This window comes from Clarias gariepinus, chromosome 19, assembly GCF_024256425.1.
Source record: "Clarias gariepinus isolate MV-2021 ecotype Netherlands chromosome 19, CGAR_prim_01v2, whole genome shotgun sequence".
NCBI classification, from domain to species: Eukaryota; Metazoa; Chordata; class Actinopteri; order Siluriformes; family Clariidae; genus Clarias; species Clarias gariepinus.
This window is the reverse complement of record NC_071118.1, coordinates 6,968,685-7,040,773: the sequence shown is the minus strand read 5'-3', so window position 1 is coordinate 7,040,773 and position 72,089 is coordinate 6,968,685. Positions and strand designations below refer to the sequence as shown.

General features: G+C 39.0%; 1 protein-coding gene across 1 annotated transcript; it reads left to right on the top strand.

Annotated features, from left to right (window-relative positions):
* Nucleotides 1-23,593: 23,593 nt before the first annotated feature.
* LOC128507456 (neurexin-2-like) lies at nt 23,594-52,434 on the top strand. The gene is made up of 4 exons (XM_053478394.1): nt 23,594-24,662; nt 39,527-39,547; nt 51,948-51,977; nt 52,257-52,434. The coding sequence occupies exons 1-4, from the start codon at nt 23,945-23,947 to the stop codon at nt 52,418-52,420; spliced, it is 933 nt and encodes a 310-aa protein (XP_053334369.1). The 5' UTR covers nt 23,594-23,944; the 3' UTR covers nt 52,421-52,434.
* Nucleotides 52,435-72,089: the final 19,655 nt, after the last annotated feature.

Genomic DNA, 72,089 nt, shown 5'->3' with positions numbered 1-72,089 from the left:
ACGAGTGAGCCTACTGTATGATGGAGATTGAATTGCGGTCCTAGAAGGCTGTCCATCTGTCCAGCTGAGCCAAATAATCTGTCATGACAAGATGTTAAGCAAAAAATCCTAGATTTCCATTACGAGTAAACCCAAGCGAGATACACTGAGATAAAAAGGGTGGCAGGATCCCAAGCTTTTATGTCTCCGAATCACAAGCAAGGCAAACAGGCTTGCTTTGGCTAACGATTTTCTCCCTGCAACTGCATCTCGGCCATCCAGGCTGACTCTGATAAACGGAATTAGCTGTCGAGTGTCTTCGCTTTTCACACTAGGTGGTTATGAGGAGCTGTATTGTTTGGCAGAATGAATTAAAGTTAGGCCTGATGGCTCCTCCTTTCTCTGTAGATGTTCCGGCTCAGCTCGAGCATCCGTCTGAAATTTAGCCTTTGTTCTGGCTAATGTCCTATTAATTTCATGCTCTTGCACCCACCGATAAAAAAAAAAAACAATAAAAAAAACACCTTGTGTCGATTTTTTTTCTCCTCCCCTTTCCTTCCCTTTCATTCTTCGAGTTGCTTATTAACGAGATTAGGTTTCATACAGACGCGCAGACTCTCCTCTTTTCTATTAGTGGAACAATTGGATATGGAATAGTACTTAGGCTTTGTTTGTTTGTTTATTTATTTATTTCCATCTTTTCGGTTTCAGTACATGTCCGTTTCTTAAATTGGTGCGTAACTTGTTCCGTTCGGTATCCTGAACAACAAATCAAATGCTCTATCTTACATCCTCTCCATGGTTGAGAGCGTTTTTAAATGACTCTCCTCTGACTCGTCTGATGTTTCGGATGTTTCTCATGATGTAGGTTTTTTTTTTCTTCTCCTCGTCACTGAAGAGCTGATAGCTGTTGTTGCAAGCATTAACCCCCAGACCCGGGGTTTACAGAACCGAGCATAAATCTCAGCGGGCGCGCCGTGCGCCTTGGCTGAACATTTCCTTACATATGCAGCGTTTTGATTAATCGCGTATGGCATTGCTCCCGAAAGCTCCGGCTCGTCACGATCTGAGGCCATTAGTCACTGTCGCCAAGTCTGAATTTACGCACTGATTGCTTGTGCTATCTGTTCACAGTGTATGTGTGTTACACAATACATCCCCACCTCTGTCTACGGCACTGGAACATGGCTTCGTGCGCTTGTTTACAGCATACGGGTTTCACGGGTCATGACTATCTTACCCCATTCTTTTTGTGCGAAAAATATATGTACAGTACATATATTAGTAGATATTCTCCCTTGAAGCATGCTGCATTGCATGCACACACAAACATGAGGTTTACTTAGTAGTATATTACAGTACATAGACAAGCAGCCAAAAGTAGTCATCTGTATGTGATTTCAGGCTGCTTGAAATCTGCTCGTAGCACATACATCATAAATACGTACATCAGCTGTTATAGGAGCCTTAGAGGAAAATAAATCATAGATAAATCTCACTTTCTATATGATATACTGAATCTCAGTGACGTTAAATTCTCATATCTGATTGGTGCTGATTTATTTCCTGTTACAGCAGAAAATGATTCCATAGTAACAACCCATTTACACAGGGACAAATATGAACATATAAAGAAAAAATAGGACAAAAACATACCCATCTAAGAACCTCTGTAGTCCAGCTAGGGACCGAGGAGAACAATAGTGATTATCACTGTATTTATTTCCCGTTGTACGACAGTGGAAGGACCTCGGGTCAGCATTCACATGCGCATTCACAATCTACGTGTAATTTGGGAAGGCCAGTCAGCCTAATCTGCATGTCTTTGGACTGTGGAGGAAATTAAACTGTGACCTTGGTGACCACCTTACACAGGTGATGACAGTGACCACTAAGCCCCCGTGCCGCCATATACTGTATAGAGAGGTGTGGATTTTTCCCAACATAAAGAGATACACAGCTGATTGGCCATGAGAAAGCCACTTGTTAGTGAGACTAATCAGAACAAAGGTTCAAGTTTGTTAGGGAGCATAAAGACTGGACTATTTTAGAATGATGGGCTCAACAATGCAAGAAGGGAAGCGATTTTTCTGAATTGACCAACATCATGCTGTATCACCCTGTTATGTTTTATTCTTTATTCGTTTATTCGTTCATGTTGTTCTTGAAAACAAATTGGGACTCCAACAAGAAGTCTTCCATAATAATTACCTCCACTTTGAATAATTACTGAAAAGAGAGCTTAAAAAAATAGATATCTATTTAGTAGTAAATTTGCTCTTCTTCTTTAGTCCTCACTATTGGATGACTTTAAGTTTTTATTATTTTGTGAGCTGAATGTTAAATTCATGCACTCTCAGTGCGCATTTCCAGCCGTGTCGTTTCTTTTGTAGCCCAGTTGTTTGCAAGATTTTATTAATAAACGAAAATAATATTGTTTCTACAGGATGTTTTGAAAGAAGTGGTCATAGCATGCAGAAGGAATTTATATCTTATTAGCTTTGAATGAGGTTTTAACCAGTCACAGTTTCCGCTTGTGCACAAATACCACTTTTATCCTATTTGTTCATTTAAGTGTTTTTTTTTTTTTTTCAAAAACATTTTCAATGAGTGGACATGTCTGCCCTGCGCAGTCCGCTTTATTCCCTAGGCCTCTCGGCTATGTGTGTGTGTGTGTGTCAGTGGATGGCTCTGGCCCATGAGATGGCCTGCGTCAGCACATTTGTATCTGGAGTGCCTGGAGAGATTGCTCTCCTGGGCGCTGTCCACTGCTCATTCATCTCCCTCAGCCTCAGGGATGATCCTGCGCTACCAGGCACCCGGTTTGTGACTCAGAGTTGGATGGCTTAGAGATCCATGCTCCAGTTTAAGTTATTGCTCCGTCAGTAAGTGCCTACTGTAGGTGCATAGGGCAGAAACTGAGAGCTCATGGAACCCAGAAATTACAAACCTGATTCCAAAAAAGTTGGGACATTGTACAAATTGTGAATAAAAACAGAATCAAGTTTAAACTGAAAAAAAAATAAAAATTTAAGGGAAAAATAAGTTCATTTTAAATTTCATGGCATCTCAAAAAAGTTGGGACAAGGCCATGTTTACCACTGTGTGGAATCCCCTCTTCTTTTTATAACAGTCTGCAAACGTCAGGGTATTGAGGAGACAAGTTGCTCAAGTTTAGGAATAGGAATGTTTTCCTATTCTTGTCTAATACAGGCTTCTAGTTGTTCAACTGTCTTAGGTCGTCTTTATCGCATCTTCCTCTTTATGATGCGCCAAATCTTTTTTATGGGTGAAAGATCTGGACTGCAGGCTGGGCATTTCAGTACCCGGGTCCTTCTCCTACGCAGCCATGATGTTGTAATTGATGCAGTATGTGGTCTGGCATTGTCATGTTGGAAAATGCAAGGTCTTCCCTGAAAGAGACGACATCTGGATGGGAGCATATGTTGTTCTAGAACTTGGATATACCTTTCAGCATTGATGGTGCCTTTCCAGATGTGTAAGCTGCCCATGCCACATGCAGGCTTCTGAACTGAGCGCTGATAACAACTTGGGTTGTCCTTGTCCTCTTTAGTCCACATGAAATGGCGTCCCAGTTTTCCCAGAAAGAACTTCAAATTTTGATTCGTCTGACCACAGAACAGTCCATTTTAAATGAGCCTTGGCCCAGAGAAAACGTTTGTGCTTCTGGATCACGTTTAGATATTGCTTTTTTTTTTTTACCTATAAAGTTTTAGCAGGCAACGGCGAATGGCACGGTAGATTGTGTTCACCAACAATGTTTTCCGCCAGTATTCCTGAGCCCATGTTGTGATTTCCGTTACAGTAGCATCCCCGTATGTGATGCGGTGCCGCCTAAGGGCTCGAAGATCACGGGCATCCAGTAAGGTCTTCCGGTCTTGACCCTTACGCACAGAGACTGTTCCAGATTCTCTGAATCTTCGGATGATATTATGCACTGTAGATGATGATAACTTCAAACTCTTGTAATTTGTCTCTGAGAAACTTCTTTCTGATATTGTGCCAATATTTTCCGCCGCAGCATTGGGGGAATTGGTGATTCTCTGCCCATCCTGACTTCTGAGAGACACTGCCACTCTGAGAGGTTATTTTTTTTACCCAATCATGTTGCCAATTGACCTAATAAGTTGCAAATTGGTCCTCCAGCTGATTCTTATATGTACATTTACTTTTTCCGGCCTCTTATTGCTGCCTGTCCCAATTTTTTTTGGAATGTGTAGCTCTCATGAAATCCAAAATGAGCCAATATTTGGCATGACATTTCAAAATGTCTCACTTTCAACATTTGATATGTTATCTACTGTACAGTATATTCTATTCAGAAAATAAAATATTAAAAATTTAAACTTCCACTTCATTGCATTCTGTTTCTATTCACAATTTGTACAATGTCCCAACCTTTTCGGAATCGTGTTTGTATAATACTTTCTTCGTATCAGTGAGGTCTATTACTACACGTGTGGCTTTTTATTTTTATTTTTGTACTACTTTCATAGTATTATTCAGTAACAATTCTCTCTCTCTTTTTAAAAGTCTCTCTTTTAACGCTACAGTATGTCTTCCTTTCTCTGTTTCTTTCAGCACTTGTCAGTCTTAGTGAGTGAGGTTTCTGTACCTGCTAGGTCCTGTGAAGGAATAGTTTTTCAGTGCCTGTCAGTCACAGTGAGGTGGAGAGCCTCTTCCATGTCTAGTTCTAGTAAAGGAATGTTTGCTTCGTGCCTGTCAGTCCCGGTGAAAAGGGCGTGGCTTCTGTACCCGCTAGTTCCAGTGAAGGAATAATTTCTTTGTGGCACAGACTAACAGTCAGTCTCACAGAAAGAGACGTGTCCTGTGCCTGTGAGCGTCATGCCACGGGACGTTCGGCTTTTCCGAGCTGCTCTGCCTGTCAGTCTAAGGAAAAGCCTTGACATGTCATTCCCAGTGAAACAGGCACGGCTTAAATGTCCGTTAGTCCTCATAAAGGAGCTGTAGCCGTCCCTCTCTCAAAGCTAACGCTCTTTATTAAACCACTGAGTCTTATTGTAGCTTATTGTATCCCAAAACGCACTGAGTCGGATATTGAGATACATTAAGATGCACATCATGCACAGGTTTAAAAGGTTTGTTTGTTGTGTGTGTGTGAGAGAGAGAAAGAGAGAGGTGTAAGCTTCAATGATCAGAGCTCATTATACTCTAAAATCAAACGTGCTTGATAAGGTCAAGGCAGTGTGAGGCTGACCCTTCTACATCACATACACTTTTTTTTTTTTGTTTTTGATTGTTGGGAATATACAGTGTGTGTGTGCGCGAGGTCTTTTCTTTCCATAAAGGCTGTGCCGTGTGATCATAAATAAACCTGCTCTCAGACACCTTAGGAGTTAATGCTAATGCTTTATTTCCTGCAGACGCATCAGGATTATGTATGGTTGTGTAAAACGTAGCGCCGAGAGCCCCGGTGCGGCGCGCAGCACACAAAGTGAAGAGGTGTGTTACTGTCACCGCTCATGTCATAAACGTCACAACCATTTAGTCTTGACTGGGGCTCGTATTGAGCAATTTAGCCATGCGTCGTGTGTTTTCAGGCCGACTCCAAGGCCCGAGTCAGAGCCGCGCGTCGGACAGAAGAGCTTATTTAAAGACCTTGCATTCACTCTTGAGAACTGTTGATCTTTCCGGGATTGATTTCCGTTGCGTTCAATTTGCTGAAGGCCTGACGCGCTACACATCTGCCATCCATTGTAAGGTGTTGAGAACACATATTGATCTGATTACCATGGAATGGCTTGTTCTTAGCTGTTTAAGGAAACACTGGCGGAGGAGTGTGAGAGGAATCGCTTATAGGAAACCACATAGCCGTATAGCTGGAGATGCCCAGATATACTCGCCTACAATTGATATTGGCTGCTATAAAAAGCTGCGCTTGGTCTGGCTGGTTGTTTAGAAACTGCTAAATGTCGTTGTTGGTTGTTTCAGCGCAATTACACGTGAAAAAGATGTGTGAAGCGATTTTCTTTTTAACACTTTACCTGAAAGCTCCCCAGTTATACTACTTTTTAAACAGGTTAATACGTTTTAAGTCTTAGACGTCTCCAAATTGTGTCAGTTAAAAGTCTGTGTTCTGGCCGGCGCAATTTGTTTTCTGTTTTTATTCTTTTCTAAAAACGCACCATTCCAGTGGAGGTGGTTTAAAATAAACCGGCCTGGAAAACCTTTTCGGTGACATGCATTTTCCCAGCCAATCACATCATAAAAAAGGGAAAGAAAATAAGGTTCTCATGGTGAAATAATACACATATTTACACACAATGGATCTGTTGCATCTGCTCTTTGCATGTGGTTGCTCATACAATATAATGTGCTGATTTATTTTTTGGCGTCATCTCATTTCTCATCCAAGACGGTCCAGCTACGGACCACTGAAGGCCAATAGCGATGATTGTATTTATTCCATTTATTTGTATTTTTATGACCACCAACAATCAAGGAACACTCATACAAACACACATTTACACACTACGGGCAATTTGGGAACGCCAGTTAGCCATATTTTTCTGTCGTCCGAGTGTGTTACGCCGCCCCCAACGGTGCGTGAGCGAACAGTTCCAAAAGATGCGGCCGGCTGGGGTCACATGGTTTGAAGGTGATAGACTTCGGCCCTCCCGACTGAGTGGTAGTAGTAGCATTAATGTGGGAGCCCCCTAGTGACTTGGAGGAATTGGATACGACTAAATTAGGGAGAAAATCTGGAAAAATCCCCAAAACAAAAAAAAAAAAAAGAAATGGTTTTGTAATTTCTGAACAATAAAGTAATAAAAGTAAAAAATATATAGCAAAAGTGTGTACTACAAAACACCGGTTGCCTTTTGCATAGTAAGGTATGCAAATGCACATAAACACACACACACACCATTTCACAGGATGTAAATAATTTTTTTATACCGTGGCTAAGTGTTGTAGTGATTCACCAATGTTGACTCATGTGATGAGTCACTGATATGATTCACCGGTATTTATTACCTATTTGCAAAAAAAAAGTAAACCCTTTATTATAGGTTTTAATAAAAAAAAAAAAAAGAATTTCGGGGGCATTGTGGCAATACATGGATTGGCACGTGAAAAAAATCGCAATCGAAATTAAATGTACATAATTAGAAAAATGCTTGTTTGCTAAACTGCCAACGAAGCGAGTATCATGTAAATCATTCAACCGGTTAACCAGTGCACAGCCACGAAAGACTGCAGGATTAGTCGTTAACACACTCGGCAGAAAATATAGTAGCTGCACTTTTGTTGCTGACTTGTGGCTTGTTAAGGTGTGATAAAGAAATTCCTCTGTCGAACAGGCATTTGAAACCGCTTTACCTTTTTGGGGGATTTATGCTCGAGAGCCTTTACAGCCATTTGTACACTGTAAACCCTAATAATGTGTGTTTAAACGTGCACGGGAGAAAACGTTTTGTTGTTGGTCTTTCGGCTGCTCCCGGCAAGGGGTCGCCACAGCGGAACACCCAGTCCGCACTACAACTTGGCACAGGTTTTACACAGGATGCCCTTCCTGACGCAACCCTCCCATTTTATCCGGGCTTGGGACCGGCACTGCATCCAGTGGCTGGGGTTTAAGCACTGGCTGGGAATTGAACCCAGGCCTTCCGCATGGCAGTCGAAACACCTACCACTGAGCCACCAGTGCCCTGTTCACCTGCACTGAAGAAAACGTAAGCTCCACTTTTTTTTTAGTTTTTGAAATTGTCAGGTTTACAACTCCGGTTTTCCGGATTTGAATATAAATCCTGAATTCCTTTTAGTTTTAGTATTAATATTCATAAATTTTGTACTTTCAAATTTAATTGAAGAAAAATAAAGAAAATTCCTTGTGGCTCAGTGGTAGGTGTTTTCCCTGCCACATGAAAGGCCCAGGTTCGATTCTCAGCCACTGGATGAAGTGCCAGTCCCAAGCCCAGATAAAATGGGAGGGCTGCTTCATGAAGGGCATCTGTGTAAAACCTGAGCCAAGCTTATGCGCAGACTGGTTGATCCACTGTGGTGACCCGTTGCCGGGAGCAGGCGAAAGACAAACAACAATTTCTTTGATTTGCAACAACTAAAAAAAATATATAAATACTATTAAATAGTATGAGTTAGGCTACCTAATAATGCAAATAAAGAATGAGTACAACAAACTCAAAAACTGATAGTTCTGTTCACTTAAAATTGAAAACATCATTACTCAGAAAATTTAATGTAACTGATTACTTCTATTTTTTTTTATTTTGCCAACTTATCGGGTTTACAGTGTAGAATCAGAATAGAGCGAAATCCTCCGTTATCTGACTTATTTTGGTGTTACACAATACAAAATCAACTTACACAAAAAATAGTTAAGTAACGAACAGTTATGCCTGGAAATGTCCTTGTAAAATGATTTTGTTTATTATTTAGCAGTATAAAAAGTACAACCCTTTATGCATGAAGAGATCAGAAAAAATGAAGAAGAAAAATCACCCGAACATGGAGAAAATTGCCGGTGCCGTGTAAATGACTGAGGCGGCACGGTGGTGTAGTGGTTAGCACTGTTGCCTTGCACCTCCGGGTTCGATTTCCAGCCACGCTTGATTCCCGTCCCTGTTTGCATGGTGTTTGCATGTTCTCCCCCTGCTTGGTGGGTTTTCTCTGGTTACTCCGGTTTCCTCCCACAGTCCAAAGACATGCAGGTTAGGTTAATTGGCGTTCCCATATTGTGTGAGTGGGTGTATGTCTGTGTGCCCTGCGATGGATTGGCACCCTGTCAGGGGTTCAACGCTGCCTCGTGCCCTAAGTCTCCTGGGATAGGCTCCAGGCTCCCTGTGATCCTGAATACAGGATTAAGCGGTAATGACGATGAGTGAGTGAGTATAAATGACTGGATAATTTTTAAAATAATAATTTACTGTTGTAAGAGTTTCTCTTTTTTGCCAGGACAAATATCCTGAGCAAATCTCATTTCTGCACATGACATACCACAAACACCTTTAATGCATGTATCATTTTGTTGTGATTAGCGCTGTAGCCTCGCACCATCAGGGCAGAGGGTTCGATTCCCACCGCTTAGTGGGTCCCCCCCCCCGGTTTCCTCTAGGTACTACGGTTTCCTCTCACTGTTTAAAGACATGCAGGGTGGGCTAATTGATATGTCCAAATTGCTCCTAGTGTGTGTGATTATGTGCCCTGTGATGGATTGATGCCCCTTTGTCCTGCGTGTACCTCCAGGCCTCCTTCCCCAATTTCCCTGGGATAGGCTCCAGGCCTCCCATGACTCTGTAAAGGATAAGCGGTAAAGAGAATGAGTGAGAGCTAAAGTTTTGCAGACTTTCCTTACTAGCTGAAATATTTTCCTACATGGGATGAACCTTTATTTTGATACATTTTCTTTCCATGCCATCCATAAGGTGCGTCGCCAGCTTTATTTATGCACTGATGGGTCTGTTGCCTTACCACCGGCTCTGTTTTTGGCCTCTGCCAGAGACAGGCGATAAATGAGAAAGCTCAGCAGGATTTGAGAAATCACGTGTACGGGTATCTGCTGCGTCTCGACCCTGCTGTCCTCTCAGCACTCTGCGTGGCACTATTTCAGACCCAGGGCTCCAGGGACCTTTTCATCCTCTCAAGCTGAACACACTCCTCCATCTCCCTTTCCTCGTGCGCTCCACCTCCCACCCATGCCCTGCACCTCCAGAGGATTATTCAGCACGAGATACATGATCAAGATTAAACTCTTTCCTGATGGATAACAGTATGACACAGCACATATTTTCAGCGTTTATTTGCTGCCAACTCTGCATTATGCTAAAAAAAAAAAACTCCCCCGACACACATGCATCCAGAGAAGGAATTGGGTAAAAAAAAATTAATAAATAAATAAATTGTGCTATCTCTCTACCAAGAGCATGGTTCATTTCTGTAACCTGCAGCAGGCCGAGAGAAGCAGCGCTGCACCATTTAATATTTTCCTCTACCTGCTTTCCATCTGTTTATTCTACAATTATGTTCTGCCTCTGCATCCAAGGAACTCTTAGCATATACAGTAATTGGATCTTATACACTTTACCCTATCATTACAAGCTTGACAGTTTGTCAGTGACTGGACAGCGCAGCTGCTGCTGGAAATAGAATACAAGTATATAATCGCAATACGTCAATCCGAAAAACCTCATACGTGTCTCTTTTCGATCCTCTCCGCCTTACTTTGTAAATCGCTATTATTTCTCTTAAAGAAACCATGTATATAGGAATGTATTGCTATACAATATATGATAATAATACGATAACATTATTACTACTATATTAATATAACATACAGCATGCTATTTTACTTTTCTTGATGTGTATATGCATTTTTTTTTAATTATATTTACACACAAACAGTACCAGTTTAAAGTTTGGACACACTTTCCAATTCCATGGTCCTTTCTGATTAAAAAAAAAAAAAAAAAAATATATATATATATATATATATATATATATTTTTTTTTTTGTTCTGTAAAATGCTGCAGGCGTCTAAAATATGAAAATATGCAATAATCTCCACTGAACAGGTAATGTTGAAATGTGACTGCTGCTTATGCTCCGTAAAGCCTCGCAGGAACTCCTTTAATGGCCCAAACATATGGAAATAAGGTCAGAACTTTTACAGGGGACATGACAATACTGTAACTCTCAGCCGAGTTCCTGTAATGTGCAAGTGGTGTTGGTGAATGATTGTGTGTACAGTTCCCACAGACAGATGGGTCGCTTCTGCACGTTGGCAACAAGTTATCCATCGACTTGTGTTCTGTAAAGCCTTCATAACGGCTCTAATCTGAGGTGCTGTTTGTTAATTGGTGATTTCCGAGGCTGGTGACTCAAAATGAACTTCTTCTCTGCAGCAGAGGTAGGTTTGGGTCTTGCTTTCATGGGATGGTCTTTATAAGAGCCAGTTTCATCATGGTGCTTGATGAGTTTTGTACTGTGAATAGACTTAACAATTCTGTTCTTGCAAGAACTGTTCCAGAACACATTTGTGTTAAAATATAAAGCATTATAAAGCAAATAAAGTATTAAGTACTTAAATATCAACATTATATAAATGTTGTTAAATAATTACCTAAAGTCATATGTCATTTCATAGTTTGTAAATATTCAGTGTGGTTCTAGAATATAGAAAATAAATCCTAACTTGTGCTCAAACATTTAAGTGGTATATATTTGACTTCATATTTGTTGAATAAATAATAGCATTGTGAGAAAAAGTTATGTTGAAGTTATGTTAAAGTTTGTCTGAGATTGTATTTGCAAAATACTAACACCCACTACTATTTTTTACACACAAAAAAAATGGAATTAAAAGAGGGGTTGCTAACTTTTGAACATGACCTACAGTACAGTATAACGACCTCTCTCTCTCTCTCTCTCTCATTATATATATGTAATGTATACTGAAATGTATACTGAAAAAAAATAATAAATAAAAAAATAAAATATATATATATATACACACTGTATATGCAAATAAGGCAAAACCCAGCAGCTTCCATTTATATAGCATATAATTTTTTTTTTGTCAATTTTAATTTTGTGCAAGAAAAATCTAAATAGTTTTTGTATTGACTGATAAAATCATTAAGAAAATCTTTAAAAGTTTGTACTAAAAAAACATCAAATGTCTAAGAATTTTGCACAATACCACACACACACACACACACACACAACATTGATTTAATCTGGCTACTATTATATAAGTCCCCCTTGTGTCACTGGAAGAGCTCTGACTCATTGGACTCTACAAGACCTCTGCTTTGTTGTTCGGCACTAAGGTTTTACAGCCGATACTGTAAGTTGCGATGGATTCAACTTTTTTCTGAACATCCCATGGCTGTTCGATCAGGTACAGACATGAGAAATCTGGAGGGCAAGTCAACACCTTGAACTCTTAGTCATGCTCATCAAACCAGCTAAAGATTTTTTGCAGCGTGGCAGGGGGTATTATCTTGCTAAAAAGCAAAAATGTTTAGGTAGTTGGTACTGTACACATCAAAGCAACAACCACATGATAGCCAGGATCCAAAGTTTCTGAGCATAACATTGTCAGCGTATCATACAGTACTGCCTCGGTTGCCTTGCAATCATCCGTCTACATGATTCAACAGAAGAGACCACTTTCTTCCACTGCTCCATCTTTCAGTTCTGATGCTCACATGTCTAGTGTAGGCGCTCTTGGCTGTAGACAGAGGTTTCGAGACCCTAACTTTTTGTGCTATAGTAGCTTGTTCTTAGGGATCGGACCTGACAGGCTAGCTCTCAATGGCTCCCCACATACACTACCACTCAGAAGTTTGGAATAACTTGCACATTTCTTAGTTTTCTTAGTTTGGTAATTTATTTTCTACATGCTACAACAATACTGGAGATTTCAAAATGATAAAATAACACATATGGAATTAGGTAATTACAGAACAACAACAAAAACAACAGTTATCACCAAGTACTGTAACAAACAGCACCTCAGATTAGAGCGGTTATGAAGGTTTCACCGAACTGTAGTCCAATGCCTTAACCACTGAGCTACCCCTGGCCGGATACATATCAACTGTACATATCAGACGCCTTCAGCATTGCTTTACAATGTAGAAAGAAATAAAACTCAGTAACGACCATGGAGTTCCCAAACTTTAGAGCGGTGGTGTAGATCAGTGGGTCTTGTGCACCCATGACCAACCCATTGCTGGTTCACTGGTTGTCTTGCCTTGGAGCAGTTTTGGTAGGCATATCAGGAACACTCCACAAGACCTGCTGCTTTGGAGATGCTCTGACCCAGTTGTCAACCCATGTGGCCCTTAATATGGCCCTTGTCAAAGACACTCGAATCCTTATCTTTGGCTATTTTTCTTGCTTCTAACACTTTGAGAACTGACTGTTGACTTTTAGCTCTGATTTTGAGCTGTGCATTTAGTTTAATATTATTTACTTTTTTAACTTTGAACTGTTATTTCTGCCTGCAGCTGCTTGTACCTTTTCCTGTCTCTAGCTGTCTCCATGTGTCATCTTATTCTCTTATCTTATTCTAGGTCATACTGAAAACCTGTTATTTTAGGCCAGCTCTCTGAAGGAATAGATTCCCTGCTATTGATCTACTGTAGACTTGGTTTTCACGCCTAACTTATAACCTTATTTTAGTAAAATTATTCTGTTACTGCATCAGCATACTGTACTGTATCAGCTGAGCACAAGTAAAGATTAGAAGACTTTAGGCATCTTCAGCTGTAATATGAAAATAATCGCCAAAAAAAAAAAAAAAAGAATCTGTCAGTACCTTTTGGTCAATCAGAACTTAGTATACAACAGTGCTGTGCTATAATACCCAAGGGAATTATTTTGTCTGCTTTAGCATCAAAGTTATCACTTTAATTATAGCACCATGGGCAGCTGGTTATAAGACATTATAGAGAAATTTGGAAAATTGCAGAAAAGCCGTCTGGCAGTAAGTTTGCATGGGGGACCCAGGCAGAAAGAATAGGTGCAACTGGGATACCACCGAAAAAAGAAATGAGAACAAGAACAGCCTTACTTGTAGACATTTATGTAGAGGAGATAGAATCTTGGTTTTCTGGATTACCTGATGTGTGTATATACATACATAAATGCTGCTTTACTGCAGCATGCCTGGTATTTGGATACAGACTACACACACACACACACGCCATTACATCGTGTCTCTAATGAGATATGGAAGCAAAAGCTGAAATAAGATGAAACACACACGGCCTGGCCAAATAGTCGTCATTTTTATAGGGGTCGAATTATTGGGATGAAGAAAGCAAAGAAAACAACTAAGGAGGTCTGAAATTACAGTCCAGTGGTTGGGGTTCGGGCATTGGGTGAGAATTGAATTATTAAATAGTTAGTTATCTTATTTATGTCCAACTAGTTGTCTAGTACAAGAGAAGTACTGGATTTAATTTATCTATTTGTATATATATATATATATATATATATATATATAATGCACACAGAGACAGGAATTGAACCCGGACCCTGGAGGTGCATGGTGACGGTTCTAACCACTAGCCACTGTGCCGTCCCTCACTGTCAACTTCTACTGTTAATTCTGGTATAGTAATATCTATTTAGTTTTAAGATTTTGTTTTAAAAAAAAAAACAGACGTTAAAATTTGTCAAGAATAAGTTTCTACAGCAAATTTTTTAAGCAAAAAAATCAACAAGTTACCAAGTTTATTTAATTTTAGTTTACCGTTCCTTAAAAACAAACAACTCTATGCTTTAAGTGGAGAAATTCACCTTTTAACCTTTTTATTATTATTATTCAAATGTGTCCTCAATGCATATGCATTCAAACAAACAACATGATCGTTAAAACATCTTACACTTCATCTTCTTCACTGTTGTTTAACTGCAGTGGAATTTCAGTAGGTTGCATTACCACCTTGGTCTCATTCCCCCTCATCTTCTCGGCTTGTCCAGTCCAGCCTTCTTTAAAAATCATCCTTTGTTTTTTGTGCTCATTCCATTTTTTTATTTTTTTATTTGCTGGGGTTTTAAGATTTTTCCCCTATTGTGACCTCACATAAGAAGATCCCCTTCCCCAGTTTGTTGCTCAGCTCTGTTGGGGTTGAGGTTGGAACGCCAGTAGCTCATTTACATAGACACTGAAGTGCCATGTTTGGAGGAAGCTGGGACCTTATCCGAGGGGCATTTCAGCTGAAGCATTAACATACACACATTAGGTGTTTTCTGGGACTTGTTAAGGAATTATTGAAATATGGGAACTTTAATATTAGTTTTAAGGCCTTTGTGGTTCAAAACACTACTGCTTTTTTCGTACCTGTAAAGGTTGGCTGAATAAAAGTTCTGTGGTTTCTTCGGCAGCACATTTAATAATTTACCTAGTGATGTTACTGTAGGAACAAAATATTCTAATGAATGAGGCAGGATGAAAGTGCGTATACTCATTTAGGAAAATCTAATACTAATTATAGTTAAAATCCATAGCAGGAGTAATCCGTAATCAGTCACAATAATACTCGAGTCAGAAATCTGAAATAAACTTGAAACAAAAAGTAAGACTGAAAATTGCACAATACTATTGACAAGACACAGCATGGTGTTAATAGACAAAATAATGAAAAACTTAACACAGAACACATGAGCACAGTAGGACGACCAAGCAGTGACAGGACGGGCTGGAGACAGGTCTGAACCCCTTCAAAAAAAAAAGGCACAAAATAAAGATAAGCAACAATATTGATATAAATATACTGTACAGTATCATGTCAGGGACCGTCTTTTGTCCACCAGTGAGGTGTGTCCACTTCGGTTGTGCATACAGTATGTATTTAAATACTTTGAGGTGACAGTAGTTAGGGAACTGTACATTTGTGGCAGTACAGTATGTTAAATGTTTGCATCAGGACTAAAAAAGGCTTAGCCGTGGTAGTTATTTACTCTTATGTAGTCAACAGATACCAACCAGGTAGCTCTGTTTTTCAGTTTTACACTAGAGCTGACTATTTCATACCGCTCCTCTCGTGGAGAGCCTTCATTTATTTAGCAGAAAATCACTGCAGTCTCATGAAGTGATAATAATATAATATAACTATTAATCTTAAAATATTAATCCGGTGACATTATCAGTTCTGGCAGTTACAGCTTTAACAAAGAACTTTCCTGACACCAGAGTGCACCCTGCTGCTGTGGGCCAACAGGTCAAAAACAGTGAGCTGGCATACATTAAAGTCTCAGCCATTGTGTTTAATATTTCAGTTCCTGAATTCTGAGCACAGGTTACTGTTTTACATGTTTTCTGCACAGAATGTCCACATGGATTTTATCCACGTTCTCTGTTTTTTTTTCCCCCTACCCTACTGTCTGCATTTAATCCGGGTCTAGGCTCTGCATAGTAAAAATAAATGACTATACTACAAAAGTTGTGTTCATATTTCTAATATTTACATCGAATTTAAAAATTGTTTATACAGACCCTAATATTTCGATAACGATAACCCAATTATAATAATCATATTTCCTGATAGCAAACTCAGTACAAACATTTCTCTCCCATTAGTCTATTTCACACTTAGTAAAGCATCTAACCAATCATAGCTGAGAATAAATACTTGCAACCAATCATCAGTGGTGGACAGAGTACACAAATCCTGCACTCAAGTAAAAGTAGAGATACCCTTAATGAAATTACTTAAAAGTTACTTGAACAGAAGTGGAAGTAAACCATCAACTACAATTGTACGGTACAGTATGTGAAGTACAACAGTTCCTTTAAATTTACTTATTGTATGTTTCAAAAGAACTGAGCTTTTATGAGTTTAAAGCAGCCTTAATGTCCTAATACTGTAAATGAGATAAGTACATAATTAGGCAGGTAATAATCATGCATAATAGCCATGATACCACTTCAAATACAATGCACCACTGTGATTCTGTAATGCCACGCCATGCAGAAACTTAGTGGAGTAAAAAGTACAAACATTTTCTGTAGGATGTATTCAAAGTTGGAAAAGTAAAAGTTACTTATGTAAAGTTAAAATACGCAAAATATTTACATAAGTACAGCAATGAATTAAATGTACTTGTTTACTAGACCAGTGCAATTATTTAATTGCAAAAGACTGCAGTTTATTTCAGCTAATATACACATAGTCAGGAAATTGTTTAGGGTTTGTCAATAATTTGAATATTTGTGATTGGAGTGATTTTAACTGCTTGAGCTGCTAAATCAATATGGGCAAGCATCCTCTTAACTTGATTATTTGTGCTGGTATTTGCTGTTAGCGGTGATAAATGCTACGGAATACCAAATAACGTAACATTTTAATATTGCAGTTTGACCAAATTGTGCCACTCTAATATTAACCTTCCATTCCTGCCACTCTTTTACAGGTAATATTGCCTTTCTGTTGCACCACTCGTACACTCGGCATTGAATCGGTTATGTCCAATCTGATCTGTCATCGCTGATCGAGTCACAAAATATAATACATAATTAAATAAATATTTTAGAGTTAACATACAGAGTGGTAGATGAATCAGCACATAAAAGAATCGCGATTCATAACTGTATTGATTTTTTTTCTCTGGTAAGCATGTAAATGTACATCTTGTCGAATTGGCATGTATGTAAACATTTAAATTGGAATATCTAATTCAAACGATTTTAATCAGGTTATATCGTCCATGTAAATGTAGCTACTCATTGGTTAACAACAACTAAATTGGTTGAAATTAAATTTGTTAACCTCATAACTTTATATATTATTATTCATTTTTTTAGTACCTGTTAATTGCTCCTGTATGTTATTCCCTGTTCTGCCAGCTTTTATACCAGTTCAGTCTTGCAGATTTCTGTACACTAGCTAATGCCTCCTTATTGCACAACAGCTACAGTACAAACTGTGGATGGTGCAGCAAACTGGTGCTTTTTCTCAGACGCATGTGAAGCCATTGTCTGCATCTTTTTTGGACTGATACTCGCACTCAGGGCAGTGTTACACATTCAGAGGAAAGTGCAATCTGCCCTTTTTTTTTTTTTTTGCATTCATGAACTCACAGATGCCAACAATTGGCTAGTGCTGCTGTTATTGTCAGGGGAATGAGCATAATGCCATCCCTCTCGCCTAGAGTGCAAAGCCATTTTGATGTCTTGACTCCTGGCATCATTTGCATTTGAACTCGAACTCTGGCGACAACCGGCACTGCACTGTACTGTCCCTGAAAACATAATGCGAAAATACAATGTTAGCTTAACATGCACTTAACTACAATCCAATGGCTTTCATACTGTATGCCATGAAAATGAATACAGAAAACTTAGTGGCTTTAATTTAACCTTTTGTTTAACCTTTTTTTTTTTTTTAAAGCACAGCATAGATATTGTGAAAGCTTCTGGTCAAAGGGGGCAGGTGGGCTGTAAAGGGAATGAACAAGGTCTAGTCTGGGTCACAAAGCCGTAGCTAAGTCAAAGAGTTTGCACTCCATTCTGAGCTCTTTGTCTTTGAACTCGTCGATCATGACACGCAGGTCGGGTTAGCCAAATCAACTGGGACTGTCTGCTTTGCACTTGCTCTCACTGACCTCTTTACGGGTAAATGGGATTTTAGCTGCATCTTAAGCCGCACTACTGATCTCTCATCCAAAACCGGCTGACTGGGGGACATTAGCTGGCTCCGTCGCTGGCCATGGTGCTGAATGGACGCTTACCTTTTCTGCCAGAATGCAGATACTTCCTCCGCCTCATGTTTCCCCTCACTCTATAGCACGATGCTGCCGTACATCTGCTGTTCACACCTCTCACTGCTCGGGGAACACTCAGCGAGGAGATATTTCTCTGAAACTGTCATTTGTGGCGTGTGGGTGGCTGAGGAACCCTTTGTTTTTCAATCATGCACATTTGATTCATCTAATTAAAATGAACAGAGAGAAGAAGGAATGTCAAGCAGCCCCGTGATTGTTAATTGAAATTAAATCGACTAATCCATGTGTGATCTTTTAGTATAAATTGAATGAAAAGAGCCTCTTGTACCTCTTCAGGAGATGTCATTTAGCAAAGGTCCTGATTTTATATGCCTGCTATGGGAGCATTTTTTTTATTTCAGGGCATTCATCGCTTAGCTTTCAAACTACATTGTTATTCAAACTTTGGCATTACATAAAGCATAATATTGATTTTGTAAGAGGAGATGGGATCAGCACATTAAACGGGACTCTGCAGGGTTTTTTTTTGTCTTTAGTGTACTGTATGTGTGATTACCATAGACAATAGGTTCAGCATACTTAGATACTTAATCAGTAGCTGCATATGTGAATGACTTGTCTATAGTTACACACTGTCGAAAAGCAGCTTTATAGATACCCAGGTGTAGATTATTATTCAGATCCCTAATGAGCCGTCTAGAGGGGATGGTGATGGGGGAAAACAACATGTTGAAGAAACTTTTTGACAGCCCAGACACTCAAACAAGACTTGAAACCATTCTCTTTTGGATAATGAAATTATAAATCATCACTGGATCCTATAGTGTCAAAACAGTAATACATATTAAGTATGAGTTTTGTAGTACTTGTAAGTGCTAGCCGTTCTTAGGGTCTAAAGTAACCAGATAGGATTGGTCATTGAGGAAAAAGTGAGGTCTGGGTATAATTGCATCATGTTGAATTCAAAAACAAACAATACATGTTGAACTAGGACTGGGCAACATGACAGAATTTAATGTCCGGAAGTTTATCCATCCATACATATTTCCAATATATATACAGATTATCCTGTACAGGTGTGGATGTGGGGGTCTGCAGCATGTCCTCGAGGACTTAGCACAAAAACAAGGGGACACCCAGGATCGGGTGAAAACTTATCACAGGGAACAAGCATACACACTGACGCACGTTGGCAGTGCCAATCAGCCTACACCATACAGTATGTGTTTGGACTGTGGGAGGAAACCCACACAGACCGGAGGCAAGATTCGAACCCCCAGCCCTGCAGGTGCGAATTAACAGTGGTAACCACTAAGCCACCGTGTCGCCTGTCACACTGCCTTCCCACTTTTGAATGCTGGCTGGTGATCTCAGCGGGTAGGTTGGGGGTGGATTATGTACGCATTGTGAGTGGATTAGATGATGGATGAAAGTTTTATTAATAAAACTTATATGTAAACCTATATGTAAAGGAATGGACGTGAAAACTTTTCTATTTTCGTTAAATAAATATAGTTAAGTGAAAAATTTTCTTTTTGGATTTTTTCCAAAGAATTGTATCCAATTCTCACCCATCACTGTTGCATTCCCACATCAAGGCTACTACTCTCATATGTTTGTTTCCTCTGAACCACATGACGCATACCTGCCGCATCTTTTCGCATCAACGCACCCGGAGGACAGCGCTGTCCGCTCCTTCCGCTCGTGTTAGCCATAGAGCTGTAATTGATGTAAAAGCACAAAGTACCTCTCATCCCTCCCCTCTGAGAGAGCTCAGCCAACCATCAGCTCTCTCCTGGCCCCCGGCTGAGAGAGGTTACAGCATTACCCGGGAATCGAACTAGCGATCACCAGATGAGAAATGTTTAACATAAAATCATAATCGTCATCGTTTTCAATAATAAAAAATGTAAAAATGTATTTTAAGGATATTATGATGTGCATAATATAAATTTATTTTCATATCTATATTACATCGCTTCATGCACTGCCTTCTTACTCTGCCACAGCCAATCGCTCTGAAATCTGGACTCATGACCTTTTTCCATTGCTTCAAAGTTCAATCTTTTGGCTCCCGAAGGCTTTTCCTGATTAGTCTCGATAACTAGTGGTTTTCTAATGGCTGCACTGCTGTTTATTCCCAGTGTGAATCCTGTAGGTTCTCATCACTTTGTGTGCAATTGGAAATGCTCTTACTTACTTTGCTCTCACTATACTGTAGCTATATAACTATAACTATACTTTGCAAATTCACCAAGTGTTTAAGTGTTTTCCTTTTTTTTTTTCCTGACCACATTTCTAACACAAGGTTAACAGTTCAGCACTATTCTTCCAGGTTTCGATAATGTGCTACAGGCTTCTGAATCCAGCCAGGTTTTCAGTTAGTTTTCCCAATACCTCGAATGACACTGAAATTCTTGACAATGGTAATCACATATTCTACAGATATTAATTATGTCGAAAGATGCTGCGCTTTGAATATGTGGTTATATATTATTATAGCCCTGGCAACGGTGCAATACGGATGACTTGCGCCACCATGACTACACGAAAACACGCAGAACGGTTTGTTAGGTCTGGCTCCCTGGCTCTCCTCATCATTATGCTCCATGATGAAGTGATGCATCATGCTCAAGGGCAGATAATGACCTTAATGACAAAGACTGAGCAGACAGCGAGCGAGAGAAGGCACGAGGATGGAATTTGTCTCTATTTGGAATCCTAACGTAGCCGTAATTAAAATGTACATTATGTTTAACAAGGCCATATCTCTTCAGTTGAAAATGAGAAATATGCCGGGTGAAAGCAGGCCGACATTGGCTGGTGTTATGTGAAGATGGAGAAAACACTACGCGTCCCCCTGTGGTTCATGCGATACTTTATGTGCGAATACAACATGTGTTTTCCGGAAGCTTCGTGTCTAGTGTTCATGGTCCCCGAGAAAACGTAAGCCACTGCTCATCTCCAGTGTTAAAAAAGAAATTACATGGATGATATATTTGAATTGGCAAAGGACTGACAGTCATAGGAAGCAATCTGATCTAAATTGAACTACTTTTCATTCCAATTATTCTGGAAGTGTCTCATTTCCCCTCCCACCCTCTTTCTTTTGTGGCAGACCAGCTGATGAACACTCTGCAGACTGCATGAAAGACGTTACTGAATCCTGTGACTCCTGCACAAAAATGCCTCTTTTCCGTAGATACATCACATCTGTTTCCTCGATTTTCTAGACGCAGTAGGCTCTAGACCGCCAGTGCGTTTTTTTTTTTTTTTTTTTTAACAGCGTTTAGTTGGAAGTTGTCCCCGAAGGACACGACACCACAGTCGACAGACAGGAAGCCGCTGTTATCACTTTCAAGGTCTTAGGGAAGTATTGTGCATGAGCACAGTAATTAATTTGAAGCAAATGAGAAATTATACTCACATTTAGGCTGATGGAGTTAATTTCTCAGGGTGTCTGAAGATAAGTTTATTGGACAGGCTCTTTACTGTAATTCCTTTTCGAACCGATCAGACCAGAGATGAATGTTTGGGCTTTAACTTTTTTTTAAGAAGGAATTCTTCTTAGCCCAAAGCAGGGTAAGATGTGGAACGGCAAGCAAGTTCTGCTTTTCCTTTCACTTAATGCTTTCTGTGCTGCAACCGGCTTTGTCAAAAACAAAAAAAAGTCTCAGCCTGGACTGGAATATAAATATTCGTCAGTAATTTCATTGAAATTTGCAAATATTATGATCTTAACTGTGAAAGAGGACTGCATTGGTACAATCAGGGATACTGCCGAGATGTTTATCTCTATCATTGTTGTTATAAGTCTTTCGACTGCACCCTACCAATGGTCGCTATACAGCAACAAGGCAGAGGTTTTATACGCCAGATGTCCTTCCTTTTTTCCTTTTCGCATGTACTGGCTTGGTAGTATGTGGTGTGGAAATCCACTACCGCTGCGCCTCGAACCCGGATCCTCAGATCCCTAAAATCAACAACTCTAGGGCCTTAGTTAATTTTTAAAAGGTTATGTTTTTAGTTGGGGTCAGGGGCGGCTTAGTGGTGAAGGCATAAAGTTTGGAAGGTCTCAAGTTCAAATCCCACAACCACCAAGATGTCCCTGTTGGTTCCTTAAGCAAGACCCTTAACCACTCAGGATAAGTGCCTAAATGTAGTTTCTGCCATCTTATAGTTTTTCACTAGAATATGACATTATTGTATTTGGACACTGGGACACATAGGTTATTTTCAGAAGGTAAATAAAAAGTGCAAGTGCTCGCTTCAGTTTTCTTCACAGCCGCATCCTCATGAATGACTGTTGGGTGCACACAATTGATGTTACCTTATGCTCGTTAAAAAAGAAAAATTGCACTAACTTGCTTACACACTTTCTGATACTGATCAGGTAGGCACATTTTAAATGCCTGTACTGTTCTTTCTCAGGTTACTTGTGTTGTGGGAAGATGTCATAGTTCCCCCAGTGGAGCACAGCGTGCAGTCTGCTTCGCTAATTAATTGTGCGTCATTAATTGTGCGATGCATCTGGATCACTATCATTTTGTACGTCTGTTCATAGGTGGGCGGCACAGTGGCTTGGAAGTTAGCGCTGTTGCTTCGCACTGTTGCTTCGGTGATGGTGGTTTGAATCTATAATACAGAGTAATACCTGTCTGTATGTGGGACTTGCATGTTCTGCTTGTGCTTGATGTGTTTCGTATAGGTACTCTGCCTTCCTTAATTGCCACTATCATACTGTATATTTACTGTACCTACCCATGCCTCGTCCCCTAATTTTCCTGGGATAGGCTCTAGACACCCTGTAGACAATGAGTGGATGGTGTGACAATGCGCAGTTGGGTTATCATAAAGCAGTATCAGATATTTGGTCTCAGCACCTTTTTGTTATTAATAATGGAATGAGCAAACAAGCACACTGTGCCTCCCTACAGTAAACAGTTACACTGCTGTGTGAAACAGTATTAAACATTGATTTTTTTTCCTTTTCTTTTTTCTAATATGCACTAGAGTAAATATTTTGGTATCCATTTAATCAAATATATATAAGAAAGCTAATGAAAGGTTTTGTGGCAAACATACAAAGATATTTTTACAATTATTATTACCGTGAGATTTCAGGTATGATTTGCAGGCGTTTTAATGGTTATTCACAAACACTAATTGGGAATTAACATCTTATTCTTTATGTTTGCTTTTTTTTTTTTATAGGTCGGAGCAGCAGAGGATTGTGGGGATGGCATCTGCCCCTGCTGTGGGGCATCTTTGATCGTTGTGGAACATTGAACCAACAACCTGGCTCAGGAAAAAAGAGAAGAAGAGTGAACGGAAGTCATGTGTCTTAACCGCATAACCAACTGCAAACAAACCGACAGAGAATGAAACCTCAAAATTAATTTTGATTCTTTTTGTTCATGCAACTGTGTGCCGTTGCAAATTTATCATGCAGGTTCGAGTAGAATTTTGAGCCAGTCTTGTTTTCTGGAGGGCTCTTTTCATAAATGTCCTATTCCATGGAAATCCTCAGAGAAAAATCGGGATGGAAAATCGAGGCAAAAGAAACCGTTAGGTACTAGGGGGTTTTAAAATCCGAAGCCATCTCTTTGCTCAGTGCTATTTCTGAAAAGGCCAAATACATTAACACGCCACACTGGGAATAAATTTTTCTCTTTTGCCGTGACGAAACGGAACATTAGAAAAGCAGGATTAAGAGCGTGCTTGAACGATGGCGGCGGGGAAGTGGAGGTGTAGTGGGAGGCGGATGCGGATCTCTGCCCTGCTGTTGCTACTGGCGGCTTCGTCGCTGGCACTGGAGTTCGACGGCCTGCCGGGACAGTGGGCACGTTATGGGCGTTGGGAGGCTGGTGCTACAGGTGAACTGAGCTTTGCAATGAAGACCAACGTGAGTGAGTCCGTTCTCCTTTACCTGGATGATGGTGGCAACTGCGATTTTCTGGAACTGCTCATCAGTGATGGTCGCCTGCTCCTTCGGTTCGCCTTGCATTGCGGCGAACCAGCTACGCTCCACATGGAGACACGTGTCAGCGACCAGCGCTGGCACCGGGTCCAACTGGTGCGCAACTACCGCCACACCACGCTGACAGTGGACAGTGAGGCCAAGGTGGCCGAGGTCAAATCCAAGCGTAAGGAGATGGTTGTGGCAAGTGACCTTTTCGTGGGTGGAATTCCTCCCGATGTACGCCTTTCCGCTCTTACCTCCAGCACCGTCAAGTACGAGCCTCCGTTCCGTGGCCTGCTCGCCAACCTGAAGACAGGAGAAACCAGCCCTGTTCTTCTGGACAGCCAGGGTGTGAAGATTGACCTGGAGTACCTTTGCACCAAACAGAACCCCTGCAGCAACGGAGGACACTGCTCCGTCTACCAGAGCGACGTTGTGTGTGACTGCACCAACACCGGTTTCAAGGGAAAGTACTGCACTGAAGGTAAGCCTGGCTAGAAATAGAAATGCAGATGAATATTCATGACAATTGACAATCTCCACAAAGCCAGTACACCGCTACAGTGAAAGGTTAACAGTTTGGTCCTGAAGGGACTCAACAAATTTAAGGCTTTCTTATTATTAATGATTCGCTTGAGTGTTTTCCTTATCTTTCTTCTCCGCTCAGCTGGAGTGCCAGTTTGACTGCTGAGCAGAGATCATGTGGGAGTCCAGGCTGTTTTTGGAATGATGAAACAGTCTTGTAGTAAAGTGGTGCTGCCTTCTGCCCGTGGCTAGGCTTACAGTTGAAAGTTTCTAAAACATTATTACAGCGGATTCATGACTTGGACGCGCTGGTGGTATTCGCCATTTAAAGGCATTCCTTTCATAGTCTGTGTGCGGGTTAGACCGTATATCCAGTGTGTAGCATCTGATGCGTTTAGAGTCTATGAGTCACCTGTTGCTTTAGGTTCATACAGTCATATCGATGCGCCAAAATGCATATAAAAAACTAGAGATGCACAAATTTATTACTATTTTTAAAGATGAATACATGTTTTATAGGTAATACCATAATAAGTACTATACAGATAAAGTTTATAGTCAATAGTCGTCAATAATCCCTGATCTTCGAGGAACTACAGTTGCTATTTTACACACTCAGGTTGATCTGCATCAGACTCTGTATTAAAGCTACTGCTAAACAATGTACACTGTTTTGGGAGGTGGTTTGTATTTAAGAAAGACGCTGTTGTTTTTGAATTTTTTTACCGATTATTTGTGTGTGCACAAGATTGTCTGTCCAGATTGTGTCGTCTGTTCGTTAGAATAAGAACATATTCTCATGTTTGTCTCATCTTCAGTGATATGATAGCAGTGTGGGGAAAAATGTGAAATTTTCTCATGTACACTCTAAATTATGCCGAAACATTTACACCAAGGAAAAGAGAAATGAAGGCTCTGACACTGGGGGTAAAAAAAAAAAAAAACTACTTTCTTCCTTAAAATTTCAAGACCAAATTTTATTAGGCAGTTAAAATATAGTGTCGAGGGGAACGATTGATTCTCTCTTACCTTAAGTCCTTTTTAACTGAGGAAGTATTCCCTCAATAAGAGTTACACAGCAAACCAAACTGAGGATTATTCTTAAAATCAAGAGTTTAGATCTCCTTTCTACAGATTCAACAAACTCTTAATGAAATTGTTGAAACTCATTAATCAGTAGCGGCTGATTACCGTACGTGGACATCCACAGAAAAATGTCTCATCGTCTCAACCTGTGATGAGCTGGAATTAAGTCGGGGTGAATTAAATGTCCTTCTGTCAACCCCGTGTCTTACATTTAGTTTTAGCTGAAATTGTCTATAATCTTCTTTTCCAAAACTGAAGCGGTCCATATGACACCGTGTAGCCCTTCCCTACCAGGATGGGAAAGTAGGCCAAGGGAATAAATTACACATTGTCCTCTAGCATGTACATCATCTTTCATGCTACCGCTAATGAATCACAGCCAGGCTAATGAAGCCTTATTCCAATGCATAAAAAAAGTGCAGCGCTGTTTAAACCATCAGTCCTCCCGGGAGCTTTGTAAATCAGGGAAGAAACTTCTATAAAAGCCACAAAGCAGAGTAATTTAACCTATAACCAACAACTTAAAAACTTTTGACCTGTCTCCTTTTGTTTCAGTTTTAAATTATTTTTTTTAAGGAAATTTAAAATTCAGGAAAAGACATTAAACTTTATCAACTTTCTTCAAAATGTTTAATGATGTGCCACTTTCTGTTTAGTATTTAATTGCACTTCCATACTACTAGAGTTTTAGGGTTAATCCCCAACTCTAATCTAATCCAGGAATCACTGCATTGTCTCCACAAGCTTAGTCTTCGTAATGTGGTCTACAAGATACAGTAGGATTAGTAGCTGTACTTCTTTTAATGCACTAATTCAGTAACCAGCATTAAAATCCAGATGTCTGAACACAAGCATGGTATAACGGTTCTCCAAATACTAGATGTATTCATGTATGAAACAAGACAGAACAAGACAGAAACATGAAGTAAGACTCGCAATGAACGAGACAAAGAAACGGCATGGTGTAAAAAGACCAATTAGTCACGAAGTAAACACGATCAGGAAGCAGACCAGACATTTACTGGACCATACCCAATGTCATTTCATGATGTACGCTCGCTAGCCACTTAATAAAAGCCCCTGTACACTCAGGTTTTTATGCAATTATCCAGTCAAGCAGTCATATGGCAGCAGCACAATGCATACACTCATGTCAAGATCTTCAGTTAATGTTCACACCAAACATGACAATGGAGCAAATGTGTGATCTCTGTGACTTTAACGGTGGCATGGTTGTTGGTGCCAGATGAGCTGGATTGAGTGTTGCATATAATGTAGATCTAGGCTTAAAAATGTTGAGGGACACCAAAGGAGATTGACTAGACTGGTTTAAGAAGAAGAGCTTTAGTAAGTGGATGAGCTACAGGTGATGACCAGCTCCAGTCAGCCAAGAACAGGAATCTAAAGCTATCATGAGCACAAAGGTGCTGAAACTGGACATTTGAATAAGGCAATGTGATTTTTATTAGGTAAGTCGTATTGCATGTCCAGGCCGGATGTCAACCCCCCACTGCCTCCTCCAGCATACTGCTGCAAGGAAGACTGGACCGCCTTCCACAGACTGGTAGAAGATCTCTAACATCTCACTGCAAATATTAAAGAAACATATCTGCTCATTCCTTTCTTTCTGTGAAGCCCCTGAGTTGACCATTCATGTCCAGCTCATTGTGGGAATTTAGGTGTAGGTATAAATGAGCTCAATAATGGTAATGGAGCTGGTTGGGGTTGTCTTTCTCACGTGGTCCACCACCCTCTTTTTGGTCTTGGTTACACTGAGGAGCAGATGCTTTTGTCCTGCACCACTTTACAGGTGTCCAGATGTCCAGGTCATCAAAAAGTATTTTTTTTTTATCTATAGACGCCCCCCCCCTCCCTCCACCATTCTGTGTAACATCTAGACCATGTTGCATATGGAAATGAGATAATCCAGAAGACCAGCAAGAGCTGCAATACTCAAACCACCAACACGCCACCGGTAAAGACACAGACCACAATTTTGTATCATTTTTGATGTCTGGTGTGAACGTTACATGAAGCTCTTAACCTGTATCTGTATAATTGTGCTGAAGCCACGTGATTGGCTAATGAGATAACTGTTTGAGTGTCTGGACGTACAGGTAATTGAAGTACAGGATGAGTGTAAGTTTGTAGCATTATTTATCACAATAAATGAGTTTTCTGGCAGCAGTCTTGCAGGACTTTTTTTTTTTTTTTGCTGTTTTTTACTTTGTAATGTTGTTGTTCTTCTTTTGGCTGCTCTTATTAAGGGGTCTAATTCATTGATCTATCCATCCATCTAGGAACCTCTGTAGTCCAATTAGGGACTTTGGAGGCCAATGGTGACCATTGTATTTATTTCCATTTTAAATGATGGTGGTAGGACCCCCGATCAACATTTACACACTACGGGCAATTGTGGAACGCCATTCAGCCTAATTACTTGCATGCCTTTGAAATGTGGGAGGAAACCAGAAATCCAGAGAAAACCCATCAACCACAGACCCAACATGGGAATCGAGTCCGTGACCTGGAGGTGCAAGGCAACAGTGGGTTTGGGCTTAGATTGGGATTTGAACCTGGGCCTCTGTGTAGCAGACTAGAAGCCTACCACTGACCACCACCAGTAAGAAGAATGTTACCATGAAGAGCATACAGTGATATAATTATATATCAACATATTGTCCAGCTCTAATTATATCATCATTATGACACTGTCACTGCTCACTAATATTACATAAATTACTCTTATTGATAAGTTGTTTGGTGACATAATGAGATAATAACTTAAAATAATAAAACCGAGTTAGAGAGGAGTTACTGTAGCAAAAAAAAATAAAAAAATGGTTTTACGTCGTTTTCTTCAGTGCTTGGTGATGATTTAAAGACGGTCAGTGACTCAGCAGTTTGGACAGACAGGGGATGTTCATTGCACCAGTCAGGTGTGTCTTGATAGATGCCTTCCTTGTGTCTTGAGGGATGGCGGGGGGGGTGGAGGTTGAGTCAAGCGGTGCCAGAAGGTCAAAGGGAACGTGCTGCAGTGCTGGGTTTGATAAAGTCGAACATGCATTAATGAGATGTTCCTTCTTACCGATCTATTGCTTTCAAGCGATGTTTCAGTTTGTCTGTTTTACAACAACATCTGAAATACATGTGTATGTATGTGTATGTGTATGACTAATCACTAGACTGGTACTGGAGAGTTTTTGATGTAAACGTTACTTTCTTCTTCTCATCCTCTTAGATCTGATATTAACGTGTCAAATCGTCCATGCTACTACCTTCCTGTCTCCTCTACGATCTGATGTTAACAGGCTAACTCTTCCATTCTCTCACTCTCTCTTTCTCCCTTTCCCTCGAGCTAACACTATCTGGTTCGTCTCTGGACGCACATCTGTTCAACCTCCACTCTTTGTTCTCCAGGATTTTAGCAGGATGTTAAAATGGTTTATGTTATTTGAAGTAAACCATATGTTCGGCCTTATGTTTGGTCTTTGGCCAAACATATAAAAACTCTGTCTTTTGCTGTTAATGAATAGAGATGTTTCTGACAGACGATATGTTTTCGTGTTTGACCGTGTCTCCCTCGGCGTCAGTAAGCTTATTGAAGCACAGGGGATAGACAAAGCAACTTGTTCATTCATCTATAAAACTAAGGTAATAATTAAGTATTAACTTGCTTGAGAGAGAGAGAGAGAGAGAGAGAGAGAGAGAGATGCCCCAACTTGGCTGAGAGTAAGTTCAGACTTTTACTAGTGGGTTTTGAGTCATGCACCGAGATAGTTTTCAGATCAGCCTAAAAAGGGAGGCAAATATAATTTTGGATTCCACTTATTGCTTATCAAACTCTTGAAACAAAGAATGTTTGCCCATGGTTAAAACTTGTTTTAAACTAAAATAACATTTAAGGTGATTAATATTTTAATAAAATCTTTAAATAAATTATTTTGTAGGCAACTATTAACTACATAGGCAACTATACAGTATAAGTCCAGTATGAAACACAAAAAGCCCTGTGATGGATTGGCATGCTGTCCAGGGTGTACCCCGCCTCGTGCCCTAAGCCTCCTGGTATAGGCTCCAGGTCCCCGCGACCCTGAATACAGGATTAAACGGTATGGAAAATGAGTGAGTGAGTGAGACACAAAGATTCTTTTTTTTTCTTTTTTGTTACTGTTTCATGGGTCAGGTACTGCCCTCTTTTCTATAAACAATAGTAAAAATAAATTCATTTTTAATAATAATAATAATAATAATAATAATAATACAGCAACACGGTGGCTCAGTGGTTAGCACTGGCATTTTGCACCTCCAGGTTTCAGGTTCGATTACCGCCTTAGCTCTGTGTTATAGAGTTCGCATGTTCTACCCGTGCTTGGTGGGTTTCCCCTGGGTGCTCCAGTTTCCTCCCACATTCCAAAAACGTACGGGTTAATTGGCTAATTGGAATTTCCAAATTGCCTGTTCTGTGTGCGTGAGTGTGTGTACTCTGTGATAGATTGGCACCCTGTCCAATTACCACCAACCCACCCCTCATGTATAAGGGAGAAAGCAGTATAGGCAATGAGTGAGTAAGTGAGTAATATTAATAATAATGATAATAATAATCAGGGCGCTTCTTAAAAAAACCCTAAAACAATATATGTGCCTATATAATTAAGCGCCAGGCACCAGCCGATACCATATTATTATGATACCTAATGATATACTAATTAATTTGTTTTGCGATTTTACAAATATCTCTTTCGATATTTTTTCCTATTTTTTTTTCTTATTTCATTATAATTCTAAACAAACTTTGCAATAAATTTGTTCTACCATAATAGGATGCTGTACTGCGTGCCCATTTTAAATGCGCCACCTGACGTTTTTTTAGAGGAACAGCAACATTTTGCCACCTTAAATGCAGCGCAAATAAATATTAAATTGCCACACAAGCGAATCGTGATAACTAGGTAAATCGATTTTATTTTTCCTCTTTTCTATTATTTGGCCTGCTTTGTATTGTACGTATGGGGATTCAGGATTATCTAGCAATATAAATGATTTATTGTTATCTGGCAACCCCATAGTTGTAAAGGTATACATCTTTTGATTTATCCCATGAATTTTTTTTTATTTCCGTAAAGCTGCTTTGCGATTGTTAAAAAGTGTTATACAAATAAAAAAAGAATCGAATTGAATTCAGCTTAGGATGGATACAGGGGTGCTGCAGCTGTGCGCCAGCCACTCTACCTGTGCCACCCACCGTTTTATCACATTATCTGAAATGTGTTTTAAAATCCGAAAGAAAAGGCAGATTAATTTATCAGTATTAAATAAATCCGCCTGTGTCGCGTGCACGTCCGACGTGTTAGCTCAGTCACAGGCGTGCCATTCAGCCTGGCTTTAGGGAAGGTGGAAGGTAGCTGAGAACAGAGCCATTCCTTCCTAAGGAGTAAATAATGCAGGCTTAGAGTCTGTCTCTTTTATCAACACAAATTAGTCTGGGTTTACACTCCAAGCTGAGAAGCTTGCCAAGAATGTGTGTGTAAGTGTGAGCGAACGTGTGTGTGTGAGTGAGTGTGAGTGAGGGACTGCTTTTTGCTCACTTTTAGACCAATGAGTACCGCTGTGCCTGCGTGTTCCTCTGGGCCAAAACACTGGCCTGCGAGGTAAGGTATCATTCTGTTGTCTCTGGACTGGTATGACACAAACTGGCGACGATTAGACGCTTTCAGCACGCAGCGGTCCTGGCAGCGCTCTTGGCACGGAACCGAGGACACCAAATAATGGCTTACACAACAAGACAACTATTCAGCTAATAATTAGAAGCGCTGAAAACCTAATTTGGTATTGTTTTTGTGCCCTCACTAAATATATTTCATCTCAGGGATGAGTTTTATTTTCTAAAAAATTAATAAAAATTGTAATTAAAAAGACATTTCAAACAGATGCTCTGGCAGTAATGCCGAGTGCAATTTAAATCGCAGGTCCGTTATATATCGTAGCGCTTGTTTTAATACGTTGGCATTTCTATAGGAACAGCTCATATGCAGAGCGGACAGGCAACAGTAATCTAAAGCTAATAATCATCATCTTGCTTTATGATTCATCATTGGGATTCCCTTGCAAAGAGAGAGTTCTCGATGCATCCCAGTTACGATTTTAAAGAAGACTCGCAGGTATACAGCAGTCTGCGGCGATGGACATCACAGTTTACTGCCATTCAACCTACATTTTTCATCTGCTTGTGCTCTTGTGTTGCTGTGCACTGCAGACTGTGATGAAACACCGGGATGGGATGTTGCACCTCAGCCTGAGGGTGTGTAGCAGATAACGCCGTGATGGATTTAGTTACCGTTTTCACCCTGTCAGAATCGGGTGCCAGGAAATAACGAGGGCTTGCGGTCTGATTTCTCATTTCTGTTAGGTTTTAGAAGCCGCTTATCCAAAGTACTCACAGGTATTCATATTAACAAGCCGTATAGATGATGATAATTAGGATGATGAATTCAGAAGATTTATACTGGAGGCGAGATTTGATCCAGGTGTGAGGTGACAGCACTAACCACTGAGCCACTGTGTTGCGTATAAAAGAAGATTTTGGTTCGTTAATGTTCCTCCTTTGCTGACACTTAGAGTTGCAAATGTAGCATTTTTTAGAGCACAGCAGTATAATTTGGATTTAACCATTTTAACAGTGCAATCCCGACGAATTAGTTATGTAAGACAGATTAATGGAGCAAAAATAGCTTAAACAAACCTAATAAAAGAAACAATAGGGCTGTTAAAAAATACCGCTCGCTCCCTTACACCTGAAAGCGTCTACAGTATCATTTCAAGCTAGAATGCTAAAGAAGACGCCTTACATTAGCAGGGGACGGCGGAATCTTCAGGGAAAATCACATGGGTTTACCTCTGATCCGTCAATAAGATATTCATGGAAAGTTGACGAGGAGGGAAATTAGGATGATGTCCCAAGCACCAGGTACAGTATGACCATGGCCAAAGATTGTCAAGATAAACCGACTCAGTAAGAGCTTCATAAGGAGTGAAGTGAGGCTGGAGTCAGTGCGTCAAGAGCCACCATGTAAAGATATCTTTAAAAAATAGGCTACAACTGTTACTTTCTTAGTATTAAACCATGCCTGAACCAGACAACATCAGAAGTGGCTAAGGAAAAAAAATACTTAGACCGTCGCTCAGTTGTCTAAGATTCTCTTTTCAGATAAACAGTAATTTAGCATTTCATTTGGAAGTATGATTTCAAGCTAGAATGCTAAAGCAGACGCTTAACATTAGCAGGGGACGCTGGAATCTTCAGGGAAAATCACCTGGCCGACAGGGATTTGGTTTTACCTCTGCACGGGTAACCAGTAATGTCAGGGGAGAGCGAAGATGTTAAATATAATACAGTACCAGCTCAGAATGTGTACTAAAGTTCAGCAAAGATTTCTGTTCGACTGTTTTATAAGCTCATATTTCTTTCATTAAATCCTGCATATCTCTCGCACCACAGCTTATCAGATGAAGAGTCGCATTTGTCTGTCTGTATTTCTCGTGCACGACACAGTACAAAAAGATCAAAATTCATATGCAGGCTTCATCCTACCATTCTGCGTCCTCCAAGATTCCTTCCCCTTTTCATTTTCTGTTTGCCTGGAATACCACGTTATATCAGTAAGCTCACTAGATCTGTCAACATCGAGCCTGTTATTGCACCCACTCTTCCAAGGTCAAAATGAATACTCGGTCTCTGTCGCTCTGGGAAAAGGGAGCTTTGTGCCAGATATATTGCTTGTATTTTCTGCCATTGTTTAATAAAAAAAAAGAACTTGTTGGATGCTGACATGTTTGCTTTTAGTTCCTGAAAAAAAAAAAAAACACGGGAATTTTTTTTTTTTTTGCAAATTCTATGCCTTAACACTCAAGTGCCTTGCTTTTGTTTTTCCTTTTTTTTGTCTTTTTTATTGTATGAAAGCCTTTTAGCTAAAGACAAAACAACAGAGTGCACAAAGACAAGCAACAACATGAGGTTAAATTTTTTTCAATTAAGCTTTTTTTTTAATATTATATTAGACGTCATGTGGGAATGCACCTCATCACCTTATCACATTAAATCGATACAGAACTGTCTAACAATGTAGATAAAGACGAGGTTAAAGTGTCTGTTTGATCCCTCGAGCACACCTTTAAAAAACGTTACATCACTGGAGCGACCCTCTGGCTCAGCTGAACAACAACCCGGCATCATGCTAACAACTCAATAGGCGTTAGCCTAGCTTGCCGATTTAGCCGTGGCATGTCTGAGGAGCTCCAGATGCTGTCATCATGTCACTTTTTGTGCTTCCACTTAATTCGCAGCAATTCTCTTGCCATGACCAATTTGAGCGAGCCATGGAGAGTGCTTGTAAAGGTTAAAGCGGCCCTCGTGATTTATGGCCGCCCGACAGTTTAGCGCGGCTTGACATCTCGAGCCAAGCAGGCAGTTCACACAAACATGGCGTGATTAAGAGATTTAGCGTCTCGCTCAGGGCGACCATGCAGCATGGGTCTCTGGCACACTTTTAACATCTCAGCAAATCTTAGTGACATTGTGCACTATGGGGTTGTTAGAGTGTCACAATTTCACAGAAACTGAAAGTGTATGAATGGATAGTTAGCTCACCATCGACTTTGAAAAAAAAAAAAGAGAGGAAGAAGACACATTTATCCGATCAGCCTCGTGCTGCTCTGGGGGAATTCCCATATTTCTGGATGGTTTATTTCACAAAGAGTCAGAAGGGGAATGAAGGTGAAGAGCGAGGCTTTTATTAACAGCCGTTTGTTCCAATAAGCACAAACAAGAAGAGGAATAATGGAGGAAAAGGGAAGAGATAAGAAGAGGAGAGAATTCTACACACACATGTTTACCGCGCACAATGGCTTTTTGTTTACCACAATACCCATGATCCTTTACCAACTCCTATCCACTGCTGTTATAAATCACATTACATGTTACGTCTGCTTCCGACCATATCCATAATCACAATCACAATCAGCTTTTCATGAAAATATTTTAGTTTTTCTTTCTTTATTTGATTTAAAAAGTGAAACCCTCATGTATCCTAGATTTATTACACTTTCAAGGCTTTTTTTGATTGGTTATTTTCAATGATTACCGGTCCCATCTCATTAAAATTCAAAGCCCAGCATCTCAAAATTTTTTGATATGTCATTGCGTGTTTAAGTAAATAACAATTCATGCAGTTTAAATATCACATGTCTCTCAGTCTACGTTTAGTAAATAGGTGGCAAATACTGCTGACTTGACTGTTTTGATCATTAACACCCTTCACACGAAAGGTAAGCCGTAGAAGGGAAATGTAGGGTAGGATAATGTTACAAGCTACAGGAATGACCACAGCCTTTAAAAGATTGTCAAGGCAAACTGAGGCAAGAAAAGCTTTACAAGGAGTGGAGTGAGGCTGGAGTCAGTGCATCAAGAGCCACCATGTGAAGACATCTTTAGAAAAGAGGCTACAACTGTTACATTTTTATTATCAAACCTAAACCACCTGAACCAGACACTGTTAGAACTTTCTTATCTAGGCTAAAGAAAATAATAATAATTCGACCCTTGCTCAGTGGTCCAAAATCCTCCTTTTAGATGAACAGTAATTTTGCATTTCCAAGTTCCAAAGTCTGGAGGAAGTGTGAAGAGGCACAGTCTGTGATGATTTGGCCATGATGCCATGACATCTGCTGGTGTTGGTCCACTGTGTTTTATCATGTCCACACACATGACACACTTTATGGAGATGCAGATTTCCTTTACCAGCAGGACTGGTTTACCCCTGAGCACAGTACCAAAACTACCATTAACTGGTTTGCTGACCATGATATTACTGTGGTTGATTGGCCAGATTTAAAAGTCTCTATAGAGTATTGTCAAGTGGAAGATGAGAAACACCTGACCCAACAATACAGACAAACTGAAGGCTGCTATTAAAGCAACCTGGTCTGTAATAACATACATGAACAGCTGTTTCAGAAGTTAAACCTCTCTGTGTTGTAAAAAAAAAAAAAATATTGATCTTAGAAAATATTAAAATATTCTAATATTTTGAGATACTGGGTTTCTATTTCCATAAGCTGTACGCAGTTATTATTAAAATTTAAATGTTGAAAGCATGAAATGTTTCACTTAACATATGATAAATCTTAAATAGCTGAGAGCTTCGCTTTTTAAATTAAATGATGAAAAATCGACTTTTATGATAAATACTGTCAGTGGTAAAGAATATTAAGGTGTCATATAGCAGCTTTAGAGAAATATTCTGTAAATTCTGGATATTGATTTAAAAAAAGGTATAGATTTTATACATTTTTAGCTTCTTTAGTCTGGCCCTAGTGAGCAAGCTAAAGCTGAAGGGGTCAAAACAACTAGTAACTCAGGAGGTAATGAAAGAATGAACATACACTACTGTGCAAAAGTCTCATCACAATTTTTTTTTATGTAGTTTTAAGGAATAAATAGTTCTAAGGCTTTCCGAAGGATTGTTTTAATGATCAGGTTGGTGATTACTATATTAGTGGTGATGATTGTCAAGTGTTTGGAACAGACGAGAGGGGAAATGAGGCTGCTGCTGAGGTTGTAACATAAACCACCAATTTGTAAATTGTATCTTACGCTAATATGTACACATCTCTCTTTTGAAACAGCATGCATGCACACAGCATCTTTGCTCTCATTATTTGGGTTGTCACACATCATATTTTTGTGACCACTCATTCGTTTCACACAATAGATGCTTGATTTAGCAAATAACATGCTTGGGATTTTGCTCTAAGGACGCGGTAGGAAACTAGATGCCTCGCTTTAGCTGTTGCAGAAACTATTGCTTCATCATAGACCGTATGTTTCCGATCTAGGACTCAGATCTGATCCGAAAAACATCAGATTTGTGCGCTAAGTCAGCCCTTAAAAAATAAATAAATAAATACAAAAATCAGGTCTGTGTCATGGAGAAAAAAAACCCAGATTTGAGTCACTTCAGGCTGGTGATGTGAACATCGCCTACGTAATCATTATGTAAAATGTTTAAACTGCTAGCCTCTCCGTGCTGTAGTATCGCCAGTCAGAGGTTACTATATGCTCATCTTGTTTATTTTTACGTGTGTTTACTCAGAGAAGGGAATCAAATGAGGTATTAGCTGATTTAGCTCTTTCGTGTGAGGCTTCTGGATCAGTTGTGCCTGATCAGCATAGAAGGGACAGTTACAGTAGCTTCTAGGTCAGCACTTTAGCTCATAAATTCTGCTTGTACAGCCACTGAGGTGTCTCAGGCATCATATTTTGAACCTCAGCCCCATTCCAAGGAGAGACGGCAAGTCAAATATTACCGTATTTCATATTCGTATTCATATAACATAGCGTTCACAAAGATTAATCTTTAATTGGGCATGGAGCAGCCACGCTCGCAGTGCGTAAAGTGTGTGAGAGTCTCCGGAGTGTCCTCATTAGCGTTTTAATGTTGTCCTAACTGGCCGCCGGCTTTAAGGGCCGAGTACAATTTTCCTCACAGCCACTTTCCTCTCATTATCACAATAGCTCTGCAGCCACCGACAAGCAACGCCGATATGACTCACACCACCATGGTACCATGATACTGTGATCTCTCCACGCCCGAGCTTCTCGTGCCTGCTGCGCCGAGCAGTTGTCTGCGCCTGTCTTACAGAGAGCATCATTCTGTCATTTAATAAGCCTGCAGCTGTCCCTCTGGTCTCGTCCTTCTTTCCATCGTTTGCCGCGATCACGTTTAAACCACGTTTTAGTAACGGATGCTTTTACGACGCGGAGTAAACGCACATCACAACCTGAGCTTTACTTACCAATACGATTAAACATACGTCTCTTTACGCATCCTGCAGTAAACCTTTGTCTCGGCCATTGATATTTATAGCTTTAATCACATCTGTAAGCCTGCTAAAGACCCCTTTATCCCCGACACCTGTCGTCTCCTATAAAGGACCCTCTAAACTCCATATAATGAAAATAACATTCATCGTTTGGCTTGATTTACGACATAAATGAGCTGCGCATCAATTTTTAGAGCGACATGTTCTGTGCGAGAGCTGCAGCAGGTCTGCACAGAGAGGCACTTAGGAGCTTTTTAAAGTTTTTTTTTCTGAAAACACTTATCCAAAGTGATACTGAGTACCAGCACCAGGGCTGTACATTCTTTTTTTTTTAGTTCACTTGTCCGGACGGACACCTACTTAGAATTTCCTCTTGCCCTGACCAATAAACCACTTGTCTCAAACATAATAATAATAAAAAAAATCTACATATTGTAGTTTTTTTTTTTATTATGTAACCCAATAGCACATTTTAGTAACATTTTGTTTGATTTTGCATGGCCACTGATATTTTTTGGAAAAACTGTATGCCTTGTCAAGGAAAGTCATACGTTTGACTCAAACACTTTTAACAAAGAAAATTTAAGAATGCATAGAACAGAAAAGGGAACAAGTACAAATGATATTCAAGGCCAAAAGTTCCTCATACAGAAACACACTGCAGTTTCAAAACAAAATCACAAAATGGTTGCACAGTGGTGGAAAAATGCAAATGGGATATTTTTTTACAAAAACCTATTTTCTTACAGGTATATTAGAACATCAATCAAATTATATCACTTTATCCTGTATTCAGGGTCGCGGGGGGCCTCCAGCCTATCCCAGGAGACGGGGTACACCCTGGACAGGCTGCCAATCCATCGCGGGGACCGTTTGAAATAAACTTGCATATGTTTGTCCCAGCCAGTGCACACACGAACAACAAAGCTTGGGAATTGTGTCATTCATTTTGTTTGATTGTGTACTGGGAGCATTATTTGATGGGGATATTTGTCTATCAGAATATGCTACCCCAATTTTTCCAATAAATGTGTCATAATAAAGTATCCGAACATGCTCCACTTACTGTTATAGTACATTTACTCCTTTAGCATTTTTTTGACAAGGCAGCACAAATTGGCTGACACCGGACAATAGGACTAGCGTTAATGTCAAACCCTGTGCTCCGTGCAAAGATTTAACAACCTCAGCTTTTTTCTTTTTTTTTTTCAATTCAGACATTTTCTCAGGTACATTTTTTCCCGAACTTATTCAGGCTCCTTGTTTGTAGGTATTTCGGCATGTCATCTATCCAAAAAGAGCTGTTCTTCACTACTTGTATGTTGGTGCCACTCTTTTTTTTTTTTTTTTTTTTTTTATAAATAAAAAAACTGCAACCACTTTGCAAAAGTGCCTGAAAAAAAACAAGACACATCGAAATTTAAAAACGAGTTTTTTTAATTTTGGAAACAGTTGTGCTTGCAAATCTAACATAACATTCTAATCATCTCCTATAAAGGATGATCAGTTATTTGTCTACTTAAATGATTTAATATAGAGGAATGGAAATAAACACACTTGTGTTTACAATCAGTGTCAATTATGTTTTAACTGGCGTGTGTTTTTACTTTAAAAATAACACTAAGAAGCGTTTTATGACAATTTTCTGCTTTCATATCTTTCATACTACGCATGTAAATAAAATTGCAAACCGATAATGTACAGTACAACACACTATCTTCATTTTCTCATGTTTTGCTCAGTTACAGTCTTTCAAACCTCTAGACAGTGGAAAAAGAAATCGATATGTGCTTCGTTGTTGACTCATTTATTTTTCTTCTTTTCTCCTCTTCCCTTTTTTCCTTGGCCACGCTGTAGCTGTTCAGCAAGTGTTAGAAGGTAAGACCACTGTTTTCTTTTTTCTTCACATCTGAGCTAACGTTGCTGACCCGATACGCGGCTTCTGTACTGTCATGGTTCTATTGATTTTGAAACACACTGTCAGTTTGGACTGCAGTTTTGCTGACCGAGTTTGGCCAATGTAAAACGGCTAACATAGATGAGGCAAATACCACGGGGATGTGTTCGAGGTGCTTGAGTAATAATCTCTTGTGGGATTTATCTCTACTAAGTATAGAGTTTGGGTTTGACATGTTCCTGTTCGATCGTGATGTTGGAATGCATGCATGCATTTTTCTCCTTGCTTGTACAGTATAATTCTGTAGTTCTGAAAACACGGAATAGTCCACACTATCGTGTCTGACTTTGGACCGGGGCGACAAAACAGATTTCTTTGAGATGCAAATTACCGTCATTGTTATTTGTACTTCAGAAGCATACTCTAACAAATGGCAGCCTAATACAGTATCTTTTGGCCGCTGGTGAATGGTGCAACATCATGAGTGATCAGACATATAAACCAAGAGACAAATTTAGCTGGGTGGTTTGAATGGCATTACTCTGTCTTTCCTTGTCAATCAAAGCAATGATAGCTGATTCTCAGCTTCTGTGAGTCCTTCATTCATGTATGTGGAAGAGGGTTGATAGCACTTTCCTCCAAGTGTGCAACGTGAGCGGCAGCCTGACAAGAGGTTGTCAAGAACAAAATCTTGTTAACACATAATGTCATATCAGTATCAAGGGCCTTCGTTAAATATTCTTTAGATCTATTGTGTAAAGTACATCCTGTTTGGAAAATCAGCACGAGCAGCGTTTAGGATTAATCTAATCTAATGTTTTTAACACCCCTCATCTCACCTAGACAACCTGCTAATATCGATGCTAAGCCCAACTGTATTAGATATGTTAAATTTAATGACAGCAACAATAAAAATAAAAATAAATCCCCTTTTTTACGACTTCATCTTGTTTTTAGCTTCAAAGTGGGCTCCTGGATGTTTGATGTATGGTGGAGATCTCATAAGATCGCTTGAGTAGGCACACTAATTGCAGTTGATGATTAAACTAGGGATATCTCAGTGCTAATTTCTTAGTCATGAATCATGATATGTACCATGTAACAACATCCTTTACTCGATCGTTGAATGGAAATATTGTCCTTGCACCCAATTAGAAGTTGCTAGAACTGTAAGGTTAGCGAAATCAAGGAGCGTTTAGTCTACTAATTGAGTGCATGATCCAAGGTCCCCATTTATCTCACGGGAAGAACAGAATAATTGTCAACTTCTGGAGCTGGGCTGAATTTTCTGGTTAGAACCGAGTCCATATTTATTTGGACACGAATACAATTGTTTTGCCTCCGCTCGCAGCCAGATTGCATTTAAATCGAAGCAAGCAAAATGGGATTAAAGTGTTACAGCCATTTATTTTTATAACCCCCTATACTTTCAGAGGCTCAAAAGTGATAGGACGACCTAAATGACTTACATTTTAGAATTATGTTTTTTCATTTAATGCCTGCTTAAAGACTTGGACAATTAAACATCACAGAGTGCAACATTTTCCCCCGTGAGATACTTTGAGAACGTCTTTCTGCCTTCGATTTTGCCCTCTTTAAGAATATTACATTGCTTTTTTTGGGGTTGCGTTTTGGGTCGTTATCTATCTGTGTTGAAAAAAAAAAGTTCACATCATTAAAAAAAAGAAAATGGATTGGCAGCCAAACATGCTCTGCATTCACCATGGTTGTAAAAAGATATGGCATGCTTTGGAACATGAGCCCATCCTTTCCTTCCTTTTACTCTTCTCTTTTCATCATTCTGGTTTAAATTAACCGTGTATCGAAAGTGAGCAGATTTTTTTAAGTCTATTCTTTGAAAAGAAAAATGGTGAGCCTGTATCCACTATAGCCTCCTTTTTAATGCAAACCCAAAGTGCTCCTCTGTTGCTGTTTCCGATGCTTTTCAGGTCACCGTGGTTGCAGGCCGGTTTTTAACATTACCGTAGCCTTCCCATCTGCTTGAACCAGTCTGGCCATTCTCCTCTGATGTCTCTCATCAACAAGGCATTTCTGCCCACAAAACTGCTGCTCACTGGATGCTTTTATTTTTTCACACCATTCTGTTGTATTATTCTGTTGTGTGTGAAAATCACAGGAGATCACCAGGTTCTGAGATACTCAAATCAAGCCATCTGGCAACAACAGCCATCGCTGTGATCACATTTTCCCCCATTCTGATATTTGTGATCATTAAAATGTGCGTTGTAAAAGATTAGGTCTCTAATGGTTAAGGACGTGGGTTTGACATTTAAAAAGATATTTTTCAATGGCTTGATCTCCGTCATGAATCCAGGCGTTCTTGCCCACATTCACGAAAGCTCCACCCCCAGGATATACAGTAGGATCGGCCGGCAAAGAAGACTTTCTATATAATCACTGACAAGAAGCCAATTAAATAGAAATCAGTTTTCAAACAGGTTTTCTCAGCCAGCCATGGCCTAAAAATTTTTTTTCCAGCAAGTTCCTTATATCTTTTAGGTTTCTTATTTGTACAAATAGTAAAAAAAAAAAGACAAGTACACCTTAAACTAAAGCTGTACTGTACGTAGAATTTTATAGTTATAGTAAGTAACATTTTTGTCTAAATGTTTAAGTTTATAAGCTATATAAATACTAATAATGTAATTAATACAGCTACTGTAATAATGGTGTTGTTGATATGGAGCATAATTAATTAATAATATATATTTATATTAATAAATATATATATATTGTGCTGGCTGAGATCATAAGGGCACATTTACATATTTTTTTTCTGAAGTTTACGAATCTCTGATGTAGAACACCACTGCTTTTCATAGACCATCTATTTTAAGGCTGTGATCATGACCACTTATCGTGTTGATGCTGCCTGGTGGTGGGCAGTTATCCAAGAGGACACTCACACACCACAGAATGACTGAGGCTTTCATTCTGAGTGTGTGCTTTCAGTGCATGTCTTTAATCATTCCTCCACTCTTCTCTGTCAAGCCTGAAAGCATGGACTACAGCATTCAAATGGCTAATGCTAGGCAAAGATCCGATTCAATTCTATTTTATTTGTATAGCGCTTTTAACAATTGACATTGTCGCAAAGCTGCTTTACACAATCAAAAGAATTATTTGTAATTAAGTTTGTATAAGATGTAAACGTGTATGAATCTAAATGATAGGACGATGGCGGCAGTGGCAAGGAAAAACTCCCTGAGATGGTAATAAGATGTGCCACAAGAAAGGATTTGAGCACTTAAAGGGCTCAAGTCATTCTTATTGCTGCAGAATGTATGGAAACATTCATTCATTCATTCATTCATTCATTTATTCATTCAGGTACAGTATACACTCTTTACTCTATTCTACTTCCACATGTCCTAGTGAGGCTTGCAGTGCTAACAGGCTGAGAAGGTCAGTCCAGACTTTTCTCTCCCCAGCCACACATGCCAACTCCTCCTGGGGGATGCTTAATCTTCCCCATCCAGCGGTGACATATAATCTCTCCAGTAGGCTTTGGGTCTGCCCTGGGGTCCCCATTCAGGGGATGATATGCCTGATATAGCTCCACTGGGAGCAGACAATGGGGCATATTTTTATGATGCCAAAAAAACCCACCTCTTCCCAATTCAGTGAAGCAGCTGCTCCACTCAGAGGTTCTCCCACATTGTCAAATGTCAGTGAAACACAATGTCACGATATACAACTTAGTCATCTCCCAATTCCCACGCAACTCGGTTCAGACTAACACATTTTTCCTCCTAGACACATGACGCTAGCCAGACCTAGTCATCCTTCATCAAAGAGCAGCTTAACGCTCATGTCCGGAATACATGAGCTTACAGACGCTCATGACTGGCTAGCGTCGCTCTGATTGGCACAAGAGGGAACATGTTATCCCTCACACCCTGAGAAGACGAACAGTTCTGCTTCCTTGGCCCCCAGACAGATGTCTCTGGCATTGTTGGAATTTTAACTCACTTTTCTGCTGCCTTACATAGAAGCCGCATGCGATGGAACTATTTTCCTAAGTGGGTTTACCTCTGGGTTCTCTAGTTTCCTTCCTACAACATACAATTGGGTGGAACGGCTGCAACGAATTGCCCCTTGATGTGCATTTGTATATGTGTATACCAATGCAGAGATGTTGGTGGGATATGGTCTGGATCCAAACTAACACAGACAGAAATGTTCAAGAGCCATGCCTTGCTAGATCAGGAACGAGTATGTAAAACAAACGCTTGCTGAAGAACATGAGACACAAATGCCTCAGTCAACAAATAATGACTTTAAATGCTAATGATTACACACGCAGCCTGCCCCCACACACACAAACACAAATAAGCATGATAGATGCCCTATTTAGCAGCCTTATTCTTCCTCCTTAGAGGAAAAACTCTTCAGTTCCTGCTTCTCACACTGGCATCAGTTGGCGGAGAACCCTGACTGGAGGTCTCGTCTCCTCAGACCCTATTTCATTCCGGTCCATGTGAGGCAAGTCTGTGCTCACTCAGCACCCTGCCAAAGCAACTTGTGCCAGTCTCAGCACTTGGCATAGTTTAAAAAAGAAAGAAACAGCTGGCACAGCAGCGGCCAAATATCCCAGTCTCCATGACCTTGGCATAATCCCCCCGCTGGAGGCTCTCCTTCAAGAATTCCAGCGATGGGCATTAAAACAGGGCATGCAAATTCCATCTCTGCTCATCTCCATCCGAGTGCTACAGCTAATCAGAGCAGATCGCAGGTGTATTATGCAGAATAGCATGTGGGAGCAGCGCAACATTGGTGACCTTTATTATACGCACCCTGATTATCCAGGATTTGGTTAAAACGCAGTACACAAAAACTCGTTAACTCATCTTGGATGGTGGAATTTGATTAGCATTTGACAACAAATCTGGGGCACAAGTTGCATTTTGCTGAAACGTAAAGTTTTATTGAGCTCCGACTCTCATGTGTGCTTTAATGGCATTTACCCAAACAGAAATTAAAAAATGTTAAAGAATAATTTGGAACAATTCACAAAGAAGCCTTACAGAAATCCAGATGTAGATTTGGAACAGCTGGTAGAATATTTAAACATTTGTGTATTTTCACTAAACTTCAGTAAATTTTTAGTTATTATTAAGTTATTTTTAGGTTTTGAACAATTTTGCATATCATAAGCCTAGTTAAATAATGTGAGTTATACAGTGTAAAAACCTAATTTTTGTAGCATTGTGTAGCTTCCGGTTCCAAGGTTATAGACTAGCACATTTAGCCATGCAAAAAGCTAGCTAACAAGCTTTCGGTGTATTTAGTTATGGAATATTTAACTTAATAAGTTAAAATAGCACCTGTTACAAATTTGAGGTACATCTGTAGGTACATCACTAACAATTAACTAGTACCTGAGTACCTTAGTGCTATTAGTGATATTTGGGATGGCAAAACTTGAAAATGCCAATAATACCAATAATAATAATAATAATAAGAATATTTAGGTCATTTCAGTGACTTAAAGTTCCCATAACAAGTTATCATGTGTTGCAAAGGTCCTCTAAAATGTCCATTAATGCTTCAGCTGGAATATTCTCAGACAATGCATTTTTAATACCGCTACCCCCTCTGTTTTACTCCTCTTCCAAATGTGCCATTTCAGTGTCTATGTAAATGACCTACTGCTGAGCCACGCCCCCTCCAGAGAACTGCAGAGCTGAGCAAGAGGACATCTCCTTATATGAGGTCATAAAAAACAGGGATTTTTTTTTTTTGTTGTTTGTTGTTTTTTCTAAAAAAACATATAGTGAATATATCTTAACTGCAGAGTTGTCAGCCTTATTAAATGTTTAAATCTTTATTATTTTATTGAAGAAAAAAGGTAAATGTAGTATATACAGTATTAAAACACAGGGGTTACGGTTTAAGTTAATATTATTACAGTATGCTGTTATATATCTAGCTCAAGCTAACACAGAGATTCTCCATGAAAGTGAATTATCTTTATTTGCCGCTGCATTGACAGGTTACTACAGGCTCTGTACCTCTGAATAACTGTTTTGAGTACATAGCCTCTAGAATTTTTCACTTTCCATAGTCATTTTATGAAGTAAACAATCCTACTTATAAAAACACACACACACAAAAAACAAAAACAAAAAAAACAAAGCTTGTTGTCCTCAATAAACCATTTTTAATACACACTTTATGCCTGCCTGCAGTTCAATAATAGATTTCAAGGATGGGTTAAAATATCAGGTCCCGCATATAAACATTTTATAAAGCGAGGGCTTTTTATTGCTGCTTTATCGCTCCGCTTTATTCGAACGGATGAAAACTCGGAAGTAATGAATACTTTTCATCCCAATAACTGGCGGTAACAATGTTGTTTCCTGCGTTTTTGCCAGTAAGGCGATCGTCCACCATATTCCGAACAAAGGAAAAAAAGAAAGCTGGAGATTGAGAGAGACAGAGAGGAGTGAGTGAAGGGAGAGAGAGAGAGAGAGAGAGAGAGGAAGAGGAGGAGGAGAGCTGCTTTGGGCAACCTCATACTATTGGAGACACAGGAGCCTGTTGCTATGCCAACACTGGCGGGCCGCAGCATTTCAATGTCGACGTCCACAGCAGGGCCGCTCCACTTCAGCCTGCGCTCGGCTGAAACGACGTCATGCATTTGCATTCCTGGTAGATAAATGTTTACATGCTGCAGATGCCTCTTTTAAAAATACACACTGCGAGGATAATATTTCTCCTGCATAGCTGCTGGGTCATCCTGCTTCTTTTGTTATTATAGTACGAGGCTGAGAGAGCAAAAGAGAGAGAGAGAGAGAGAGAGAGGGGCTTCACTGGACCTCATCTGCAGCTTAATTTAGCCGAATATATTCATCTGCTTAATAAATCAGTAGCTAAAGCATAAATGGCCGGTCAGTGGTCATGAAAGAAACGGGGTCGAAGTCTTTAATGGAACTTGGCTATTAAAATCGAGCTGAAGTATGAGGCCGGATGCAATTAATATTTAATACCATCGCTTGTCCTCTTTAGTTAAGGCTGTTGAGCAAGAATTATGGTTGTAAACAAAAGTGGAGTAAATGCCTCCATTTCACACTAGAGCAGCCTCGCGGTGCCCACCGTTGTTTAAGTATTTGTTAACAAGCAACGCTGCTTTAAAAAAAAAAAAAAAAAAAAAACATTACATGTTCACTCGCCATCTTTTTTTTTTGTTGCTTGTCTCGGTTAATTTGTGAGATGAAATTCATTTCATCCTCATTGTGTTTAGAAACATGAGGAGTCACTGAGCCCGGTGTTCCAAAGAGATGCGACTGGTTTAACAAGTTTTGAACAAGGTGTTTTATTATGAAGGGGATAACACAAGATTGAAAAAAAATAATAAAACCTGTGAATGCAGAGTCATATACAAGTAAATGAGCTTTTTTTTTTTTTTTTTTTTTTTAACATCTTTAAAAGTAAAAAAGTTGCCATAACAGATGCACAGAAATATACCCTCAGTACTTGTGGGCATTACAAGTGAAAACCAGTGCTGTAGAGTGGGTTTTTGGTAGAGCATCAGGATGTCTAGATCAGGACAGCCAAACTGAAACGTGCACATGACCTTCCAGTGTGATCTCAATATCAACCCCTGACGAAAGCAGGTCTATTTTCTATTTTCTATTTTTTTGAAAATTGCCACTGTGCTCACTGGCACTACACATCTTTTTTAAATTATTATATTATTACTATATGAATACGTCTAGCCCATCAGTATTTTGTACACAGCCAGTAATCCGCTAGCCCTGTTACTGACTGTCATACACCGCTCTCGTAGACAAGTCGAAACGTGGCTTCTGAACAACAAGTTAATCACATAAACTATTTTGGCACTGAATCACTGTGACCTGGATGTCGTTATGACAGAACTAGCTCATCTTGTTTTGATTTTTGATTTTTTTTTAACTACAAGTGAAATATCAGACTTCCTAAAATAGTTAGCATGTGATAATGATAGGTTGCAAAAATATTAGTCCTAAATAAGCCAATTAAAACTGATTAATATATATACGGCCAAAACATGGTATTGGTGGAATTTTGAGATAAAATCGTATGACATTATTTTTCATAATACGTAATGCTTATTACTGTATCCATGCTTAATTTTTTGTAAATATGCATACACATTTAGATTTTTATCCGATGGAAAGAAACACAGTTCAATGCCCTTTTATTTAGTGTCTGTAACTTGTTTGAATTCAAAATCTATCAATTATATTAACTGTCATTCAGATGAAACTTGGCCAGTTTAGATTTCACATGAAAAGACATAAACCTGTAAAAGGTGTATTATTCTAACGTATTAATATCAATACAACATAGTATCAATACTCATAAAGAAATATGAATAATTAGCACTTATTAAATTATTATTGTATAAAGCGAGACAGTATAATGCTGACGAAAGGCCATTTTAAGGGCACGTATAAAATCATCTCTCCAAAACGGCTGAAGTTAGTAACTTGAAATTTTTAGGGAAGCAAGATTGGTCACGTTTTGCACAAACTGTGAAATGTAGCTTCTTTTCCACAGACATTTTCTAAAACCTATAAATCAGCACCAATACTGTGTTTTAGCTGATAATACAGACGTCAGTTAACTAATTCTTAGGTGAATTAAACCTACCACATCCCCTAATTCAAGCGCTGGAGTTTGTTTTTAAAAAGAAACCACGTACAAAACATTGACTCTCCTATATTTATTCAAGCTTTGCCTTGTTTTTACTTGAAATGCATCATTTCTGGCTGTTAGTGACCTCTAAATCACCTGATAAAATTACACTTATTCTACTGGAAATAATGTTAGAGATCCCTTCGATAGAGATCCTATCGGATGTTTGTGCAAATGGGTTCATTCCTTTAGATTCTCCCCAGTTTGGCCATTTGCCATACAAGCAGCTCTCCAGTATCATGTGACAGCTACCATCTGGGGAGGGTGAGAGCAAAGAGGTGCTGCTTCGAAGCCACATGAAGCCAGCCAGCCAGCTGCTCAAGTCGCATTACGGCAACACGCTGGGATGAAAGCGCTATCTACCCTCTTCCACATACATGAGCTCACAGGTGTCCGGCTCAGTAGCTAGTGCCATCGCGATTCTACGACACGGGATTGAAAGGTAATGCCATCCAGAGAGCATTTTAAACTTGATCTAAAGCACGGCAATGTTCAGCCTGAAATTTTGAATCAACCAACCAGACGAAGGTCAAAAAAGAAATAGCACTCACAGAATACTTGAGAAAAAAATAAATGTGAAAGTTGGCAAGGCTTTGCTAAATGGTTTGAACAGTTATTATAAAAGAATCGGGACGTCTGATTCGATGTAAAGGAAACAGATATAACACGCGTCTTTTCCAGACCCACAAGACCGGGAAAATCAGGAAAGGGTTAACTTTTACGTTCCAAGACATTAGCAGAATGTAATGCGTTACGTCTTGGTTGGATGTAATGCATTAGGTATAATTGAAAAGTAAATTGTAACCAGGAATAAGATTTATTTGCCATTCATTGTCTAGTTCCAAAAGGTGGAAGGATGAGCATGAGCGGTTAAATGGCGTAATTGAGCTGATGGATAAGGCTGTTATGCACATTTCCAGAGTTCAGAGTAAACAATTAGCCACACAGCGACTTTAGTGCTCAGGACCTCCTGAGCCGCGCGGCAGTAGTTTCGTCTCGATTTTCTTCGCTCATGTTTTTCTTTTACAATAAAACCTCACTAATCAGTCAGGAAAACAACTGTATCTTCTCCACTTAGTTATTTCCCACACTGTGAAAATTACAGGCTATTGACAAAAACAAATGTTTAGGTTTCAGTCTTCCACCAGACACCCCTTTGTTATTTTAATGGAGTTGAGTACACTGCCACCTTTCACTATTATCTGTTCTTCAGCTCCGTTATCGCTTTAATAGTGAGCTTTATTCGTGACGGAAAGAAAGTGGCATCACAGCTAATGGGACCTTGGGGATTATTATTAATTTTTTTTCCGAGGAATCTCTCACTCAGCGTCAAGCGAGTGAGAACAATGATGCAGAACCTCTGCACCGTAATCACACCCACTCCCTCCGCTTAAATCGAATGCATACATAATGAAGGCTCGCTTCCAGGCTGGACAGTCTAATTCTGGATTTTGTAATTTTTTAAAATATATTTTTGGCCTAATGGCTCTGAGAACATGCGGGTGGAATCCAGAGACTATTCTGTTTTTAATTTAACTTTATCTTGAATGCAGGATGATTCACCATAGGGGAAAGAAATTTTGGTTAATGAGACATAAGCCGGCTTTTATATGATTACTGGGAGTAATCGTGAAATGTAGAGAAAGTGCTAGACCGTAGTTTTAACCTCAGCCGCTTCAATTATGCTACTACAGGCTATATAAGACACGGTTTCTTTTAAAATTTCACTTCTGGTTAAAAGTAAAAACTCAGTTTTTATAACTTGCGGTATTAATAGGCATGGTTAATATTTCTATGACTTTCTTTATGAAATACTAGTTAAAGGGCCAATGTGTCTTTATTGTTTAACACGGGTCCAAGCACTGAATAATGTCTTTCTAAGGATTCTCTACTCTTTTGATTTTGGTTACTGACTGGTCTCACATTGAATTATTATGGAACATAAGTAAGATGTTTACCAACCGTACAACCGGGTGTTACTGTACATATCCTGAGAATGAAATATTAATTTAGATCCATTCATCAGTGTGGGCGGGCATTGTCTGGCTCAAATAGCTAAAGCTCAGTCAAGGGTGAAATGATTAGAGCCAAATCTAAAAGGAGGAATGCTTAATTTAGTTTGAAGTGGCCTCTCGGGGACAATTTGCTGAAATTTATAAAAAGTCTCACGTTCAGTTTTAAAATAGAGAAATAATAGCGGTGCCATAGGACACAACTCCTCCATGCGGATAAAATAGTATTTTTATTTTAAAAGCTGTCTGAATATGACCAGATGTTCAAGACATATTCATGTTTTTAGAACTAAAAGTGGACAAATCTGAGGATAAAAAGGACACGCTGTGACATAAATGCAATTTTGATTGAAAGGGGGGAAAAAAAAGTGCTTGGACCCTGAGTGCTGGCTGCTAATGTGGCTTCAGAGACGCGCTTACGTTTTTTTTTTTCATCTATAATTACAGATTAACATTCAGACTGTCAGACATTAGCTAAAACAGGAAATGCTGCTTCCTGTTCGGTATCAAAGGTTCGAAAGAATTCAGAAATCTCAAATATGCTGCTATGTTTCAAGGTTTCTTTTTAGATAAAAGATACTTTGTATACTCTGTTCTTCCTCTCTCTTCCACTTTGTGATCGTTCCCTCATATACAACAACAGGTTAGAGGATGGCGTTTAACTCTAAAACATGCCCTTGTCGGATTGGAACCGTTCCAGCGTTCGCTTTTTTTTTTTCTTCCCCTGACCCTCTCCAGCGCTGACCTCGCGGACAGGCTAGTCTTACAATTCCTCCGGATGAGCATTTGCATGGAGTATTTCTGTCCTGTTCAATGTCACATTAATCCCAGGAAACAACAACAGCGAGATGATTATAGAACGCACGCTCTCGGATAATGGCTCGTGCTTTTTTTGGTCGGGTAATTGATGGGTATAGAGCTGCCAAGGAGCTGACATTATTACAGTACTGAATCAACTGCCAGGCGTTTATTTTTCTGCATGTTCGGTGAGGAGTTCCGGTTAGTCTGGGCAGGTTATCTGGTGTGCCCCGCTGCCCGACATCCTTTCGGCTGGGTGGGTGGAGAGGGATTTATCTCTGTCTCAGCTGCTTTTTATGAGATACTCCCCTCCGATTTCTTTCTCTCTCTCTCTCTCTTGCTCTCTCTCTCTCTCTTTATTTTTCTATTTTTTTAATGAATCTGTGGCTTTCAAATGCAGTATTTATGGTTGCCTCTGCTATAGCATAAAAATGTATGAACTAAGGAATGCTGTCTGCCAAACACTAAATATGTGCTCCATTAGGAAAAAAAGCATTTATGTGAGCAAGTGCCCTCGGGCGCTTGCGCCGAATGAAATGCTTTTTTCCTTTCCACCCCTCCTCACACCTCTTACTCCCTTACCCTGATGAAGTGTGTGTTCGTTTTTTTTTTTTCTTCCTTTCTCTCTTTAGCTCTCTCTCTTTCTCTCTCTCTCTTTCTCTTTCAACCTCCCTCCTCAGTTATTTTTTTTTCGGTTTTGATTCGGCATCCATGTCTGCCTCAGGATGTCTGTCACAAACTGCAGCCAAACCTTGTGACAATGCGTTTATTTCTTTTTTTTTTTTTCTTTTCCTTTTTTTTCCCGTGCCTTTTTTATGACCCTCTTTTTTCCCTTTTCTCCCCTTTTTCTGTTTTTTCCCTCAAGGTCTGGCGCACCTGATGTTAAAGAGCCAAGGTATGGGCCCTTGTCCCCTTTCTCTTTTCTTTTTTTTTTTTCCTTCTCTGTCTCTTTGCTTATCTTACTCATATTCCCTCCACCCCCCCTCCTCAAAAAAAAAAAAATTAACCTTCTTTGCTTTTTGCCTTGTTCCCCAAACCACCCCCTCCCTAAACCCCTTTCTTCCCTCCCTCTCACATCCCTATCCCGCTGGTTCGGTGTCCTCTCATTCTCTACTGTGTGTGTGTCTGTGTGTCCTTCATGTGCGCCTCACCCTTGTCCTGTCCACTGGCCCAGCCCCAGGACCTGCTCCACTGAAGGCCACTGCAGCTGCAGGTAAAGCTCTTCTGATCTCCCTCTCACGCTGGTTGGGTCCTGCTGTGCTTCAGTCAGTCTCTCACTGCCCACAGAATGCACAGGGCCCATGCTCTGGGGGCATTCTAGCTGTTTGGCTTTCCTAGATCTTTTAGTTATATCATGTGTTCAATCTCTGCTCAAATCTGATTGTTATATATAAAATGTATATCTACTTTAAAATCTGTGTTTTTTTTTTTTCCTATGCAAATTTTATGCTTGTTTTTTTATAATTATGCTTTGGGGAACCATTTTGTTTCATTTGAATTTTTTTTTTTCTTCCAGGGTGGGACAATACCACGATATAATGCAAATTCTTTTTTCTGAATTCACAGAACATGCACCGTGCCGAGTTTACACCTTTCCTATGAATAAACATCTCAAAGTGTCAGGGTTAGCAAAACGGCATCAAAACCCTTCAGCGTGCCACACCGAACAATTTTAGATCGATCAGGTTCCCTGTCTCACGCAATAATTGAATGCGGCTTGATTCCATTCCTTCTAACTGACTTGTCAATCTTCATTAGTCGTGGTGATTACAGGACTAGGTGAGATAAGCCGGGTTTCAGAATGACATAATTACCAACGACTGGCTCATAACACTCACATGTGCATGCGTCTTCATTAGCATGATTAATGATGTTTTTAGGAATGTGTCTCAATTAATGTAAAAAAAAAAAAAAAATCCTCTAGGTTAAGACACCAGTCAAATATTCAACCATGACCAATATGTTAACTTTCTTTCTTTCATACTTTTTTGTTAAACTCATGGGTCCATCATGGATGTGTGAAAAATTGATGCGTGTCTGAACCAAATGCTTCAATGCCAACCACTGCGAGTGAGAGGATTGGATCTACACTGTTCCCTTACTTAAATCTTGGACATTTTCTGAAATAAAAATCGAAAACAGAATCAGTGTTACAACCTCTTGTTAGGAAAAAAAAAAAGTCATCACATGATGTCATATTTGCATATTTGTTAGAATTTAAAAATCCATAAGGTGATGAAGTCATAAAGCGCACAAAAGAAGCAGTTACTGTACACACTCACTTTAAACCTCAGGGCTGTTCAGTTCTCAAATACAGCTAGCAGCCATACCATAAATTACAGGTTTACATTAACACATGAAAAATACATACTTTTAAAAAAAAAAAGCATGTTGGTATTTACCAATGAAAAATATATTACAATATAAGTGATACGGCTAAGCTTTGCTTCTGTAACATTTGTGGAAGGAGTCTCCAGAGTTTTGTAATAGTATGTTTTCCAATACAGAAAAGTCTTTAGGACTGACAAGAGCCATAAAAATACTGATAACAGGAAACAAGCTGTCTTGGTAATATCCCATAACATTAAATGGATAAAAAAAATACACACACACACATTAAATATTGTAAATTGCTGTGGTATTAGTTGAATACATTGTGCCATGTTTATTTAAATTTGAGGTCTTTTACTTATAGTTGGTAAATATATGCTGAAAGATTTGCTAGGGAAAAAAAAAACTGGACTAAGGAAACCATGCTGATCAGTGATTGGACATAATGAGCCTGGGCTCTTGAGTAATTGGACAATAGAAAACCACGCTGATCAGTGATTGGACAATAGGAAACAATGCTGATCAGTGATTGGACAATAGGAAACAATGCTGATCAGTGATTGGACAAGAGGAAACAATGCTGATCAGTGATTGGACAATAGGAAACAATGCTGATCAGTGATTGGACAATAGGAAACAATGCTGATCAGTGATTGGACAATAGGAAACAATGCTGATCAGTGATTGGACAATAGGAAACAATGCTGATCAGTGATTGGACAATAGGAAACAATGCTGATCAGTGATTGGACATAATGAGCCTGGGCTCTTGAGTAATTGGACAATAGAAAACCACGCTGATCAGTGATTGGACAAGAGGAAACAATGCTGATCAGTGATTGGACAATAGGAAACAATGCTGATCAGTGATTGGACAATAGGAAACAATGCTGATCAAAGAATAAACAATGGATAAACAATTCTGATCAATGATTGGACATTTCAAAACAATGCTGGTCAGTGATTAAGCAGTGGGAAACCATGCTGATCAGTGATTGGACAATAGGAAACCATGCTGATCAGTGATTGGTTCATTAGGAAATAATGCTGATGTCATTGGACATTAGGAAAAAATGCTGATCAGTGATTGGACATTAGGAAACAATGCTTATAAGTGATTGGACATTAGGAAACAATGCTGATCAGTGATTGGACATTAGGAAACAATGCTCTTTAGTGACTGGACATTTTGAAACAATGCTGATCAAAGAATAAACCGTGGATAAACAATGCTGATGAATATGATTGGACATTTTAAAACAATGCTGATCAGTGATTTAACAGTGAACAACAATGGTGATCAGTGATTGACCATTGGGGAATAATGCTCAACAGTAATTAAAAAGTGGCCCGCAATTGTGATCAATGATCAATGCCTGGACATTGTAAAACAATGCTGAACATTGATTAAACAGTGAGAAACAATGTTAATCAGTAATTGGACATTGGGTAACGATGTTGATCAGTGATTGGATATTAGGAAGCATTGCTGATAAGTGATTAAACAGTAAACAAACAATGCTAAACAGAATGGACATTAGGAAACAACAATGATCAATGAATGGACATTGGGAACAAATGCTGCTTTGCAGTTTTACATTGGAAAACATTTAGTAGTTGTAGAGCTGCATTAAGTGCAGGACATCTGCTTTGTTGAAACAAAAGCCGGTATAACAATATATTTAACTTCAAACGTTATCGTCACTCCAGAACACAGCAAATATCTGAATGTTTTCCACCTGGTGTGTTTATAAAACGAACAGCAGTTGCAGATCCTGAAGCCATGTGTCAGCCAGGCGATGTGAACGTATTAGTAAAATTACAGTATTAAACCTTAAGTAAAGGACATGACATTAAACACAGAAGCAGGAAACAGGGAAACAGGAAAATTGTTGATCGTTCACATTGCTCACACTGAAGTGTTCTTAATTGCTGACCAGCGTGGACTCAGGAATGAACTGATATTATACAATTAGAGGTCAAATAAACAAAGGATGAAATGCATTTTTTAAATGTTAACCAAAAAAAAAGAAAGAGAAGAAAATCAAACCTGAGTGCATGAGCAGCTTCTCGCCATGGTAGGTGTGCTGCTGGGCCTTTGAACAGAAAACAGTGTTGGTCTCACAAAAAAACAACTGGTATTGCAGAAGACAAAGGGGAAAGCGAACGTAATACAGGTTGGAACCACTTTAGCCCGCTGAAGGAACCGACTCATTTTTTTTCAACGTGCTCCCTGACAGAGCTGCCAGATCAAAAGCTGCTAGATTGATCAGTCTGTGAGAGAAACACTGGCTTTGTCTTTTTATTTTTTTTCTCCCAGTGAGAAATTTCTTTGACTTAAAAAATAGGAGCCGGTGTTCTTTTCATGGATTGCTGTGTTGCTGGGATTTACAGCTTGCTCACTAAGTTAGCAAATATATGTTGCATCCTGGGAACACCCTTCATATGATAAAATGTTTGATGTTTTCTGAAAAAATGTGGAAACATCAGGCATTACTGAACTGAAATATTTTTTTTTCTTTTGTATGCATTTTATATTATAAGTAAAGTTAGGGCACATTGAATGCTAAAAGCAAAAGAAAACAAAAGAATAAATTACTTGAATGATGTTTTATAGAAGAAACAGGGTTGGAAAAAACGTGGTTCTGTTCCATAATCAGACATCACGCTTGATAAATTAGCATTGAGAAAAAAAAAAAAAACATACCATTCCATAGCATTTCTACACACACAATGAGAACTGGGACTAAACAGCTGTGCGGAGGAAACCACCTATTAGTGAGACTAATGAGAAAAAAGCCTTCAGTTTGCTAGTTTCAGGGTAAGAATAAAAGCACATAAAGCACCGCCCCTTCTATACATTTAGTATTCTACCTCCATTTTCCAGCTTAAATGATAAGGCCTAATTTTTAAAAAGTTCATTATAATGAAATCTAATCTATCAATGCATATTTGACTTGGCTAACATTAGACAAGTATACTCTTAACATCAAACCACAGCAAACCATATCACATTACTATAATTCCCAGCACAACATAACATTTTTATCAAATTAACCCAGGCACATTTTAAAAGTAATACATTTTTTTTTAATAAAATAAAAATTTAATTATGCACATACATACACTACCGTGTAAAAAGTTTGGGGTCACTTGCAAATTTCTTTGTTTTTGTTTAGTGATTTATTTTCTACATTCTACAACAATACTGGGGATTTCAAAACTATAAAATAACACATATGGAATTAGGTAATTATGTAACAACAAGAAAAACAAGAGTTAGTTGTTATTTTAAGACACAGAGGTCAGCCTTTCTGTAATAGTTCTTGCAAGAACAGTATTGTCAAGTGCATTTGCAAAATCCGTCAAAAACCATAATAAAACTGGCTCTCATGAAGGCCATCCCAGGAGGGCGAGACCAAAACCTACCTCTGCCGCAGACGAGAAGTTCATTAAGCCTGAAAAATGACCAATTAACAGCACCTCAGATTAGAGGCGTTATGAAGTCCTTACAGAGCATAAGTAGCAGAAACATCTCAACATTAACTGTTCAAAGGAGATTAATGCATTCTTTGGACGCCTTCAGCATTCCTTTACAATGTAGAAAGAAATAAAAATCAGGAACCATCATGGAGTTAGAAATTGACACCAAACTTTTAAACGGTAGTGTATATATACTGTACATACTGTATACACTTCCATTAAAAAGTTTGAGATTGCTTGCAGATTTCTTTGTTTTTGTTTAGTGATTTATTTTCTACATTCTACAAAAATACTGAGGATTTCATTGAACTATAAAATAACACATATGGAATTAGGTAATTATGTAACAACAACAGTCAGTTGTTATTTTAAGACACGGAGGTCAGCCTTCCTGGAATAATTCTTGCAAGAACAGTATTGTCAAGTGCATTTACAAAACTCATCAAGCACCATAATGAAACTGGCTCTCATGAAGACCATCCTAAAAAGCCAAGAGCAAAACTTACTGTACCTCTGCTGCAGAGAAAAAGTTTATTTACTGTAGATTAACCAGCCTTAAAACACAGCAATTATAACAGGAGCTCAAATCAGAGTCATCATGAAGGCTTTGCAGATCATGAGTAGCGATACATTTCAATAATAACTTTTGAAAAAAAAAATCATTGCATATTTTAGACACGTTTAGCAATGCTTTACAACGTAGAAAGAAAAAAATCAGGAACGACCATGGAGTTAGAAAACGTTTGATTGGTTATACATATATGTGCACCAGTGCACAAAGCAAGGGTCATAAAGACATGGATGAGCAAGTTTGGTGTGGAAGAACTTGACTGGCCTGTCCTGGTCCTAACTCGATAGAACACCTTTGGGTTGAATTAGATCGGAGACTGCGAGCCAGGGCTTCTAGTCCAACAAGACCTTACGAATGCGCTTCTGGAAGAATGGTCAAAAAGAGAAAGTTAAGGCTGTTATAGCTGCAAAGAGGACAGGGCCGACATCATATTAAACCTTATCTAATGGACTAAGAATTGGATGTAACTCATGAGTTCATATGCATGTGAAGACAGGTGCGAGTAAATACTTTTTAGTATATGATTTCTAAAGGTGTGCTGGTAAAATATACAGTATTAAAGACATTAAAACATAGACATTTTTTTTTTCTTTTTTTTTTTTTTTGCCAGATCAGCAGTGTGTGACAAAAGTGTAAAAAGTAGAGGTGGACCCAAAATTAGATCTTTATATTTTTAGACAGAATAGGGATAGGATCCGTCCACGTGCCATCTGGCACAACAGGCGACGGATACTCCCCATACTCCCACACCTTAACCAGAGAGCTACTCCTGCCCCTTTAGGCTGAAGGCCAATACACATTATATGTTCTGTAAAGTGGGATAAGTTGCAAGCAAAAGTCATACAGTATATGCTCTATCACAAAAACGATTATTAAAACAGATACATTGCAAAGACAGGATTCTATTCCCCGTTTAAAACATGCTGCAAACCATAAAAAAAAACTAAATAAATAAATAAATATCCCTATCCGATTTAATAAAATAGAGCTTAATACCACAATAAAAATTTAAACAGAACAAGAAAAATAATCAATCTACTTTGATGAAGTTAAGTTTTCTACTGAGGAAGACTATGGAGCCTCCGGTGTGTTATAGAGAGAAATAAATCTGTATCGATAGCATGTTTTATTGCACCCAGTGCTACAAATGCTGTAGTCTAATATACTGTACAAGTGCATCTCAAAAATCTAAATATCATGGATTTTTTTCACGTAATTTAATTTAAAGGTGAAATACTTAAATAATATCTGATCATGTACAAGTTCAGTGAAAACTGTAACTTTTTTGTGTTTTATTTTCAATGATTATGGCTTACAGCTTATGAAAATCTAGTTAAAATCCAGTACCTTAAAATACTTAACTGGAATTCAACTGGTGGTCTGGAAGTATGGTAGGAAAAGGTGTACAAGGAGGAAGGTTGACTTGCAGCCTTAAGAATAGGCTTTAACCAATTCAAGACCTCAGGAGAATTTCACAAGGCGTGCCATGAGCCTGGAGTCAGTGCTTCAAGAGCCACCATGCTACAGGAAATAGGCTACAGCTGTTGCATTCCTAGTATCAAGCCATTCATGAACCAGAGACAACATTGAAAGCATCTTACCTGGGTTAATAACAAAAAGAACTCGTCTGTGGCGTGAAAATCATGGTCCCAAAGTCTAGAGGAAGAGTGGAGAGGCATAGGATCCAAGTTGTCTAAAGTCCAGTGTGAAGTTTTCAGAATTGGTGATGATTTGGGGTGATGTCAGCAGATTGTGTTGGTCCACTGTTTTTTACCACGTCTAAAGTCAACCAGACATTTTAGAGCATTTCATGTTTCCATCTGCTGACAAGCTTTATGGAGATGCCAATTTCCTTTTCCAGCAGGACTTGGCCACTGACCACAGCAACACTAACATGGTTTGCAGACCATGATTTTACTCAACTCATCTGACCTGAATCCCTTAGACAATCTATTGGGTATCGTCAAGAGAAACTCTCGACCCAACAATACAGACGAAATCATTCAAATTAAAAAGAAAAAAGGCCTCACATATTTTACCTTATGTGTAATGAATGTAGAATATATGAGTTACACCTTTTTGAATGGAATTATTAAAATAAAAAATATGATGATTTAATTAGCCATTCACTATTTCAGTTTGGGGTGGTCAACTCTTGTGTAACAGGTTTAAAGTCTCAGGCACATACTGTAGCAACGCGCCTCTTGAATGGCACTTCTCAAGCTTTTTGGATCCGCTGTGTAAATCAGCTTGTTAGTTCTCCGTTGCTTTCCAGGTACAGACAAAAGGATCGACAGATGAACAGCCCAACAGAACCCCGAGCTACACTCCCCGCTGTGTTTTATAGCGCGCAGGGAAGCCCAAGATTTATTATTGCCAATTAATTACCAGCCGATGCCCATTCCCGATGCCCCAACCCCCTCGCACACCTGCAGAAGGGGGAGGCTGCCTACCTAGTGAGCTCCGGAGTGAGCGAGAAGTGATAGGAACTTTAGGCCTCGGTTGTCAGGGCGTTATTATTAGCAGGAGGTTGTGTCATCTTGTGCTTACAAGTTTACCAAAACGTATGAAACACAGGGTTTTAAACAATGGACATGGCCCCAATATGTATTTTTTTATTTCTCACTATGACCACTCTTTAGACTTATCAGGCTTGGAAGCACACATTATAGCACACTCCTTTTACTGCAATTTACAGTGGTAATAATGCTAAAGTATATGTAGATAGAAATATTAATTTCTGAAGGCAAAACAGCATGTTGAATTACTGGACGTCAGCTAAACAAAAAACTAGTTGCAACAAAAATGTTTGAATTTTTCTGTATTGCAATTTGACCTAAATGGCAAAAAAAGGTGACTGTACATTTCCCTACAGTGTAGGGAAAGGAAAACCATCACTCTCATGCTTGAATAAAAAAAGCAAACTGGTTTAGCTTTAAATATAGCGGAGGCATTCAGCTTAAACTACACTGCGAAACGAACCGCAGTAATCGGCAATCCATTGCTCTTCCTGTGATATTCCAGACGTGAAGACCTGAATTTTTACCACCTGAATTTTACTACAGGAATTTTCTCACCCTGAATCTTGTTGACCTGAATCTATGAGGTTAAAAAATAGTAAAGATGGTATTACTTTAAAAATATTTTTGAACAGCAATTTAGTCAACTCAGTGCTTTTGCATTGAATTTTACATGCTTTTCATTTAAAATATACAACCGTTATAAATTGGAGTGTCATTATAAATGCTGGAAAATGCTTTAAAAGTTCAAAATTTTTATTGCAACAAATTTTTGTTTAGTTCATAATTCAACATGAATTCCGGCACTGTTATGCATACAAGTGTTTATATATATATATATACAGTACACCAGGCCTACACACAGATACACAGGGAGTGTCAGGGTGGGGCTGTGAGGAGAGGTAAGAGAGGAGAGATGCATGGCTTAAAGGAAGGACCGGGTCAATTTCCGCCCTAAATCGATATACTGTAGATGGTATTGTCTGATCCTGTATCTCATTTTGAAATAAATCAATATACTTAAAAAAGTTGATTTAAAATCATCCCTAAGTGAACCTATTGACCAAGCATATCTCCTGTCAAAAATAGACCTATTTACATTTAGTTTACAGCAATTTACAGTCCTGGATTTGTGTTCAGTGGAAAAACAAACAACAGAGGGACACATTAGGCTTCAAAAGCTGCTAAAAACACTAAAAACATAAAAATGTAATCCTGGAATTCAACAGATTGTTTTAGCATTTTGAAAAAAGTAAACCAAACAAAGGAAATGATTGAGGTTTTGAATATGCAATATGGTGTACTAGTTTAAATAGAATATTTACGTATATAAATAAACAAATTTATGATATTAATGATAATAATTCCTTTGTACAAAGGTCAGAGTTTTAAAGTGAGAATTACAAAAATCACAGTATTTATGTAAATATTTCTCAAGTCAAAATTTTTTACCCAAGTTCTTACTGAAAGTTTAATTTTGTAAGTTAAATAGTATGAAATTCAAAAAGAAATACAAAATAAAAGCATTTGCATTAGCTGCCTCTGAACTTTGTTGTACATAGTATAAAAAATAGGCAAAGAAAAAAAAAATCCAAATGATCATAATCTGCATTTGTGCTTTGCAAATCGGATGTGATTAGCAAACACGAGTTCTGCTCAATAATGTGCTGCCAGATATCCTGGGATTATTCCATAGCAGATGGGTTGAATTTAGACAGCCTAGAATGAAATGTAAAGCTAGTCGCATTTAGTCATCAGCCAATCTAGCAGCTAATTGTCAGTAATTCTGCAAATCTCTCATCTTCTCTTAGCCAGTAGTGAGCACTGATGTCAGAACTGTGTTCTTCAGAGCAAATATACTGATGTCAATCAGTTCGTCTTACATTCGCAGTCCCATTCGTTTATTTATTTAGCAGTTATTTATACTGAGCAACTTTATTACAAAATACAGAGAGAGGGACTAAACTTCCATATAAACATTTTATTTTTAATATCAAAGCATTGTTTTTTTTTTTCTGAAAGCCCTTTCTGTTATCAGAAGTGCAGTTGTTATTGTCAGGCTGCCTCTGCCTTTTTCGCTTACCATGGCAACATGGCATTGCAATTACAGCGTGAACCTAGGTCTCGCACATCCTATTGCAGGGAACCACAGGTCCTCTCGATGCCTAAACCCAGACACAAATGTTTACGGCAGAAAAGGACAACTAACAAATAATCAAATGATACATCTGCCTTAGACACCATATTATAGAAGCACGGGTCCTGACTTGTTTCTGATAAAATGAGCGTTTCATAAAGAGCACTCTCTTTTACCCTAGATGTGGCTGTTTCATTTTTCCAATTGTGGATTCTCACAATTAATAAAAAAAAGAGAGGGTTAGACAGTGAGCAGCGTTACAAACGGCACTAGAGCTACAGTACATACAGATTACCATTAGATCATCACCATGATTTTGTGGGTATGGGGAGAAGTCCAGTCCAAAGACCTTTATAAGATGACATCAATGAGATGACATCAGTCGCTCATTACCAACATCACTATGTACTGTAGCATGACTCACTCACTGTGTCACATTTCCTCTAAAAAGGTGGATATGTACTGTATAAGTTCAAGGGTCAGTTGTAGACAGGGCTTATACTGGAACATGTCAAAACGTTCCAGCTTTGTCAGTATAACTAAGAGAGGAAGTTGTCTGCTTGTGCATGTGTGGTGATGTCTTTAACAAACCTCTGTAGTGAAATCTGTTGTCATCTAGTATCGAGTTTAAGTAAATTAGTATTCATACAAGTATAAATACCGTGTATCGCTTGGTCTGGTTCAAAACATGCATGGGGAAGACTCCTGAATGGACAGTTGTCCAGAAAATAAAATTCAACACCCTCAAAAGGGTAAGACACAGAAGGTCATCGCTAAATAGGCAGGCTATTCACAGAGTACTGTATTAAAGCATATTCATGGAAAGTTCACTGAAAAGGATAAGTGTGTAAGGAAAAGGTGCACAAGCAAGAAGAGTATCAAGCAAAGCCCAAAACCAAAAAGGAGTGAACTGAGGCTGGAGTCAGTGCATCAAGAGCCAGAATGCACAAAGGTCCTGAGGAAATAGGCTACAATGCCTAAACTGTTACAGTACATGTCTATCAAGCGTCTCCTGAACCTATCATGCATCTGAACTTAGCTAAGAATGAACTGAAATGTTGCTCAGTGATCCAGAGTCCTCTTTTCAGATTAAAGTAAATTCTGCATTTCGTTTAGAAATCAAGAGCCCTGAGTCCAGAAGAAGAATGCAGATACACAGAATCCAAGTTGCTTGCAGTCGAGTGTAAACTTTCCACAATTGGTCATGATTTGGGGTGTCATGTCATCTGCTGGTGTTGGTCCGCTGTGTTTTAACACAAAACAAAGTCAACACAATCATCAACCAGGAGATTTTAGAGAACTTCATGGTTCTGTCTGATGAGATGTTAATTTCCTTTTCCAGCTGAGCTTAGCCCCGGCCCACAGTGCCAAAACCACCACTTACTGGTTTGCTGACTATGCTTTTAGTGTGCATGATATATCAGCTAACTTGACTGACCCCATTTCCAGATCATCATTTGCAGAAACTGGACACTTCTTTATTGTAAATACATATTTCTGGACTTTTGTATTGTTTATTTTGACTGATTTTAGGAAATATTCAAATATTTTGAGATACTGGATATTTTTTATGAGATTTTTTATGAGATATATGTGTAACGCCTCCTTGACCTAGTATTAGACCCTATAAAGGGGCGTCCTGGGTTCTCTTACCAGAAATTCCAATGTTAAAAGTTATACTAATTTTATGTTCTTAGGTAACTTAACCATCTACTCCAATGTACAATAAACCTTAAATGCAATACTTAAAATATATTAAACACACATTAAATGAATTCAATAAAACAAATAAAATGTATACATAAAAGCATTGCCATTTGTTATCCCTACGGAAAATAAAATATCAAATTGGCTAATTTCTTAATATTACTCAATTTAATTCAATATGCAAACAAAACATCCAATAGTTTCTCAGCCAAATTTATTAGACTAACTCTGGGCCCTACAGTACGCGCGTTACGCTTTCTCCTCGGCAAAGTTCGGTGTCACTCCATTAGCGCCGGAGGAAATCTCTCTCTCGAGAAGTGTACAGGTTCCGGTTCGCGCGCTGTCTTACTCAGTCTTTTCCGTTGCTCTGCTTTGATTGGCCAATTCCAAGCACATGCACTACAATCTCCTAATTTCACTTCTAGATATGACCATAAATTTTAAACATAAATCTAAAATATATGAGTTTCTTTTTTTGAATCAAATCTGAAATTACTTAAAATTTGTTTATAATATCATTTTAGTGGCATTTTTTTCTTCTTTGATCTCTGCCAACATCCACCAGATTTTGTTGGCCAGTCTAACTTAATCACATGAACACCTACTTGATATCGCCAGAAACATGCTAGAGTAAAAGTTAATAGAAACCCACAAAAACAGACTTAAAGATCTTGTCTACCATGGTATTTTTATTACTTAAATTACTTTAATATTAGCTTTAATGGAGGCGTTCTGTAAAGGTGACATGGTGGTAAAAGACAAGAAAAGAAGGCAGGCTGAATCTACTTTGTTAGTTTAAAAATGCACTATAAGTTCTGTAAAATCTGCTCTCAATTATTGAGTTCAGGTGTTTCAGCCACACGTCTGTGAGGTGTTTCTCAGTTTGTGAAGATGTCTGCTCTGCTAGATATGCCCCAGTTAACTGTAAGTTTTTAGAAGGAACAACAGCTTAGTCACAATGTGGTAGACCATGCAAACTCACAGAGTGGTGCTGCTGAGTGCTGAAGTGTGTTGTGCATAAAAAATCACCTATTCTTTGGTGCATTACCAACTACAGAGTTTCAGATTGCCTTTGGAAGCAACATCAGCACAAGAACTGTGTCAGGAGCTTCATGAAATCGGTTTTCATGGTCAGGCAGCTGCACACAAGCCTAAGATCACTATGCACAATGCTAATTGTTGGCTGGAGTGGTGTAAAGTGCTGCCGCTGGACATTGAGCACAGAAATGTGTTCTCTCATGATCAATTATGCATAAATATCTGGCAGCCTGATGGGTGAATCAGGGTTTGGTGAACGCTATATGACCAAACATTGTGTAGACTTCAACACCACACCTGTTTGAGCTTGTTAAAATTTCCCTCTTAAAACCATGGACATTACTAGGGAGGCTTTATCAGCCTGCACGTCCTGGAAAGTCTTTCCGGCAGGATTTTGGAGTGTGTCCACTGTGTCGACTCAATCAAAAGAGACTTCGTGAGGTCAGGCATTGATGTTGGACGAGAAGGCCTGGCTTTCAATCAACATTCTAATTTATTCTAAAGGTGTTTAAGTGGAATGAGGTCAAGGCTCAGGAGCAGGCCGCTGGAGTCAAACCATGTCTTAAATGGACTCTTGTTTGTGCCCTGGGGACACTGTGATGCTGGAGCAGAAAACAGCCTTCCCCAGACTGTTGGATGCATGTATTCGTTTAAAATCTTTGTAGCCTGTAGGGTTAACGTTACTATTTACTAGGTGCCCAAACCCTAAAAAAAAACAGCCCAAGTCTATTATGCATCCTCTAACAAATTTTATTGTTGGCAATATGCCTTTCAGTAGGTAGTGTTCTAGCATTCAACAAACCCAGATGCATCAGAATGCAATAAAGTGATCATTCTAGGAAACATGTTTCCACTGGCGGTAATGCCATGTGCCTGAGCTCTTAAATAGGGATGGGAATCACCAGGGGTCAGCTGATGCGATATTATCACAGTACCTAGGTGCCAATTCGATTTGTATTGCGATTCTGTAAGTATCATAATTCTGTAAATTCAATATTTTGTAAATTTAGCATTCAATATTTCTGTCAGATTTCCATGCTTAGTTTGCTAAACTAATTTGCTTCTACTACGCAGAATGCTGTGCTGCCTGCTAATGTGTGAATAGTTTAGAGTGTGACACCTGTAGGATTATAGATTAGTAGTAAGTCTCAACCTCAAATGCAAACATACAGTTTATAAATGAAAAAAATGTTTTTTAAAATCGGTTGGAGTCAGTGTGGAGTACCGCACAAAAGAATCGCGATACATTACAGGATCGATTTATTTCCCACCATATTTACGCCTCAGTATTACTGATTCCACTACCAGTGTTGTTCTTTGAAAACTGTATGACTAAATGGATAATTTCATACAAGTGTTACCAATGGGATGTAAGTGATCTTAACAAAAAGCAGGGGCGGTGGTATCAAAAAGTTTCAAGTTCTGTTTACAAGAAAGAACCTAATTACTGATTAGTTACTTATTTGTACTTTATTATTATCTGGTGAGTAGGGTGGGTGCGGGAGTTCTCCTACGATCATGCACAAGTTGCTGAATGGTTTTGTCATTTAAATCCGTTGAAGGTCTTCCGGACCTCGTCGTCTTCCAGCGATTACAGTATCGCCGTAAACTTGCCGAATTATGTCAAACGTCTCTGTGGCAGGTTTGCCTGGTTTCATGCAAATTTTAATTTCCCTTTTTGTTGTAATTTGCTGATTATAACAATATCGCAGACGTGGACAGAATAGCACCAGTTGCACAGCTTTGGATATACACAGGACGATGTCTTTTGGCACACTGACTTATGAAGGACGGTGCTCTGCTTCCTGTGACTGTGCGAGCTGACATCTGTTGGCGTATTACAAAACTAGTCTTGAACCTTTCTGATACGTATTTCTGATACACCTGACAGTATATAATAAGTGTGATGGTTACCAGTCTACATACTTGTCCATATAGTGTATTTTACACTGGATAAAGCCAATTCTATAGTCAGCTATACAGAATAACACCAGGAATTCATTTTTCAGGAAATAAAACATGTGAGCGAGGCCTCCCTAAATTGTTTAATCAGTCTTGCTTGCTTCTCCTCTTGCAGTTATTTTCGTTGTCCTTTAGGACTAAATAAAATTAAATAAAATCTTTACAATTTGTCAGAGTCAGTTGTGTCATGACCAGAGCCGTGTGAAAGCACGCGTTCAGAGATACCGGCTGCACATAACTGTCCAATCCCTCATAGCTACAGTAGCTCAGATTCAGACTTAGTGGGACATGCCAGCTTAAAAAGACTGATTCTGGTTTGTTTTCAGAGTCTGCTGAGTCCAGAGATGAACATGGCAGCAAAATCTCACAAGTCATCTGTAGATGTTTCAGAATCATTACTCTGGAGCTCCCATGCTGCTTCCTTTTTCAGCTTCAGTTTCCAATATATTTACTTTTGTTGATTATAGTTTAGATTAAAAACAAAAAAAAACATGAAGCTGTAAATTTAAATTTGTAACTTGTACAGTTTATGGCTATTAACTGAGCGTATAAGTGTCCATTCCTGCACAAATACCACATGGTAACCGTAGCTATGTCCTAAAACTGTTTTTGCTTTCGCTGTATTTACCTTTATGTTAATGTAAAAGTTGGTCATTATTGTGAGATCTATTTAAAATTAAAACCCACAACCTTCCTGCTTGCTTGTTGTCTGCAGCGCTGAGGGAGCAGCTGCCGGTGTCGATAAGAAGGGTTAGTGGAACAAGACATCAGAAGCATGTAAGCAAGCTTCGTTTGCTTGCAAGGGAGCAATCTAGTTATTTATTTTAGTCAAGGAGAATCCTGCGCTCTCTACAAGTACTATGACAAGGAGCTGTGAAGCAGCTCCAGCTGAGGCGCTAGGAGTTAAGTGCCTCGCCCGAAGGAAAAAGACAAACCAGCAGACTGATCATACGTACAATCCTGTTACAAACACCTTTACACTTCACGGTGCACCAACAAGTTCTGGAGATTTCCAGGCTCTGCTTTCTCTCAACACTAAGCTTATGAGCTCTGGTGATGCACCACTCATATACACTAGTTATTTCTAGTTTACCTCTAGTAGACTAAATTGGTTATTTTCTCAAAGCAAATATTGAATTTTAAATATTCGTTGCTAGCGAATGGTGGCCTGGGAAATAACTTCACATGATTGTTTTTAAAATATAATTTTGTTATGCCCGAGTCTTAACTGCACCAAAAGCTCTAGCATATTGTAAAAAAATGAAAAAGTTGTAAAAGATTCCATCACAGCTACTTCAGCTGATTTTATTGTCATAATACTTTGATGGTATTACCATCCTAATCAGGTGAACTGTGAAGAAATTACAGCATGTTTTTTCCCTTTTTTTTTTTTTTTACATTTTAATTAGATTTTTTCCCTCTGATTTTTAACATTTCTTTTTAAGTCAAAACAGAGCATCACAACATAAAATTAAATCGCAATATATTAAAAAGGAAACTAAAAGGCAAAAAGTATTTAGTAAATAAATCAAATTAATTAAATCATATTAGTGTACAGTAATTATAATTACAAGAGTACTAGTAGTTATGATGAGTGAATAATTGAATTAGTTAACGGCTGTCAATATCATATACACAGGTCCACAATACTGTACAAAGTACAGAATATGTATTAAGTATAGGGCTGTAGGTATACCGCAGATTTAGAGTTTTAAACAGATTTTTCTTATACCGTTTAACCTACATATTAAATGTTTGTTCGCTTTTTCAGCAGTTATCTAAAAAGGTCAAATGTTCTGGGCGGTCGCTTATTCTAGTTCATCAGGATACACGACTTCGCTGTGTAAGAAATAAATCATAACTTTAAAGTAGAAATACCATACTATCCAAATTTTGTACCTACAGTGGGTCTGTACCAAATATGTACTTTATTGATGTCTTGTCATACTGTACTGTATTTCGCCTCTTAGACTTTCTCCCTGAAAATACAAACCGACATCCAGAATCATTGTGGCTCTGAAAATTGCCAGCAAATGTGTTTTACAACAGGGACAAAATAGTCTTTAGACTTTATACGTCTTAGAGTCGCAGCCTGTTTTCTATCACAACCCCTCTTCCCTTTTCGTGGGGCCAAAAGTAATCGGACAGGCGACTGCTCAGTTTCTCCTTAGCCAGGTTTTTGCTAATTCCGTATTGTTTCACTCGCATGTCAGTGTGGACTTTGCATTTGGAATATATTCCTGTTAACTCTCTAAATTAATCCCATATGTAGTTTATATTAAGAGTTAACAGCTCCAGATACCAAATTATAATACCTTTTTTCTGCTTTTCCCTGAACCCTTCTTAGACCTGCATATAAACAGAAACTGAAAGCAGTGTACAGTAAAAAAGTACTAAAGTCATCGATTTCTGCAGCAGTGAAAGAGTTACAATGATGTCTCAGTGCCACAGACTGGAATATGTTTAGATCACAGGATGGATGAGATTACCGACACAATCTCTTGTTCCAGGAAAACTGGTCTAAAAAGAAGAAAAAAATAGGCTTTAAAGATAGAAGACAATGAAGAAAACAAGAAGGTAAAAACACAAGTTTGAAAAAACTAGAGTAAACAAACAGCAAAACCCTGATAAGCCCAATCAACAACTTCCTACTAATGATTTCTTTTCAGCCTGGGAACCAGCTAAATGACTTCCACTGCAAATTCTGGATACAGATGACCCGTCAGGTGCCTGATCTCTCACCTACTCTGCCAGTTTTCTGCCCGAATCCTGTCTCTTGCCCTCCTCTCGTCATCGTCATTACAGACTCTGAAATAAGACCTAAAAAACCCTAATTGCTAAGAAAACTACTGGCTCATACTTTCTTGCGTCTGGAACCTTCAAACAGTGTGCTTATCAGCCTTAATGATTACAGACTATTAGCCATCACCTCTGTAATCATGAAGACCTGTAAAAAAATTGTAGATTTTTTTTTTTAAGCCACTACTTAGGATCTTTGAGTTTTTGCCTGAAGAAGCGACTGATTTGTATATATTGTAGAAAAACGAATGTGTGTTTACTACAACATACTGTATTGTGGTAAACACACATTTATTTAATTTTAAGGTTAATAGACTTTCCAAGCACACTGTATGACCGGATTCTCTTTGTAGAGTTCAGCACAGGCTTTAATACTATCGTCCTTGAGCTCCTGTAAGCCAAACTCAACACTCAAACTCAATGACTGTAAGGTCCTATGGCTGCAAAACAAACCCAAATCATCACCCATTCACCACCATATGGGTGTTTCTGCTGAAATGCTGTTTGCTTTTTTCCCCCAAATATGGCACTGGGCATTAAGGCCAAAAGACCCCACTTTGGTCTCATCTATCCATGGGGCAGTGTTCTGCAAAGCCTTCTGCTTTGTTTAGATGCAGTTTGAGAACCGGAGTCATGTTTCTATGTTCTCTTGAGTGAGAAAAGTCTTTCTTCTGCCAACCTTTCAAACAAACCGTACTTTTTCAGCCTTTTTCTAATTGTACTGTGATTGGCTTTAACATTTAACTAGCTCGGTGAAGTTGGTAGGGTCTGAGATGTACACTCCCGTTTAAAAGTTTGGGATCACTTTCTTATAACTCCATGGTCGTCCCTGATTTAAAAATTTTCCTACATTGTAAAGCAATGCTGAAGGCATGTATAATATGCCATAATCTCCTTTAAACAGTTGATATTGAGATGTATCTGCTAATCATGATCTGTTACGCCTTTATAATAAAGCTGCTAATCTGAGGTGCTGGTAATTAGTCATTTTTGAGGCTGGTAACTCTACGTGAACTTCTCCTCTGCAGCAGAGATGTTTTGGTCTCGCTTTCCCGGGAAGGTCTTCATGAGAGCCGGTTTCGTCATGGTGCTTGATGGGTTTTGGAAATCCAACTTGACAATTCTGTTCTTGCAAGAACTATTCAAGAAAGGCAGGCCTCTGTGTCTTAAAATAACAACTGACATAATTCCCTATGTGTTATTTCATAGTTTTGAAATCCCCAGTATTGCTGTAGAATGTACTGTAAATAAATCACTAAACAGAAACAAAGAAATGTGTGAGTGAGTGGTGGTGGTACTGTAGCTCTTGGAGTTTTTTGATAGGGTCTGACCTTCAGGTGATTGTACTGGGGCGTCTATTCTGGAAAGATTGGCAACTGTCTTGAATGCTTTGCACTTGTGAATAATCTTTCTCACTGTAGAACTCCAATTTTTTGGGGAAATGATTTTATAACCTTTTCCAGGTTGCTGTGCAGCAGTATTCTTTTATACCATTGCTTATGTCCGTCCCTCTTGGCACTGTGTTTACACACACTGGAATGCTCCAGACAAGCAACCTTCTGCTTTTATAGAGGTCTGAACACCTGCTGATGATGATCAATTAATCAAGCGCTGATGATTAGCAGCACCTGACTGCAACTTACCCTCTTAAATCCTGTGGAAACAGTAAGAAGTCCTTAGGATTGGCTGCATGATATATTTTTCTTTTTGCCTTTATTTTTGTTAAATCGTCTGATATACAGAGGTATTTTTCTAATACTAAAATCTGCTATGATTGGATGATTTTTATTTTTATTACAAAGAAGAATTAAATAAAGGGGGTTCTTCCTGTTCCATTCCTTTCTTCTATTTGGATGCAGTTTGTACAAATTGATTAGAACATTTCTAAACCCAGTTTCTCAGCACCACAATGTTGCCCTATCAAAGCTCTTATATTATCTTTACACGAATGACTTCCATTGATGGATCTTTGAAGTTGATCATATTTGCCGAAGACATTACTGTCATCGGTCTCCTGATATAAACAAAACCATCTCAAGCTCAATGCACTCAAAGCCACAGAGATGCACACTGACTTCAGGAAATGCACGTCTTCCCATTATTCACTCGTCCTTAATAATACATTAGTGAGCACTGTCACTTTGTTCAGCTTTCTGGAAACTACACTCACCCGGGATCTTAAATGGGAGATGCATCCATCATCCATCAACAAGAAAGCTCGACAAAGGATGTATTTCTTACACCAGCTGGTATAGTTCCATCTGCTCCAGGGTACAAAGGTGCAATTCTATATAGCTAATATAGAATGCATCCTTACATCTTCCATCACTACCAAGACCACTAAGAAAAGCATCAGCTGCAGTCTATCACCGCTTGAAAACCTGAATAGAGAGGCGAGCAGGAAATACCACTGGTGACATCTCACACCTTATAGTCTAAGTAATTATTCCAAAACTTACC

Excerpts from the sequence above, each read along its gene's own strand:
- LOC128507456 (XM_053478394.1), top strand. The coding sequence starts at position 23,945 with ATGGCGGCGGGGAAGTGGAGGTGTAGTGGGAGGCGGATGCGGATCTCT. Across the intron at positions 24,663-39,526 it reads GGGAAAGTACTGCACTGAAG|CTGTTCAGCAAGTGTTAGAA; the intron begins GTAAGCCTGGCT and ends GCCACGCTGTAG. Across the intron at positions 39,548-51,947 it reads TGTTCAGCAAGTGTTAGAAG|GTCTGGCGCACCTGATGTTA; the intron begins GTAAGACCACTG and ends TTTTCCCTCAAG.